Here is a 72,089-nt window from a genome sequence, read left to right on the forward strand (position 1 = left end):
TTATTATTCTTGTGTGAGTGATTAGAGTCTTTATTGCTAGAGAGATAGAGCTTATTATCTAGAGTTCTGTAAAGGGCTTCCTACAAGAGTAAATGATCGTAAATTTCTGTAAGGGTTTGAATGTGAGTTAAAGGAGATTTTTGTTGTGTGAATAAATTATTGTTTTCATGTGATTTTCATTTACAGTAAATAAATCGCGGACGTAATCTGATTTCGGATGAATCATGTAGATTGTTTTCTTTTTACTTTCCTTTTTTCGGTTTGAATGCGTTGCTTTCAAATCAGAAAGAACTTATCTCTTGTTTTTTTTTTTTTTTTTTTTTTTTTTTTTTTTGACTCAAAGTATTTGGACCAGTTTATGTGTACCATAACTAATCTCCTAATACTTTGGAATAATCGGCTGGGTAAGAGATTCAATGGCTACCCTTATTAGCAACCGAAGAGGAATTCGAACTCATGACTTCTTGAATAATATACCCAAGAGTCTCTATCGAATCTCTCAACAATCAGGAGGAAGTTAAATATCTCACTACATAATTTGACAACAATAATATAGTATATTAATGTTACAACAATTTTTTTTTTTTCTTCCTTTCAAGCATAAAAATAATGTTGAGTAGCTTGACATGGTACAACTTTTTGAAACCATAGCCAAAATACACACAATAATAAAGCAAAAAATAAAGAAGAGAATCAATTTACCTTGATTCGTTCCAATAAAATAACTATGTGTTTAGCATTCAAATAGATTAATTTTTATTGAGTTTCAAAAATTTACAAAATGCAATAATTTTAAAGTGGAACCCCCAAATGTGTCAACATAACTTACACAACTAACTTATTCTACCATTAATGATTTTAATTAGGGTGTTATAATTATTGCAGGATGTACTTATAAAAGTTGTTAAGTTTCAGAGGTTAGATTGAAACCGTATTCTTATTATCTTATGTGGATAACTATCAATCTATCATCCATTAATTATCAAGAACCGGTAATATTACTAGATTATTAAGACCTCGTAATATTAAAGTCTTGAGGTCTGCTCACCAATTGAACAACATAAACGTACGGATGTCTTGTAAAAGACAAATCACAGATCAGATGGTTTTTCGCTTCATAATTACTGTAAAGAAACTTCCTTTGATTATTCAAACGTCTTTTTTAAAAGGGAAAGGCGTATGCTTAATTGCTTATCTAAATATTGTCTACGTACATTTTGTCGACTATTTTTATTAAGGGTTTATGGTCTTAAAAATCTCTTGATTCAATTTATTTTGTCATAGTTAATTATTTTATATATTAGTCTTCAACATCGTTTGGCCATTATTTCCAAGGGTGATGTTAAAGATTATAACATGAAGCTGGCAGGTTTTGACCATTGACCAAATTTCGTTCTCCCTACAGTTTAATTACCTTAGAAGTCACTCTCTACTCTCTAGAATCAACTATTTTTACCTTAATTTAGGAAGGTTTACATACAGTAACCAAGCAAAACTGAAGTTTATCATATTAATTACTTCGCAACTAATTCAATCTTATGATGTAAATCTATAAGTATAACTCTTACCGTGAATATATATATATATATAGATATATATTATTATTATTATTATTATTTTCTCAAAGTAGAGATAACGATTTAATCCACCATCAGTTTTTTATCCGATATTAAGGTATTGGCTTTTCAAATGCTAAGAAATATCCCCCTCAAATTAACAACCATTAATCAAATCCTAACTCTAAAACAATATTTCTTGACGCAGGGATTAGTACCTTAAGATTGAACTACTCATTCTTTCCTTATTTTTACAAGTGAATTATCCGTTCTACCTTACATAGGTTAACATCTATTAAATTTAGAGGGTATTATCCTAGTAGTTTAAATTACAGGATCTAATCATACCAGGCCCAAACCCCGAGGGAGTAAACAATTGTCTACTCCTAACTACGTGTAACTTACCCATTAAAGTGGAACACAACACAAAAAAACTTTAAATTATATCCACAAGTATAAATATATGTATCCAAGTTTCAATACCAAATTATGTGATATTGATACAAACCAAAATTTAGGATGCAAACTTAGGAGAATAAATATGTACTCTAAAAATATCGATATAAACAAAATTCTTGTAGATTATTAAAAAAAACAAGGATAAGATAAAGTAATTCATCTAATTATACAAACCAATGCATGACTTCAACTCCAGTAAGTTTTTTGTATTTTTAAGGTCTCATTGTTAATATTTAATTAAATAAGCAAGAATTTGTAAATTCTTATATGAGTGAAAGATAAAATGTTAAATTGGTAGTAATTCTGACTTACCTAGGTTTCATCTAACAATAATATTATTGTTAACTTTGAATATTTTCATTAGGAGCTGATAAATTAATTTGTTGAAGAAGCTCATAAATTGAACTTTCATATTCACAAAGAAAAGGAATACACAACAAATACTAAAAAAAGTTCCTGACTAATAATTTTTTTTATTATTCATTAATTTTTTATCTTGTGAAGGTCCGTATTTAAAAAAAAAATTAATTTCTAAATTATATATAACTAACTGAATTCTATATGATCTTAGAATTGATAAGATTTCGTATTAAAATATTACGAACTGACAGTGAAAATAGAATTTGGCAAACTCATTTCAACATTTTTCTACTAGAATAAGTCATATATACTAAAATTTAGTAATGGCTTTTAAAGCCACATATTAGGTCTATAATTCAAGTGTATTGAATTGCAATAAATTTAAGACAAATAAATAGTGCTTTCATTCTTTATTTACCTCTCCATACTTAGTACGAACATATCAAAAACTTAAAAATAATTATTTCTTGTTAATTTGTGCGTCGCTCTGTTTAGAATTAACTATCCTTGAAAGATTCTTTCCCCTTCTCATTAATTTTTGGCAATAGGCTTCACAATATGAGTATAGGGTTGTTCTCGAAGATTGAGTCGTGCAGTGTGAAAATGAAGAACTAATTTTATATTAATCACCATTAAAAGGATTGACGCACCTGTCTGGTCAATCTTATCTCTAACATCTAACTACAAATTTTTAACTTGTAAGTTGTTGGGGAAATTCATTTTGAAACATTTTGTCCTCTAATCTCACATGGCTGTTAATTAGATATTTATTTTACTAATTATATCTTCATCTTTCACATGGCCAAGTTGCAAATTCTTGATTCTTGCAACGTCACCTTGGATTTGCTTGCATTTTTTTATTCATTTTAATTCTAATTACAAATTCAAGAATCCAATTATAAAATTAACTAGCTCTAAAACATTCTAAAAAGTAATGAAACCAACAAGTAAATAATCACACACAAATAATGTAAACAGTAAAGAGAAAACGCACACACAATTTATTCTAATTCACCTAAAATCTAGATTATGTCTAACAGAGTTAGTATTATTGAAATATCTCATTAACCCACTTGTTACAATGAATATATTAACTTGTGATTTGCTAATATTACTAGGATTTCCTTTTCTAAGCTCAAATCTTATTAGGAGTTTTATTACTTTAATAAATTCTACAATGGCTCTTGACGGGAGGCCCAAACCTCTTAAGGGGTTTTTTTTTTCTTTTTTCTTTTTAAGTTATTAATTATTAGCGTCTGTGGTTCAATTTCATTTTCCTGTCGATGACAAAGGTTGTTTAACTAATTTTGTGAATACAAAATCCTGAATGGACAATTTTTTTAATGAAACGAAATAAATAATATAATTTGGAGTTTCACCAATAAACAAACGGTCCAAAATCAACGCTCAAATATGACACATTATACATCATTATAGATTGAATTTTTATTTTGGGTTGGCTAGCGACATTATATGAAGAATATAGCTAGGTATAAAAAAATGTTAAAATATTAAAATCTAGTACAATTATACGATTCCTCGTAAACAAATTTTAAACAGCATATTATCATACAATAACATCAATCACTATGTATCATCGATCTTTATGAAGAACAAATCCTAATACTGTATATAGGTAGCTTGAGCTTGAAGCTCTAAGGCTCCAACGGATATGGAGAGCAGCTTTAACTCTTGTGTATACAAATAAACTATGATCTTTTGAAAGAGATATACTCCACCTTGATTCGTTGCATGAATCGCATAGAGTTTCATTTTCACTTCTTTTTAGAAAGGTCAATGCTTCCACAATCGTTGTTGAAATTAAAAATAAAAAATAAAAACAAGATAACAAAAACAAATGTTCAAGTTAAAAGGCTGTACGGCGTCTTGCTTGTACAGATGTGGAACCCCACTGGTGATAAGTACGGTCTAGTTTAAAGAAATGTAAGGTTGAATATGACTTGATGATTTAGATAGACGTTATTTGTTGTGCATGACTCAACGCGGTTAAAGCTGTGAATCCAATTGATGCTTTGGAAAACATTAAATTTAATACAAGTTGATGAATAGTTCCTTTAGAGAAAGTGTTGATAAATTTCGGAAAGTTGTTTTCTGTCATCTCCTTGATTCTTGATGAATGAAATTAGTCCTTAATTATAATATAGTGCATCCAGATTGACATCAAGCTATGTATGTCTCAGCAGCCACATGTTTAAAAATATTATCTGTGTTCTAAAAATACTAAAAAACAATTTTGGGACATTTCGATTTTAAAATTGTTGTGCTGATCTTTTGGACGATCACATTCATATCACCTGTCCTTACACCATGTCGGGATCTTTTGATTGAGCTCATCCTATGTTTTGCCTCCACAACAAATGATTTCATCAGCAAACTCATTAATATTAAGTATGGGTGTTCAGACTTGAATATGAGAAGGTCTGACTCATATCCGGATTACAGGGAATTATAATGTAATTCATCACATAACAACCACTCCCAACCACTGTTAAAAGAAATGTATCAAAGGGAGACACCACCTCCGTCTTAGGGGAGAGATTATTCATACAAGAACAAAGAAACCACTTGGAGAGAGTTGAATCTCATTTTTACTTGTCTTTTTGCTTAAAACACTTTGTGTGTAAAGCAAATACAAAGTAATAATATATCAATAGACGTAAGCATTATTCTAATTGGCCAAACCACTTTAAAAACCGTCTATGTTCTTTTATCATCTTTTTACTAATCTATTTTTTAACTGATCGTTTTAAACCACATACATATCTTACCCAATCTTGTCGAACGTCAGATTGGACATCTTTGATTGTTATGTTTTTGCTTAACAACACAAATAATTGATTGTGTCAACTAAACAGTACACATATGAACTTCTCCTTTACTGCTAAACAGGTAATCCACCATCCTTAAATTCCAATTAAACTAAGCCTTAGTACTTCGTATATTTACAAAAGTTGTGATTAAAGTTTCAGATTGATCTTCAACCATCTAAATATTTCGTTTAACTACTCCTGCACCAAATATACAAGTATTCATAATCATAATTAAAACATAAATGACAATATTAATTAATCTTAATGATCATGTACCTCCACTAACTATAATGCGCCCGTTTTTCTTGCCATTTCATGGATTTAACAAGTCAGATATTTGTTTGGGCGGCCGGTGGAGGAAATTTTTTGTATTATTATATATAATTGATTAAGTCAGCAAATTGAAATGAACGAACGAGGGTAAGTTGGTAATGAAGTGACATAATCAAATGAATAAAGTGTAGTAAGTACAGCTGATGTGACAGACCGTACAAGTACCACAAAGACTAATTTCATCTTTTGGAAGACACTATAAGCCTCACCTGCATCAGTTGAATCAACTTTACATTTAATTTTTTAATTTTCAATGTCAAATTGTTAATATTGGACAGTTGGCCTACTATTGACAACCCTACTGCATCAACCTCCTATATTATCGGCTGAATTTCCTTCTTTATTTCCTTCTTTCCTGGCACAAAGGAAATTTGCTTCTTTGACTTTTGAAATATCTAATTACATTTTCTTTCTTTTTTTATTTCTTAGTTTCATTTTTATTATAAATCATATATTAAAAATTTGTATTTGTATTTGTGAAGTCATTCCCCCATCGTGAATATTTTTATCTGAATTTTCTTGTTTGACTTTTTCTAATCTATTCTTTGAGACTCCCACATGGTCACTTCTCTTTATTTTATTTATTCATGTTCTTTCCACCTAACTTCCACATGAAGGCACATAAATTTGCTTTGTATTTCCTTCGGTTTCTCTCTCTTCTCATCATTTGACTTTCACATAAATTAATTCGCAGAATCAATCACATTTGCTTTCCGTTCGTCCCGTCGTATATATCTTTTATTTTCATTCCATAGGAATCAAAGTTTTAGCATATATTGGTTCATCAATCCCTCTCTAATATAAATTTAACAATTTCTGGCCATAGAATAAATAATAGTTTCAATATGTATACAGTATATATGTATTCTGTCCAAAGCATTTTACATAGATTTAGATGCGTAATAGATATCGTCAATCTATAGTGTATTTGAATCCAATGAAAAGATTTAATTCTATAATCAAGGGCTCTGACAGACGCCAAAACTTATAAAAACAGGCCTTCATCCTTACGTTTGGGGCCTTTCCAACGTGATCAAATAACTCCATGTTAGTTTACACCAGTAGTTAATCTTCAGTAATAAATATATCAGTTTCTTGTAGATGTACGGATTTGTTTTGGTATATACCTAAATTCCATTGACTTCTTTGGTTGGAATAACGTACAAAAGTTTAGTTTTTTGTTGAAAATGAATTTTTTTTGCATATAACTGATTATATATGTGTATGGCACTCCAGGTCTATTTTCCAGTGTGGAGGAATAAATATTTTGTTACACACTCCCACCTGCAACAATGCTGCTCTTCTAGGCTTATTATAAAGCAGTGATAGGTTGTAAACACACGCCAACAAGCAGTCACCACTCACCACTACGCTTAGTCCTGTAATCTGTGAGTTGACGACTACAGCTCAAACTATAACTAGATAACTACAACACCATTATTTTATGCACTGCGTTTCCTTGTATATTTATGTTTCCCCTCTTTTGTTTAGTTGACCCACAACAGTTTCGGTTCATGTTTAACTTGATCATTTCAATACGTTTGGCCTCTTTTTAAATGTAAGTTCTAAAGAGAAATTAAACACTTCTTTTTTCTTTTTGTCAGAGGTAAAAAATTAGGAAATAATAATAAAAAAATATCCGAAATTAATTATACTTAAGCCCATTTATCTGATTAATTGAAAACTTGTAGAATTCTTTTCGGCCCCAACTTTCTTTTGCATGTCATTTATGGCATTTGAATGGAATATTCTTTAGTAAATTTATTTGAAATCAATAATATTTGAACCAAATGTGCTCGTTGGAGTCCACTAACTCCAGAATTCGTGTAGAAAGTAAACGAAGAAGTGTAATAGACAATATTATAATCTTGAACTAATTTACCTCGAAGGAAATAAAGGGTATTGGACCATTATCTCTCTCTCTCTCTCTCTCTTTCTGTATATATATATATATAATATGTGTATTTTTTTATTTGATTATTTATAAAAAAAATTCATACACCAATCCCGCGCATTTTATCATGTGCTGGGTATCTCGCGAGTTCTCTATAAATAGCAGGCGTTTCCATCCCCAATACATAACACAAAACATACCGTTGTGTGCTTTTATTGTTTCCATCACTCTCTTTTCTAGTCACTATTTCTTATTTTTTCTTCCCACAGAAAAATAAGAAAAAATGCCACAGAGTGAAGGTTCCTTTGGAAGCTCCATGCATGGAATAACCGGCAGAGAACAAACCTTTGCCTTATCAGTCGAATCGCCGGCTGTCCCCACTGATACAACTGCTAAATTTGCTTTACCAGTTGATTCTGAACACAGGGCCAAAGTTTTCAAACCTCTTTCCTTTGCTAAACCTCACATGAGAACCTTCCACCTAGCTTGGGTTTCGTTTTTCACTTGTTTTATCTCCACCTTCGCCGCCGCTCCCTTGGTTCCAATCATCCGTGATAACCTCAATTTAACAAAAACTGATGTTGGTAATGCCGGGGTTGCTTCTGTTTCCGGAAGTATATTCTCTAGGCTTGTAATGGGTGCAGTTTGTGACCTTATAGGGGCAAGATACGGCACTGCCTTTCTTTTATTGCTATCCGCCCCAACAGTCTTTTGCATGTCATTTGTGGCGGACGCACAGGGATATTTAGCCGCCCGATTTATGATCGGATTCTGTTTAGCAACGTTTGTATCTTGCCAATATTGGACGACAATAATGTTCAATGGTAAAATACTTGGACTTGTTAATGGATGTGCAGGCGGGTGGGGTGATATGGGTGGTGGAGTTACCCAACTTTTGATGCCTCTTGTTTTTCACATTATCAAACTAGCCGGTGCCACGCCCTTCACCGCCTGGAGGATTGCGTTTTTTATTCCTGGATGGCTTCATGTCATTACGGGAATTTTGGTCCTAACATTAGGCCAAGACTTGCCAGATGGAAACCTTGGTGCCCTACAAAAGAAGGGGGAAGTTAAGAAAGATAAATTCTCCAAGGTCAGTTTTGTCTAGGACTTAATTTCTTTATATATGATGATAAACTTTTTTTCTTTTTTTTTTTTTCACCAATAGATATGGAACTGATTTGTTCTTTTTTTTCAGGTTTTCCTATATGCCATCAGAAATTACAGAACTTGGGTCTTCTTTCTTCTTTATGGCTTCTCCATGGGTATTGAATTGACCACCAACAATGTCATTGCAGGATATATGTTTGACAGGTGAGCTAAAATATTATTAACTAATTTTGACACACAAAATCCAAGGCTTGAACTATTTCTAACCATAATTATTATAATATTGCATGTGTAAACAGGTTCAATCTTAAGCTCCACACCGCCGGAACCATAGCTGCAACCTTCGGCATGGCGAACTTCTTCGCTCGTCCCTTCGGTGGTTACGCTTCCGATGTGGCGGCTAGACTCTTCGGCATGCGTGGCAGGCTATGGGTCCTCTGGATATTCCAAACTCTAGGAGGCGTCTTCTGTATATGGCTCGGTCGAGCCAATTCACTCCCCATTGCAGTAGTGGCAATGGTCCTCTTCTCTCTCGGGACTCAAGCCGCTTGCGGTGCAACTTTTGGGATAGTCCCATTTGTTTCACGCCGATCATTGGGTTTGATATCAGGCCTAACCGGAGCCGGAGGGAACTTCGGGTCCGGATTGACCCAGTTGGCGTTTTTCTCGAGCCCAAGATTCAGCACGGGAACAGGAATCTCTTGGATGGGGGTAATGACTGTGGCCTGTACTCTTCCTGTTGTTCTTATCCACTTTCCGCAGTGGGGGAGCATGTTTCTTCCACCATCAGAAGACCCTGAGAAATCTAGAGAGGAATATTATTACACTTCGGAATGGACTGAAGAGGAGAAGCGTCAAGGTTTGCATGAAGGAAGCCTCAAGTTTGCGGAGAACAGTAAATCAGAACGTGGTAATAAACGCGATGTCGTTTCGGTTCCAACCCCACCAAATTCTACACCAATCCATGTTTAGGTCACAATATTAAACGTTAACTAGCATGATACTTCACCGCATAGAGTGAGTTGAAGTTGAACTAGCTATCTAGAATAAGTGAAAAATGGTTGTACAGTCATGTGTGGGAGTGTGTTTCAGTAAATTTTTTTTTTTCCTAAATACTTATTTATTGCAATCTAAAATTTTAGATATATTTTGATTGTAATATAATGAATTCAGAAGAAGTATTGATCTTTATGTTATCTGGTTAAGAATTGGATTGTTGTATTTCTTGTGGTAGAATCATATTTCTGTTTAACATAATCATACATCATAATCCAATATTATTGATTGGTTTAATTTGATAATTCAAAAAGATCAAAGAAAAACTAATTTAATTGGGTTATTATCAGCAAATTTCTTCACATATTAACAAAGAGATAATTAATGTTAAAATATAAGAGATCACTAATCATGAATTATTATAAATTTCTCAAAATAAAGGAATACATCCCATTAATTAAATGTTAATATTTTATAATATAGTTTTAATCAAAATCAAGTTATATAATATAGAAAACGTTAACATTAGACAGATGAAAATCCATTCAATTTTGAACAATGCATTTACGCGCCATATCTTTTTTTTTTTTCTTTTTTTTCTTTTTTATTAAATCATAAGAACAATAAATGTAATCACTAGGGTCATACCTAAAAATTTAATAAAATTCATAAGATTTAAAAACTGGGAAGATTCTTGGATTTAAGGAGAAGTTGACATTGTGTCTGATAAGTTATGCAAACTCACATGAAAAGTAAACGCACCTTTCGCCCGTACAGATCCAATTAACCACTTGTCTTTAGACTTCCATTAAACAAATCATTAATACAAGGATTATTATAAAATAATTAGATTAATCTTAAATATGTAGATTAATCTTAAATATGCTTAAACAATTATTAAAGGGTACTTTATAATACGGCACCAAGAAGACAGCGTTTTTCTTTAGTTTGGTTAACCTTTCTGAGCAACTGGCAAACACGTTGTAAGAAAAGTAACATAAATCAACAGGAGGAAGAAAAGTCATAAATATAGTAACATGCAAACTTCTCGCATCATTTAAGAGTCTGTATTTGTAATATATGAAAACTTATTTATAGTTATAATGCTGTGGCCAATTATAGTAAAACTTCTATACAATAATATTCTATATAAAAATAATTTTTATGTAGTCATATAAAATTTCAATCCCAACTTGAGATAGTTGTAAATAAGAATGATCTTTACATTATAATAAGTTATAATTTTTTCTGATTTTCATCTTAAGAAAGTTGCATCCACATAGTAATGATTATCTGTATATTGTAAAAAATTATATACTATATTACATTAAAGGTTTAAGATGAAATAAAATATTTATTTGAAGTTGTTTGAGATAATGATTTATACTTTACAGTTGTTATCACATTTTTGAACTTACGGGTATGTAATAACTCGTCAGCATAGACACTTGCAAGTAGTGCACATTTTACCTCTATACTACTTGCAATAGGGATAACTAAGTCAAAATAATAATTTTGTAAATACACTTCGATTAAGTTATAACTTCTCCATAGTAATAAATTAGTTTAGTCACACCATTATGATTATAGAAAGATTTTACTGTAATTTTATTACAATGAAAAGATTATAACATAGAGGTGTTTTTACAAAAATTATTGTTTTGATTTTTGATTTTATAATTTATGTTTTAGTAGTAAAGTATTACGATTTAAATTTATGTTTTAGTAGTATTAGGATTTTAATTTAGCGCTTCAATTGCCTACTTTTAAAACAGATAGAAGATTGTGTCTTACCAACGAAGATAGGTTAGCTTGATGAAATTGTAAATGTACCTGATGCATGGTCAATTGATGTGAAGTCACAAACAATTGTCAATTGTTTTAAGTACTATAAAATTAGGATCCCCAATGTCATAAATATGGTAACACGCAAGCTTCTTGCATAATTTAAGACTCTTTGTATGTATAGTATAGTACAATCTTTCTATAGTCATAATGGTGTGATCAACTAATTTTATTACTATAAGGAGGTTATAATTTAATAGAGGTTTTGTTACAAAAATTATTGTTTTGATTTCTTATTTCATAATACATGTTTTAATAGTATAATATTAGGATTTCAATTCATGATTTAGCAGTATTATAATTTGAATTCAGCGCTTCAATTGCCTACTTTTGAAATGGATAAAAGATCGAGTATTGGAACCAATAAAGATAAGTATCCTTGATGGAATTGTAAATGTATTTGTTATATGGTCAATTGATGTAAAGCTGTGAAAAATTATCAATTGTTTTAAGCACTGCAAAATTAGGACCTCTGATGTTGATAAATTGTAAGTTATAAATGAATTGGATAATGAGAATCAAAGAGTCATTGCATAATTGAGTGATTATATTCGACAACTTCACTACACTAATCAAATAGATATTAACGTCTTCCTCAATCATCTCAATGAGAAATAAATTATTTATATTTTAACTGAAGAATAAATCATTGTTACAATTAAACAAAAAGAGAAAGAAAATAATCCTGAGGATAATAGTATGGAGATACAAAAAGTTTCATGCCAATAAACTCTAAATATGCTTGAGAAACTAGAAATATTTTGGCTTCAACAAAAATGTGTCGATGTTGGCGAGTTATTACGTACCCGTAAGTTAAAAGAAGTGGTAACAACTCTAAAACATCAATCATTATTCTAAACAATTTTAAATAAATATTTTATTTCATCTTAAACATTTAATGTAACATAGCATATATATATATATATATATTACTTTATGAATGTAACTTTCTTAAGACAAGAATTAAAAAACTTATAACTTATTTCAATGTTAAATTTATTCTTATTTATAACTATCTCGATTTGAGACTATAATTTTGTATGACTACATAAAAATTATTTATATAGTATGAGTATTGAGAGGTTTTATTGTATTAATTTTTTCATAAAATATTAAAAACCTTTACCGTTGGAGGGTTATTATATTTACAAGGGTTTTTTTTTTTTTAATATTTTTGAGGTTTTATTATATTTTTCAAGTATTTTTGCTAATTTCATGGAAGTATCTAATACTCACTGAAAAATTAGATTAAGGACAAAAATCAGAAAAACTAGAAGCTTAACTTCCCACGGCCGTCGCAGGTAGTACAGGATCTTGAAGAAGAATACAAAAACCTGTAAAGATTAAGGACTGAGAAATATTGAGTCTCTGATTGAAAATTTTACAGGTATCCGTAAAGATTTAAACAGAATATAAAAGTCATTTGCCGCCACAGCTTACAGCAGTTTTGTTGCCGGATCCTACTGTTTGGATGATTTGGCCGCCTAGCAGCGATCACATGGCCTGACAACCGTGGTCTGGCAATCTATCGCCATTGCTTGGCCATATAAAGCCTGATTCGCCTGTTTGGCCATCACCTAGCCGTCTGCCCTCGATAGCGTGGCTAGATCGGGCCGGATCCGGTCGTTTGGTCGTGATCTAATTGTTTGGCGGTGATCAAGTGGCCAGATCTGGCTGATTGCCTGTGATCTCTTGGTTTTGTTTGGCTATTTTTCTTTGGTCTCAGTTTCAGGGTAATTCAAAATGCTGGCTGTAAGTTGCTAACTTTGTTGTTTTTGATTTTGTGTTTCTTAAGGTTATTTATTTGTTCGGTTTTCTTCTACAACTCTTTCCTTTTTGGTGATGTCTTGAGATCGTATATGCTGCCTTTGTTCCTCAATTTGACATGCTGCTTTTTTTTTTTTTTTTTTGTTTTTTTTTTTGGGTTCTCTTTAAGCGTGGCTCTTGGTTTTGATTTTTAAGTTGTTGTTTATTTGGTAACTTTTAGTGGTGATTTCATGTGTTAGTAGTTTCATCATTGTTTATTTCTTAGGTAAATTATATATGTGCGGGTCCATGGCTTTTTCTTGGTTTTTGATTTACATTTGAGTGGTAGAGATGTGTTATGTTTTACTTAAAGTTAAACTGCCCCAAGTTTACTGTTAACATATTCGTCTGTACCGATAACAAAGGGGACTCTTAAACTAGTCGAGCTTTCGAATGCCAATCCTAGGTCGGAACAACAAGAAGTTTCTTTGCTCCTGGCGTGGGCTTAGATTCGGAGTGGTGTGTATTACTTCGTAGCACCGCTTGATTCTCTTTCTCATTCAGCTTCTTAAAAACACTGCGGCTTAGCAGCGATATTACATATCTCCTTCCTCTGAGTACTAAGCAATTTTCTTTCTTTCATTCCTTGAGTGATCTTCTTAATGAGGGGATTTCCTAGCTCATCTTGTAGAGTGTATTGGTTGAGTCCGACTTGTATTAAAAAGACTGGCTGGCTTAACTTTGAGGTGAGGTACTTCTATTTGTTTCATGCTGGGGTTCAATTCAATCCCTTTATTTTTTTACATATAATCGTCAGATTGTTTGTTAGGTAAGGGGAGGGATAGATATAGCCTTCCCGGGTAGAAGAAATTCAACTTGATGGGCCTCATAGGATTATTAAAAAAAATTATGGTTTTTGTTGTTTACCATAACTGAAAAAATTATGTGATTTATTTCCCCGTTTGCACTTCAAATTAGCTTGATTATGTCCTCTGGTAGAATTCTTCCATATTTGCTGGGCCAGAACTTCATGTACAGTCCTCAAAATAAAAATAAAAATGAAATACGGTCTTGATGGTGGTAGTCTATTGACAATTGACAACACAAAAGAATCATTGCGTAGTGAAAAATTTGCAAAACTAGCAAATTGTGTGGTGTGAATACAAGTGAAAAATTTATGACAAAAAATTCATTTATTCTTTGACGGTGTATAAGCTAATTATCTAATTCATTTCTTTTTGGCTAAAACACTAGTTCAGTAAAGTATGAGGCTCAGCCCCTGATTATATATATATAAGAGTGAAATCCTCTTTGACTGCTTTACAACGAAATGGTAAGCTGTCCTTACCTTGAGGACTTTGGAAGTATCATTTTGTGGCTCCATGTTATTTTGTTAAATTGATGCCGATGAGATCACTAAAAATCATTCTCATTATCATCAAAGTGACGGCTTGTGTTTTTCAGTATCTTTTTTACCATTTATGTTCTCCTGAATCTCAGCTATTCATTCTTTTGTTTTTGTAAGATATTCAACTACCAGAGCTCCATGTGTATTGGTAATGACTGGGGAACCTTTTTGAAGGTGTGCAAGTATCATGAAGTGGCAACAGTTTAACGTTTGTCTATATATCTTAAATTCTTAATTTTATTTGTTTTTACAAAATGGGATTGTTGGTGAGTTAACTTTGTGATATATTTTGTTTGGGATATTGGCATTGATGATGTATGGTGACTGTGATGGAATCAAACTAAATGCAATATATTTAGGTGAGTTTGGTGATCTCAAAAATATTATCTTTCTCTTTACAATTAATATACCTTTCATTTTCATTAGCTTTTTGTTGAAAATTCTATTTCATAAAATCTGAACTAGAAATTATTTAATTAAATTGTGTTTATAAAGAAAATCTTGTTTAAATCTAGTGAATTACTAAAAATTGGTTGTTGTCCAGCGGAACCAAAACAATTCTGCATCAGCCATTAGTTTTTCAAACTTTCCTAAAGCTTCAATATTTTTCCTTCTAAAAATGTAAGATAAATACAGATATAAAGACGAAGTTACATTTATGTTCTGGTTTAAATTGATGATGGGGTTTAAACTTTAAAGATAAAATATGTGGGGCTAGAGATCACTACTCGCGCTACATTTATTGAAGCCCAATATGTTTCTTGTTCCAATGCCAATACCCAATAAATTAAGCATATGTAACGGACCATTATACAAGACTGGACCTAGTGTCCATCCACACCACGTGACAATCGTTACAAATTCCAAGTTCAGTGGACAAAACGATTCACCAAAAATGACAAGAGTAACCAACCCTTGGTGACAGAATAGTCGCATAGGAATTCTTAAGCGTATTATTCAAAAGATTTTGAGTTTAATTCTTCTCGGTTGCTAATAGGAATGGCCACCAGAGGTTTACCCGGTTGTTAAGGATGACCTCGAGGGATGTTTACTTGGCCTTTAACTTTAGGGACAAGCGTTTCTCTTTTCAGACAGCAGTGTTTATTGACCGACATTCGGTTTTATATATACTTTGTAAGTTATCCTTTGAATAATTTACATTATTAATATCTTATAATTACTTTTACTTCAAATGCTACGACAGAAAAGTGACTACTATTAGAATATAAGAGCTTATTCCTTGTCTTGCTTGATTATTATAGTCAATAGATGTCTACACCCAAACTTCCCTTTCATTGAGCACAAAGTAGATTTTCCCATCCAAAATATTCAATTTCAAAATGGTAATACAAATGAAGTCACCTCAATTTAATAATATGATCAGCATCAACTACTACTCACCCCGAAAACACAATGAAGGTGCACAGTAGGTCGTTGGTTTTGGAGACAAGTTCCGGTTGTGCATGCTATGTCTAGGTATGTAATACGTCGCTACAGTTAATTTTGTTGTTTCTCAAAACCCCGATATAAATTATGATTCCATCCTGTTGAAAAATGGCTTTTAGCAAAATCACATGGGGTAGAAATGATAATGGAGAAAGGTTTAGGGACTTATATGTAATAGGCCAAGAAATGAGTTAGTTTGTCCCACGTTGAAAAGGAATGAAAAGTGGGAAACTTTTTTAAACAAGTGGTATCAAAGCCTAGGTTTAGGACAGTGAGTAGCTATTTGTATGGTTATATGCATGTTTAGGAAAATTCTATCAAAAAGACGATAAAAGTCTAAGGAGATTGGATTTTAAGTGGGACCATTTGTGACCCCTCTATTGTTTCCTGGGAATTTTCTTAGTGCGTATTTAATCATTTCAGCACTTACTACTACCTAGGGCTATTGTTGATTTGTTGGTTAGCTATTGAATATAATAATTTGTGATGCTTGGTTATTGGGAACTTTGTTTACCAAGCCAATTGAGTAAGGCATAAATGGCATCATTGTCCGAGGATTCATCGTCCGAGGCATCACTGTTCGCGACACCACCATCCGTGCCAGTAAAGATGATAACGGTTTCAAATGCAAAAATTGATGTTGAAAAATTTGATGGCCAAAATAATTTTGGCTTGTGGCAGAGTGAGGTAATGGATAGCTTTATCACTAGATCAGATATGTTCTGGAGGAGGAAAAACCATAAGATATCTATGAGAAAGACTAGTGAGGTTGAATGTAAAAGCTTCTGAATGATTCGCTCATGTCTTTGTAGAGAGCAGAAATATCCATTCATGAAATAACTTCTGCTCATAAGTTATGGAAGCGCTGGAAACAAATACATGAATGAGAGAAGAGGAAGATCTCGTTCGAAGGGAAAACTCAATAGAGATCATGTGCCTTTTGTCGTGAGAATGGGCATTGGAAAAAGATTGTCCGAAGTTGCAAAAGAAAGAGGCAAAGCTGCTTCTGATGCACATTGTTGACGTGAGAGATGAGTCTGATTCTATCTAATTTAGCCTACCATCCCACCTCTGGATCAAATTAGTGGATTATGGATTCAGGTTGTACCTATCATATGTGTCCCAACAAGGAGTGGTTCTTAATTTTGAAGAACTGATGGTGGAGTTGTTTATATGGGCAATGATGATGCTTGTAAACAACTGGATAGGTTCAATTCGTTTGAAGAATCATGATGGCTCAACTAGAACTCTAGACAGATGTTCGGTATACCGAGTTGAAAAATCCATCTCTTTGGGAGTCTGGAATCTAAAGGCTTCATAGTGAATATGCGAGATGGAATTCTAAATAGTCTTCAGGCGCTCTTGTGGTAATGAAAGACAGGAGAAACAACTTGTATTACTATAATGGTAGTACATTTATTGAACGACAACTGCAGTCTGCCATAAGATGCGTTCAGAAATGCTCAAGCTATGGCATACGTTTGGGGCTACAGTTGAAAAAGCCTTACTAGTTTGGTGAATCAAGGCTTATTAAAGGTGCAAAGACCTGTAAGCTGATTTTTGTGAGCATTGTGTTCTGGAAAACAGACAAGAGTGATTCGGCACCGCAATCCATATACTAAGGTATTTTGGATTATGTTCATTCTGATGTGTGGGGCCTACCAAAACATCTTGGGAGGTATGCACTATTTTGTCACTTTTGTAGATGTTTTTCTAGAAGAGTTTGGGTGTATGTGATAAAAATTAAAGATAACGTACTTGTGTTTTCCTTAAATGGAAAAAGATGATTGGACTCAACTGGCAGAAAGATCAAGTAGCTATGTACAGATAATGGTGGAGTATCGTAATGATCCGTTTTTGAAAGTTGCCAAGATGAAGGAATAGTAGTCACTTTACTTTAAAAATACACCACACAGAATTGGGTTGGCAGAACGCATGAATCGAACTATACTGAGAAAGTTCGATGTATGTTGTCCATTCTGGGGTTGGGCAAAGAGTTTGGGCTGAGGCAGTTTATATATGCGTGTCATCTCATTAATCGTCTCACCATCAACTGCAATTGAAGGCAAGACGCCGATTGAGTATGGTCTGGAAAACCTATTTCTGATTATGACTCTTTACATGTTTTTGGTTCCACTGCTTATTATCAGTGAAAGAGTCTACTTAGATCCGATAGCAAAGAAAGCAGTATTTATGGGGGATTACTCATGGTGTGAAAGGATACCGTCTTTGGTGTCCAAGTTCGAAGAGAATACTGTTTAGTAGAGGATGTGACATTTGATGAGTCTTCTATGTTAGAAAAGAAAACAGGAACCAATGAAGGTTTTCAGTACTCCCAACAGGTGGAGCATACTCATTAGCGTGGAGTTTTGAACAACCTCAGTTGGCCCCAGCTGGAAATGAGACTCCTTGATTAGAGAGTTCATTGGAGGAAGAGAAGAGATCTTCTCCCAAGAACCTTAACAAGAATCCTTGCTGTTAAGAGCCCAAGAAGAAATTCGCAACCTGCTCGTTTTGCTGATACGGTGGCCTATGCACTCCCTTGAATTTGGTGAGTTCCTTCCACTTATAATAAGTAGCTAGCAGTTCCGAAAATGGTAAGTGGAGGAAAACCATGAAAAAGAGATGCAGTCTCTCCATAAGAATGAAACTTAGGAGGTTGTTCAATTACCAAGAATAAGAAGGCAATTGGATGCAAATGGTGTATATGCAAGAGAGAAGGATTTCCGAATTTGAAAGACATCCGATACAAGGCAAGGTTGGTGGCGAAGGCTACGCTCAGAAGGAAGGAATAGATTTCAATGATGTGTTTTCTCCAATTGTAAAGCATTCTTCATTAGAATTTTGTTGGCCTTGGTTGCTCAGATGAATCTTGAACTTGTTCACTTGATGTGAAACCGCGTTTCACAACGGTGATTTGGAAGAGGAAATCTATAGACTCAGCCAAAGGATTTAGGAGTATTGGAAAGAAGATTGGGTTTGTAAACTGAAAAGATCGCTTTATGGTTTGAAACCATCTCCGAGGCAGTGGTACAAGCGATTTGAAGTTTTGATGGGTCAGGAGTACCAGAAGCAAATTTGACAACTGTGTGTGTTTTCAAGGCTACAAGGTGATCCTCCCATTTATCTCCTCTTATATGTTGTGATATTGATTGCTTCAAAGAATGTAGAAGAAATTGGAAGTTAAAGGCTCAACTAAATCAAGAATTTGAGATGAAGGATTTAGGGGAAGCCAGAAGATTCTCGTATGGAGATAATTAGAGAAGAGGAAATGGCAAGGTTGTTTGACACAAAGCAGTATCTAAAGAAGGTCTTACAACGTTTTGGCATACTGAAAGTACAAAACCTGTAAGTACTCCACTTGCTCCTCATATAAGCTTAGTGCGTCATTATCTCCAAGTACGCATGAAAACGAGAGTATGTCAAAAGTTCCGTATTCAAATGCGATTGGTAGCTTGATGTATTCAATGGTGTGTACTAGGCCCGACATTTCACATGCAGTTGGAATTGTGAGCAAGTATATGCATGATCCTGGTAAAGGACATGGCAACTGTGAGTGGATTTTACGTATATATAGGGTACTGTAAATTGGTTTGGTTTTTGGCAAGATGAATCTTAGTCAATTTGCGTGTTGGCTAGGTTGATTCTGATTATGCTGGTGATTTGGACAAGCGTCGGTCAACTACTGGATAGGTATTTACTCTTGCTAGAGCTCCAATAAGTTGAAATCTTTCTTTGCAGTCTACAGTTGCTTTGTCTACACGAGCAGAGCAATACATGGCATTTCACAGAGGCTGTGAAGGACTATTTGGTTACAGGGCTATTGGATAATGAAAATTAGTCAGAAGAATCACTATCTATTCTGACATGCAGAGTGCTATTCACTTAGCAAGAATCCAGTATTCCACTTTTTTCGCACCAAGCATATAGTGTTCGTTACCACTTTGTGCGGGAAATTATTTCTGAAGGAAGAATCTTATTAGAGAGATTGGGACTGCTGGTAATCCTGCAGATGTCTTAACAAAATTAGTGCACTGATCAAGTTCAATCACTGTTTGAACTTGATCAACATCCTGCGAGCTTGATTGTGCTTTTTGACACATTTGGAGGTGTTGCAAATTTGACAGAGAATACAAACTTTGAAGGTTTGCTAATCGCCCAAGGTGGAGATTTGTTGAAAAATGGCTTTTAGCAAATCACATGGGTAGAATATATATGAGAAAGGTTATAGACTTATATATATAGGCCAAGAATGAGTTAGTTTGTCCCACATTGAAAAGGAATGAAAGTGGAAACTTTTTTAAACAAGTGGTACATAATGAATAACCAAAATTAAATGCAAAAATAAGAATACCAGGAATTAACGAGGTTCGTATTGAAACTTACGTCCCTCGGGGGCGCTGCAAAAGAAAACTCCAAAAGAAAACTCCACTATCTCCAAACAATATTACAACTTTGGACATATACACAATACCCAAAACAAAGGGGAGATACAACAAAACTTGCAAACTAAAGGGTCCTTAAGAAAGAACCCTAACAAAGAAGTATATGGAATCAACTCTTGGGATATTAATTCAATACTCACGTTAGAGTTTTGTTTCTGTTGCATACACATCCAGTTGTCAAGTTTATTGATTTCTTTTTTATAGTTTTGTTTTTTAATATTTGATGATTCATTATATATGTTTTCTAAGAAATCAAGTGCTATATCGAAAGCGAAAGGTGTTTGCAATGGTGAAAAAAAAATTGGCTGTTGCAATTGATAGTTACTAGTTTGTACTTTGTAGTATTGATAACAACTGTTATTAGACTATAATGAAATTCTAGAAGTCAATTCATTACTATGAACTGGGATTTCATGGTAACAAACAAAGTTTCGTCAGGATGCTATTTTTGTATATTTCAATTCCGATGATTTTCTTCTTAGTTTTGAGTGGTTTTGTATAGAAATATTATTTGTTGGTTTCATCTACTCCATAATAAAGTCTCTAATGAAGAATACCAATAATCTACATATAAAGTCTTCTTAAGAAGAATACCAATAATCTAACAGTAAAAATTAATAACAGAGTTTCAATCCTTAGAAAGAACATCCAAGACATATCACTAAAAGGCTACACAAGCACCAGAAGAGGACTCTTGAAAGATATTATTCTTGTGTGAGTGATTAGAGTCTTTATAGCTAGAGAGAGAGACTTATTGTCTAGAGTCTGTAAGGTTTCCTGCAAGAGTATGATCGTACATTTCTTCAAGGTTTGAATGTGAGTTAAGGGATTTTTGTTGTTTGAATAAATTTATTGTTTTTCCATGGGATTTTCATTTACAGTAAATAAATCGCGGTCGTAATCTGATTTCGGATGAATCATGTAGATTGTTTTCTTTTTACTTTCTTTTTTTTCGGTTTGAATGTGTTGCTTTCAAATCAGAAAGAACTTATCTCTCTTTTTTTTTTTTTTTTTTTGACTTAAAGTATTCAGACCAATTTATGTGTACCTTAACAAATCTCCTGATACCCTAGAATAACTGACTGGGTAAGAGATTCAGTGGCTACCCCTATTAACAACCGAAGAGGAATTCGAACTCAGAATCTCTTGAATAATACACCCAAAAGTCCTTATCAAATCACTCAACAGCCAAAGATAGTTAAATATCTCACTACATAATTTGACAACAACAATATAGTATATTAATGTTACTAACACTTTTTTGTTTCTTCCTTTCAAGCATAAAAATAATGTTGAGTAACTTGACATGGTACAACTTGTTGAAACCACCAGCCAAATTAAACACACACAATAATAAAGCAAAAAAATAAATAAGATAATCAATTTACTTTGATTCGTTACAATAAAAGAACTATGTTTAACATTCAAATAGATTAATTTTTATTGAGTTTCAAAAATTTGCAAAATACAATAATTTTAAAGTGGAACCCCAAATGTGTTCAGATAAGCCGATAATCCGTCAAGAGCATTCTAAGTAACAACCATATCCAAGACAACTAACTTATTCTACCATTAATGATTTTAATTAGGGTGTTATAATTATTGCAGGATGTACTTATAAAAGTTGTTAATTAATTTTGTAAAGTTTCCGAGGTTAGATTGAAACTGTATTCTTATTATCGTATGTGGCTAACAATCAATCTATCATCCATTAACTATCAAGAACTGGTAATATTACTAGATTATTAAGTCCTCGTAATATTAAAGTCTTGAGGTCTACTCAGCGATTGAACAACATAAACGTACGGATGACTTGTAAAAGACAAATCATAGATCAGATGGTTTTGGGGCTTCATAATTACTGTGAAGAAACTTCCTTTGATTATTCAAACGTCTTTTTAAAAGGGAAAAGACGTATGCTTAATTGCTTATCTAAGTATTGTCTACGTACACTTTGTCGACTATTTTTATTAAGAGTTAATGGTCTTAAAAATCTCTTGATTCAATGTACTTAGTCATAGTTAATTATTTTATATATAAGTCTTCAACATCGTTTGGCCATTATTTCTAAGGGTGATGTTAAAGATTATAACATGAAGCTGGCAGGTTTTGACCATTGACCAAATTTCGTTCTCCGTACAGTTTAATTATCTTAGAAGTCACTCTCTACTCTGTAGAATCAACTATCTTTACTTTAATTTGCGAAGGTTTACATATATTAACCAAGCGAAACTGAAGTTTATCATATTAATTACTTGGCAACTAGTTCAATCTTATGGTATAAATCTACAAGTGTAACTCTTACCGTGAATATATATATATATGTATTTTTTTTTTTTTTCTCAAAGTAGAGATAACGATTTAATCCACCATCAGTTTTTTGTCCGATATTAAGGTATTGGCTTTTCAAATACTAAGAAATATCCCCCTCAAATTAACAACCATTAATCAAATCCTAACTCTAAAACAATATTTTTTTACGCAGGGATTAGTACGTTAAGATTGAACTACTCTTTCTTTCCTTACTTTTACAAGTGAATTATCCGTTCTACCCTTACATAGGTTAACATCTATTAAATTTAGAGGGTATTATCCTAGTAGTTTAAATTACAGGATCTAGATCATACCAGGCCCAAACCCGGAGGGAGTAAGCAATTGTCTCCTCCTAACTACGTGTAACTTACCCATTAAAGTGGGAACACAACACAAAAAAACTTTAAATTATATCCACAAGTATAAATCTATGTATCCAATTTTCAATACCAAATTATGTGATATTGATACAAACCAAAATTTAGGATGCAAACTTAGGAGAATAAATATGTACTCTAAAAATATCGATATAAACAAAATTCTTGTAGATTATTAAAAAAAACAAGAATAAAATAAAGTAATTCATCTAATTATACAAACCAATGCATGACTTTAACTCCAGTAAGTTTTTTGTATTTTTAAGGTCTCATTGTTAATATTTAATTAAGTAAGCAAGAATTTGTAAATTCTTATATGAGTGAAAGATAAAATGTTAAATTGGTAGTAATTCTGACTTACCTAGGTTTCATCTAACAATAATATTATTGTTAACTTTGAATATTTTCATTAGGAGCTGATAAATTAATTTGTTGAAGAAGCTCATAAATTGAACTTTCATATTCACAAAGAAAAGGAATACACAACAAATACTAAAAAAAGTTCCTGACTAATAATTTTTTTTATTATTCATTAATTTTTTATCTTGTGAAGGTCCGTATTTAAAAAAAAAATTAATTTCTAAATTATATATAACTAAGTGAATTCTATATGATCTTAGAATTGATAAGATTTCGTATTAAAATATTACGAACTGACAGTGAAAATAGAATTTGGCAAACTCATTTCAACATTTTTCTACTAGAATAAGTCATATATACTAAAATTTAGTAATGGCTTTTAAAGCCACATATTAGGTCTATAATTCAAGTGTATTGAATTGCAATAAATTTAAGACAAATAAATAGTGCTTTCATTCTTTATTTACCTCTCCATACTTAGTACGAACATATCAAAAACTTAAAAATAATTATTTCTTGTTAATTTGTGCGTCGCTCTGTTTAGAATTAACTATCCTTGAAAGATTCTTTCCCCTTCTCATTAATTTTTGGCAATAGGCTTCACAATATGAGTATAGGGTTGTTCTCGAAGATTGAGTCGTGCAGTGTGAAAATGAAGAACTAATTTTATATTAATCACCATTAAAAGGATTGACGCACCTGTCTGGTCAATCTTATCTCTAACATCTAACTACAAATTTTTAACTTGTAAGTTGTTGGGGAAATTCATTTTGAAACATTTTGTCCTCTAATCTCACATGGCTGTTTATTAGATATTTATTTTACTAATTATATCTTCATCTTTCACATGGCCAAGTTGCAAATTCTTGATTCTTGCAACGTCACCTCGGATTTGCTTGCATTTTTTTTATTCATTTTAATTCTAATTACAAATTCAAGAATCCAATTATAAAATTGGCTAGCTCTAAAACATTATAAAAAGTAATGAAACCAACGAGTAAATAATCATATACAAATAATGTAAACAGTAAAGAGAAAACACATACATGATTTATTCTAATGCACTCAAAATCCAGATTATATCTAACATAATCAATATTATTAAAATATCTCATCAACTTTCTTGTTACAATGAATATATTAACCTGTGATTTACTAACTTATATAAGAGAAAAATATGTTTATATATTAGATTTAATGAGAAAAATCTAATATTATTAGGATTTCTTTTTCTAAGCTCAAATCTTACTAGGAGTTTTATTACTTTAAAAAATCCTATACCGGCTTTTTATGGGAGGCCCAAACCTCTTAAGGGTTTTTTTTTTTTTTTTTTTCTTTTTAAGTTATTAATTATTTGCGTCTGTGGTTCAGTTTCATTTTCCTGTTGATGACAAAGGTTGTTTAACTAATTTTGCTAAAACAAAATCCTGAATGGACAATTTTTTTAATGAAACGAAAGAAATAATATAATTTGGAGTTTCACCAATAAACAAACGGTCCAAAATCAACGCTCAAATATGACACATTATACATCATTATAGATTGAATTTTTATTTTGGGTTGGCTAGCCACATTATATGAAGAATATAGCTAGGTATAAAAAAATGTTAAAATATTAATATCTAGTACAATTATACGATTCCTCGTAAACAAATTTTAAACAGCATATTATCATACAATAACATCAATCACTATGTATCATCGAACTTCATGAAGAACAAATCCTAATACTGTATATAGGGAGCTTGAGCTTGAAGCTCTAAGGCTCCAACGGATATGGAGAGCAGCTTTAACTCGTGTACACAAATAAACTACGATCTTTTGAAAGAGATATACTCCACCTTGATTCGTTGCATGAATCGCGTAGAGTTTCATTTTCACTTCTTTTTAGAAAGGTCAATGCTTCCACAATCGTTGTTGAAATTAAAAATAAAAAATAAAAACAAGATAACAAAAACAAATGTTCAAGTTAGAAGGCTGTACGGCGTCTTGCGTGTACAGATGTGGAAACCCACTGGTGATAAGTACGGTTGAATATGACTTGATGATTTATATAGACGTTATTTGTTGTGCATGTCTCAACGCGGTTAAAGCTGTGAATCCAATTGATGCTTTGGAAAACATTAAATTTAATACAAGTTGATAATAGTTCCTTTAGAGAAAGTGTTGATAAATTTCGGAAAGTTTTTAAGTTTCTGTCATCTCCTTGATTCTTGATGAATGAAATTAGTCCTTATAATATAGTGCATCCCGATTGTCACAGCAACTACATGTTTAAAAATATTATGTGTTCTAAAAATTCTAAGAAACAATTTTGGGACATTTCGATTTCAAAATTGTTGTGCTGATCTTTTGGACGATCAAATTCGTGTCACCTATCCTTACACCATATCGCGATTTGACAGTTGAGCTCATCCTATGTTTTGCCTCCACAACAAATGATTTCACCAGCAAACTCATTAGTATTAAGTATGGGTGTTCAGACTTAAATATGAGAAGGTCTTACTCATATCCGGATTACAGGAAATTATAGTGTAATTCACCCCATAGCAACCACTCTCAATCACTGTTAAAAGAAATGTATAAAAGGGAGACATCACCTTTGTTTTAGGGAAAAGATTATTCATACAATAACAGGAAACCACTTGGAGAGAGTTGAATCTCATTTTTACTTGTCTTTTTGCTGAAAACACTCTGTGTGTAAAGCAAATACAAAGTAATAATATATCAGTAGACGTAAGCTTTATTCTAATTAGCCAAACCACTTTAAAAATCGTCTATGTTCTCTTATCATCTTTTTAATAATCTATTTTTTAACTGATTGTTTTAAACCACGTATACATCTTACCCAATCTTGTCGAAGGTTGATTGGACATCTCTGATTGTTATTTTCTTGCTTAACAACACAAATAATTGATTGTGTCAACTAAACAGTACACATATGAACTTCTCCTTTACTGCTAAACAGGTAATCCACCATACTTAAATTCCAATTAAACTAAGTCTTAGTATTTCGTATATGTGCAGAAGTTGTGATTAAAGTTTCAGATTGATCTTCAACTCATCTAAATATTTCGTTTATCTACTCCTGCACCAATTATACAAGTATTCATAATCATAATTAAAACATAAATGACAATATTAATTAATCTTGATGATCATGTACCTCCACTAACTACAATGCGCGCGTTTTTCATGCCATTTAACAAGTCAGATATTTGTTTGGGCGGCCGGTGGAGGAAATTTTTTGTATTATTATATAAATATTTATATATAATTGATTAAGTCAGCAAATTGAAATGAACGAACGAGGGTAAGTTGGTAATGAAGTGACATAATCAAATGAATAAAGTGTAGTAAGTACAGCTGATGTGACAGACCGTACAAGTACCACAAAGACTAATTTCATCTTTTGGAAGACACTATAAGCCTCACCTGCATCAGTTGAATCAACTTTACATTTAATTTTTTAATTTTCAATGTCAAATTGTTAATATTGGACAGTTGGCCTACTATTGAGATTGACAACCCTACTGCATCAACCTCAATATTATGGCTGATTTCCTTCTTTCCTGGCAGAAAGGAAATTGCTTCTTTGACTTTTGAAATATCTATTACATTTTCTTTCTTTTTATTTCAGTTTCATTTATTATAAATCAATATATAAAATTTGTATTTGGATTTGTGAAGTCATTCCCCCATGTGAATATTTTTATCTGAATTTTCTTGTTGACTTTTTCTAATCTATTCTTTGAGACTCCCACATGGTCACTTCTCTTATTTTTATTATTCAGTTCTTTCACCTAACTTCCACATGAAGGCACATAATTGCTTTGTATTTCCTTCGGTTTTCTCTCTTCTCATCATTTGACTTTACATAAATTAATTCGCAGAATCAATCACATTTGCTTTCCGTTCGTCCCGTCATATATATCTTTTATTTCATTCCATAGGAATCAAAGTTTTAGCATATATTGGTTCATCAATCCCTCTCTAATATAAATTAACAATTTCTGGCCAGAATAAATAATAGTTTCAATATGTATACAGTATATAGTATTCTGTCCAAAGCATTTTACATAGATTTAGATGCGTAATAGATATCATCAATCTATAGTGTATTTGAATCCAATGAAAAGATTTATTCTTAATCAAGGTCTGACAGACGCCAAAACTTATAAAAAAAGGCCTTATCCTTACGTTTGGGCCCTTTCCAACGTGATCAAATAACTCCATGTTAGTTTACACCAGTAGTTAATCTTTAGTAATAAAATATATCAGTTTCTTGTAGATTCAGGATTTGTTTTTGGTATATACCTAAATTCCATTGACTTCTTTGGCTGGAATAACGTACAAAAGTTTAGTTTTTGTGAAAATGAAAAAATTTGCATATAACTGATTATTATGTGTATGGCACTCCAGGTCTATTTTCGAGTGTGGAGGAATAAATATTTTGTACACACTCCCACTGCAACAATGCTGCTCTTCTAGGCTTATTATAAAGCAGTGATAGGTTGTAAAACACAGCCAACAAGAGTCACCACTATCACCACTAGCTTGGTCCTGTAATCGTGAGTTGACGACTACAGCTCAAACTAAACTAGATAACTACAACACCATTATTTTATGCACTGCGTTCCTTGTTATTTATGTTTCGCTCTTTTGTTAGTTGACCCACAACAGTTTCCGGTTATGTTAACTTGATCAGTTCATACGTTTGGCCTCTTTTTAAATGTAAGTTCTAAAGAGAAATTAAACGTTCTTTTTTCTTTTTTTCAGAGGTAAAAATTAGGAAATAATAATAAAAAAAATATCCGAAATTAATTATACTTAAGCCCATTTATCTGATTAATGAAAACTTGTAGAATTCTTTTCGGCCCAACTTCTTTTGCAGTCATTTATGGCATTGAATGGAATATTCTTTAGTAAATTTATTGAAATCATAATATTTGAACCAAATGTGCTCGTTGGAGTCACCAACTCCAGAACGTGTAGAGTAGAAAGTAACGAAGAAGTGTAATAGACAATATTATAACTTGAACTAATTTACTCGAAGGAAATAAAGGGTATTGGACATTATCTCTCTCTCTCTCTCTTTTAGTATATATATATATAATATTGTGATTTTTTTATTTGATATTTATAAAAAAAATTCATACACCAATCCCGCGCATTTTATCATGTGCTGGGTATCTCGCGAGTTCTCTAAATAGCAGGCGTGTTCCATCCCCAATACATAACACCAAAACATACCGTTGTGTGTTATTGTTTCCTCACTTCTTTTCTAGTCACTATTTTATTTTTTCTTCCACAGAAAAATAAGAAAAAATGCCACAGAGTGAAGGTTCCTTTGGAAGCTCCATGCATGGAATAACCGGCAGAGAACAAACCTTGCCTTATCAGTCGAATCGCCGCTGTCCCCACTGATACAACTGCTAAATTTGCTTTACCAGTGTTGAACACAGGGCCAAGTTTTCAAACCTCTCTTTGCTTTAAACCCCACATGAGAACCTTCCACCTAGCTTGGGTTTCGTTTTTCACTTGTTTTATCTCCACCTTCGCCGCCGCTCCCTTGGTTCCAATCATCCGTGATAACCTCAATTTAACAAAAACTGATGTTGGTAATGCCGGGGTGCTTCTGTTTCCGGAAGTATATTCTCTAGGCTGTAATGGGTGCAGTTTGGTGACCCTTATAGGGGCAAGATACGGCACTGCCTTTCTTTTATTGCTATCGCCCCAACAGTCTTTGCATGTCATTTGTTGCGGCGCACAGGGGTATTAGCGCCGATTTATGATCGGATTCTGTTTAGCAACGTTTGTATTTGCCAATATGGACGACATAATGTTCAATGGTAAAATACTTGGATTGTTAATGGTGTGCAGGGGGTGGGTGTATGGGTGGTGGAGTTACCCAACTTTTGATGCCTCTTGTTTTTCAAATTATCAAACTAGCCGGTGGGCCACGCCTTCACCGCCTGGAGGATTGCGTTTTTTATTCCTGGATGGCTTCATGTCATTACGGGAATTTTGGTCCTAACATTAGGCCAAGAATTGCCAGATGGAAACCTTGGTGCCCTACAGAAAGAAGGTGAAGTTAAGAAAGATAAATTCTCCAAGGTCAGTTTTGTCTAGGACTTATTCTTATATAGATGATAACTTTTTTTTTTTTTTTTTTTTTTTCACCAATAGATATGGAACTGATTTGTTCTTTTTTTTCAGGTTTTCCATATGCCATCAGAAATTACCGAACCTGGGTCTTCTTCTTCTTTATGGCTTCTCTATGGGTATTGAATTGACCACAACACATATCATTGCAGGATATATGTTTGACAGGTGAGCTAAAATATTATTAACTCATTTTGACACACAAATCCAAGGCTTGAACTATTTAACCATAATATTATAATATTGCATGTGTAAACAGGTTCAATCTTAAGCTCCACACCGCCGGAACCATAGCTGCAACCTTCGGCATGGGCGAACTTCTTCGCTCGTCCCTCGGTGGTTACGCTTCCGATGTGGCGGCTAGACTCTTCGGCATGCGTGGCAGGCTATGGGTCCTCTGGATATTCCAAACTCTAGGAGGCGTCTTCTGTATATGGCTCGGTCGCGCCACACTCATCACCCCTCGATGCGTAGTGGCAATGGTCCTCTTCTCTCTCGGGACTCAAGCCGCTTGCGGTGCAACTTTTGGGATAGTCCCATTTGTTTCACGCCGACATTGGGTTTGATATCAGGCCTAACCGGAGCCGGAGGGAACTTCGGGTGGGTTGAACAGTTGGCGTTTTTCTCGAGCTCAAGATTCAGCACGGGAACAGGAATCTTTGGATGGGGGTAATGACTGTGGCCTGTATCTTCCTGTTGCTCTATCCACTTTCCGCAGTGGGGGAGCATGTTTCTTCCACCATCAGAAGACCCTGAGAAAACTAGAGAGGAATATTATTACACTTGGAATGGACTGAAGAGGAGAAGCGTCAAGGTTTGCATGAAGGAAGCCTCAAGTTGCGGAGAACAGTAAATCAGAACGTGGTAATAAACGCGATGTCGTTTCGGTTCCAACCCCACCCAATACTACACCGATCCATGTTAGGGCTCAATAGTAAACGTTAACTAGATGAACTTCACCGCATAGAGTGAGTTGAAGTTGAACTAGCTATCTAGAATAAGTGAAAAATATGGTTGTACAGTCATGTGTGGGAGTGTATTTCAGTAAAAAAAAATTTTCCTAAATACTTATTTATTGCAATCTAAAATTTTAGATATATTTTGATTGCAATATAATGAATTCAGAAGAAGTATTGATCTTTATGTTATCTGGTTAAGAATTGGATTGTTGTATTTCTTGTGGTAGAATCAGATTTCTGTTTAACATAATCATACTCATACATCATAATCCAATATTATTGACTGGTATTGATTAATTCAAAAAGATCAAAGAAAAACTAATTTATGGGTATTATCAGCAAATTTCTTCACTATTAACAAGAGATAGTTAATGTTAAAATATAAGAGATCACTAATCATGAATTATTATAATTCTTGAAATAAAGATACATCCCATTAATAAATGTTAATATTTATAATATAGTTTAATCAAAATCAAGTTATATAATATAGAAAACGTTAACATTAGACAAGATGAAAATCCATTCAATTTTGACAATGCATGTACGCACCATATCTTTCATTTTTTTTTTTTTTTATTAAATCATAAGAACAATAAATGTAATCACGAGGGTCACACCTAAAAATTTAATAAAATTCATAAGATTTAAAAACTGGGAAGATTCTTGGATTTAAGGAGAAGTTGACTTTGTGTCTGATAAGTTATACAAATTCACATGAAAAGTAAACGCACCTTTCGCCCGTACAGATCCAATTAACCACTTGTCTTTGGACTTCCATTAAACAAATCGTTAATACTTTAGCGTACAGTACAAGATTCGTCTTAAGTTTTCTTAAACAATTATTAAAGATTTTATAATACGGCCACCAAGAAGACAGCATTTTTCTTTAGTTCGGTTAACCTTTTCTGAACAACTGGCAAACACGTCGTAGGAAAGTAAAATAAGAGGAAGAAAAATCATAAATATGATAACAAGCAAGTTTGTCACATCATTTAAGACTTTTCTTTTTCTTTCTTGTTTTTTTTTTTTAACTTGTGTCTTTTTCAACTAATTTTTTGAAACTTTAAAAAGATAAACCAATTAAGAGTTTCAATAATGATCTCTATAATAGTACTAAGGAATTTGAACTTAAAAATTCATAAAACCTTCTTTTACTATTTTACCATCAAATCATCTAATAATAATTCACTTAAAACTCTTTGTATTTGTAATATATATTTTTTTTTTATAAAATATTAAAAACCTTTCTAGATATGATACTTACAAGTTACAAGGGCTTTTTAATATTTTTTGAGGGTTTTTGCTAATTTTATGAAAGTATCTAATACTTACTAAAAACTTCCAAAAATCAATAGGACGCTTGAAACTTATCTGTTTCTCATGAGAGCCAATGAAATAAAGGTGTTGAAAGGCCTTCCTATGAATAAGGAAATATTAATTGGATGCGATTTTTACAAAAATATATTTATACATTACTCATCATTTGAAGGGCGTTTAAAGAAAATCAACTCGCTTTTTAATTTCTTCATTGAAAGCGGATTATAATCTTCTGTATATTACGACAAAGATGGATACAGAAGCACCAATCTCCATTGAAAGCACAAAAATCAGAAAAACTAGAAGCTTAACTTCCCACGGCCATCGCAGGTAGTACAGGATCTTGAAGAAGAACATTTTGTACAGTAGCTCCATTTCTTGGGAAGCCTGAGATAATTCATCTCATCATCAGCTGAATAATAAGACTAAGGGACTACAAAATGAGAGCGAGATCAGCAGAAAATGTACCCTGCTGTGTATCGAGTGGCGGCATTCTTTGCAGTTATTCTTGCCCGCTCAGCACTTACATCAGATAGTTTCTTGAGCACAAATCCTTCACCATTGCATTCAGAACATATACCTGAACCACCACAATCTTCACATGTTTTCATAGGAATCTGCATTTTGCAGGAAAAAATTACTTAATTGATGCAAATTTTAGATGAAACAGTTACAGAATCAGATTTTTTTAAAATCCAGTTAAATGTTATTTTTGGTGTGTGTATGTTTTTCAGAAATGATTTTAAGCAAATGTATATATAAAAACACACTAAGCAGTAGCTATTACATGCCCATATAACACTTCTTGAGAAATATGAAAGAAGAGCGAATTAAAAAGGACTAAAGAAAATGTGAAACTTAAAAAGATCACACGTAAACTAATTGCAATCTCACTATTAACACTATAAGAAACTTGAGTTTCTACAAGTCAAACAAAAACAATAAAACTGGCCCATTTGGACAATTTTTCCCAACCATCCCCTTTTCTCACTTATAAGGTAAGTTCATAGTTCAGATGAGAAAATGATGTCAGTTGACTTCCTATTTCAAAACTAGTAAAACAAAATTTTCATTAAGGTCTGTAACATGGCATCATTTGTAATCATGAAGTGGTGAACAACGTCAAGTTATGTTAAAAGTAAGCATTAATGAATGAGCAAACAGTACTTATACTTTTGATAGAACACCAGGGCATTCTTTATCCTTTTGCCCTAAGTGAAATGAAAAACTTTCCTCAACAATTAAACTAATTTTTCAAAGATGATTAATAGATAGAGAGAATCAATTATTATAAGAGAATCAAAGCTGATGCATGTAACAAGTGATATTACCCATCCAAAGGCACATTTTAGATTAGAACAAGCATAAATGAATGACACACCTCAGTTGCCTCAGAGCCTTTCGTTCTTCTCACAAGAAGGGTAGCTGCAGCACCGACAACTGTGGCAGCAATTGCCACAGAAGCAGCTGTTTCTGGCAGAGCAGAAGACACCGTGGATATCTTTCTTCCTTGTTCTTGAGGTTTTATATCACTTAAATAAAACGATTTACTCTGCAATCCTCTATCAACTTTCAGCTTCAGGTCCCCAGTGACTGAAGCATGTCAAAAGAAAAGATTAGCTAAAGCCCCCGTCAGTTATCTTTCTATTGGAAATTCTTACAAGTAGATTCATCCATTTAATTAAAACCACATTCTTTTGATCAATCTAGTTAGCAGGGATACGTAAATTCCAGGCCTCAACTGAATGTAGGACAATTACATGTCAAGATAAGGAGCTTGACTTAAAATCAGCGAATTGGCAAATTAGATGCAATCATACAATAAGCATTAAGCCAAAACCGAAATGTCATTGTTCGCAGCAGAACCAGACTACAGTGTCAGAAATTTTAACAATGGGAAGAATTTTAAGACAAATATAGCAAAGCAACTAAAAAGAGAGTGGAAACACAAGAAGAAAACTGAAAGAAAAAATGAATGTTCAAATGAAAAGATATCGACCACCTAGTAAGAGTTAAGATAAAAAATTAAATAAAAAAGAAATAATAAAATCCATATTCATGCATAATATCATATAATTTTTTCTCAATAAAGTATATAGTAAAAAATCAATCCGTGGCTTACCAATAAACCTGTCAATGGAAGGCCTTCATATAGTAACACAGAAATGTTTTTAGTACAAAGACTTACTAAATCTAAATGCACCAAACATTATTAAATTACATAATAAAAAATTGCACGTTTGTGGGTTAAAACCTATATCCAAACTGGTTGAGCATGCATCAGAATCTTATGTATAGAAATTGACTTGTATGTTACAACAGGGGGACTGAAAGCTGGTGCAGGGTAGAATACCCAGCAATGCATTCAACTCCCCAACATGCATTTACTGCTAAGAAGCTCCAGGATTGAAAATATTAAGGCAAAAGGTTATTAGCCAATACAGCCCCAAAAGATATAGGAGACGAGAGCAGGTATTGAGGCAAATACAAGCAGAATGAAATAAAGCTCAATTAAGCAAACAAAAGGACTGGATACCTACTAGCCCAATAGCCCATATAAAGAAGGCAAGCATTCTATCAGTAAACAAGGACAGAGAAACATATAAAAAGTTAAAACAAAAATAATTTTTGTGAACAACAAGAGCAATCTTTAAAGAGTTGCCTGATATAATTCTAGGTTTGCTTTCAGCAAATTCCAATAATCAATTAATCATATTTAATACTAGCTCATACTTCAATGTAAATGTTATAATTCATCTAGGCGTCAGTTATAATTGGTACAAAATCATATTGACGGCGTAGGACATTCGAGGCCATTGAGAACATCAAGTACATATTTGGCTCAGAATAAGGCAAAAGCTATCAAACTCCAACACCGAGTAAAACCATATAGGTTGAAATAAGAACGAAAGATTACAGTGGCACAACCATAATTTCCTCACTGAGGGAATCCTAATTCCAAATGTGTACACGTTCTCCAATTCCAACACAAACCCAGAATCCTAAAAGTCATCCCTGAAACTAATTTTCCTACATGCAAAGCCAAATGAGAATCCAATTAAGTGATTCAGCAAAATGTGAAATTTACAATTTTAACACACCACATCAAGGATCTTTCTATTCTACGTCCTGAACAATAGTCAATAAAGATGATAATTGATAAAACACAACCTGAAAGAAAACTCTAAACTTGTATTAGCTGTGAACCAAAACACTTAAATTATTCCAAGAAAACCATTGTCTTTCCCAGTTAAACATACCAAAAAAATACTAATTAAAGCATTCATTTTACCCATCAAATTATTAAAAGTTCAATCAAGCACTCATCTAGTCATCTTCAATCAACATTAGTTCAATTGTTTCCTCACCACCCACAACGACTCTAATTAATTTCAGAAAAACAAGAAACCATCTTTATCTAAATTAGGAGCACCATAATAGCACAAACTTTTCATCATAAAGATTATAATCAATGGCGTATGGTAGTTTCACCAAAACACGAAAACCCCGTCTCTAAATGACCCTGAAAACTACGCATACTCATATAAATCACCACCCCACCCCATAAAAGTCCTGCTGCCCATTTGCTTCATAACTTTATTACATTTGCATCAACTACCTTCCTAATACTCTATTAATTACATTCATAATTAAGATATTCAGCAATTGTAAAAGATTTTAAATTGTTTTAAAAGCTATTTGAAGAAGAAAATGCCATTAGAGTTTGGTTAACTTACAGTTAGAAAAGGAAGCAGAAAACAAAGATCGCAGCAATGGGAGTTCCATTTGAAGAGGGTCTTAGTCCCGGGTTTTAAAAACATAAACGCACGAACTACAACGCTAGTTCGAAGTTCTCTTATCTTCGTCCTCGTAAATTCTTAATTTAGCCCTTCTTGACACAACTAATTTCAAAATTGCCACCAAGTTTATGCGTTTGAAATTCTGAAATTCATGGTGACTTTCTGTTCTACCCACTAACAGGATATTACATTTACAAGTTTGTATTTAATTATTTATAATTCATATCTTAAAATTATAATGGCGGTGTGTTCTTCTATAAATTTTCTATTTTTTTTCCTATTCTTTTCATAATGTTAAAAATAATTGAAGATGTAAAAAATAAAATCACATTTCATTTCAAAGCAATATTTGAAAACACACACACACAAAAAAAAAAAAATGATTTACTATGTTTAGATGAAAGCATAAAGTAGTTTTTATTTTAGACGTGGAAATAGATTATATAAAAAGAGAAGAGTAATATTACATATATCAAATGAGGTGTCATCTTATTTGACAATACTATATCTTTTTTTTTTTTTTTTTATATGATCGAGAGTATCTGATTCAGTTTACGTCCACTTTAACTAATCCTCAGGATCCTAGAAGCATTGGTCATATAAAAACTCTAGTAGCTATCCCTATTAGCAACTAAAGAGAGACTTAAACTCAGAATCTCTTGAGTAATACAGTTAAAAATTTCTATCGAACCACTTGATCATCCAGAGATAGTTAATGCCATGTTATTCACCACCTCATTTAAATCTAAACACCACACAATAACACATCAGTTTGGGATGAGAATTTTGGAATAACTTTTTAAGATAAGCAATATTATTCAAAAGATAAATATAATATATTTTTATTTATATAAAAAAGGGTCCACACCCTTTGTCTCCAACCTCTCTTTTCTTTGTTTTTTCTCATTGGCATATAAATCATCATCTATTGAGTCTGTGGTTGCATTTACAACTGTAAAACTTAGTTCAAGTAAATCTTTTAGGTGAAAATTTTAGTTTGAAAACCACCGTTAGTTCACTCCATTAAATAAAGGATTTAAGTTACTTTGTAATAAATATGTCAAATTTATGATACAACCCAGAATCAGATGTTCAGATCTGCCCAATCTGCAAGCAAACCCATAATACAATAAATGAAAGAAAAAAAAAAAAAAAACAAATGGGGCGCAATCAATGTTGACATAGCATATTAATCGCATTGAAATAAGTTTTCACCGGCCTATTATGAGAACTGCAATATCCATATACTTTTAGCCTTTACGAAAACTTCTTCCTCATTATTGACAATCAAAATCTTAGGCTGCTCAATTCATTTTACGCTTCCCCATTGTCATTTTTTGGGCCTTTTTCAGTTATCATCCTTTTATGTTCTTTTTGCACTTTCCTATCTAACACTTGAGCAAAGTTATGTAATCTGTTGAGGCTCATTATAGAGCTTCTGTACCTGCCAAAGAATTAGCAAGTTAGTGAACTATTGGTGAAAGGTAAACTTTTTTATGTGAATACACAATAATTACAAAGTATCCCTAATAAAATTTCCATCCAACAATTAAGTCCCTTTATTTACTTTTCATTTATATGCATTTAGTACCTATTCAATGTATTATTAGATTTGTTGATAATTCAATCAAGCTAGTGGTTGCAATCACTTGCCTACTTGTTCTAAAATTGATAAAACCCAACTAAATAGAAGGGCCACAGCCAAGATTATTAAGTAATCTTTATGAAAGTTTTAAAATGATAGTATGAAAGTGGCCAGGATTATTGAATTTTCCCCCAACAATATTTTACCAATTGCCAGGACGCTTTATGGAAAGATGAGATACGTTACCAATGGGGTCCTTTTCTCTTCTCTTTCATTAGTGATTCCAAAAATATTAGGTTTGCAACCTAATCTCACAATTTTCTCTTACAACTTTAACGTAACAGTAAAGTTAACACTACTATATCAATTGACAATTTTAACTAAACGTGAACGATCGTTCCTTAATTAGAGACGAATAGTCATTCCTTAAAGACAAACCGATTGTTCATTAATAAAAAATTATTGTTTTATTAATAAAAAATTATTGTTTTATTAATAAAAAAACAATCATTCCTTATGAAGGAATGATCATAAGAAACATCCATAAGGAATGATCATTCGTTCATAAGGAATTGCCATTTTTTCGAAGGAATGATCATTCATTCATAAGGAACTGTCACTCCTTATAAAGAATCGGTCGTTTGTCCTTAAGAAACAATTATTAGTGTCTAGTCAAAATCATTTAATGTCTTGGGTGTGATGAGAGCTAACGTGATCGACAGTTGTCAAATCAAATATCTTATTGAAATTATAAAAGAAGATTGTAAGATTGAGTTGTGACATAGTATTACTCAAATATTTTATAACATTTGTAATAACACATCTTCGGGTTCTCAAATCATGGTATATGCAGTGAATTGTAATTTCAATATTCTATATTTGATTTGAAAATGTAACAAAACTTCAAGTTTATTGCGTTTTTCTAAGGATCATGATATAAGATCATGATAAAAGTAAATCGATATATTTTATTATTATTTAAAGAGTTAAAGTTGCAACATAAATAAAAGACTACAGCAGCATAATAATTGGTGTTACGAGTTTCATACTTGAAATTAGGAGACAGGATCTCCAAGCTCATATCAAATGAAATGCTTCAATAACAATAAATATTAGACCAAGACTTTAAACTCATTTAAGGCCGGTGCCACCTCCGCAATAACCATTTTTACTGCTCATTAAATACCAGTATCGAATAGAATATTGCCACACTTCTATAAGTCTGCACGTACAAATATAAAAAAATTTAAACTAAAATTAAATATAACTTATTTAATGAAGTTCTGTGAAAAGTAGTAATGTTACAGTTTGCAAATTCTTGTATGAAAATTAAGACACAACAGGTAAAATGATATGTGGAATAGAAGAAATTTTCTTTCAAAAAAAATGATAAATTAAGAAAGCTTTATAGATGATTGTCATTCATCTGTGTTGGATGTGGTTCATACTTTTATACAGGATTGACGAATTATCGAAGGACGTTGACATACTTCAGGGTCTTGCTCAAATGTGATTAGGTTTATTATTGCTCATTTTATATATGGGTTTGAAATTGGTTTGTAAATATTTGGAAATGGAACACTTTAACCCAAATGTGATTAAGTTTACTNCGGGTTCTCAAATCATGGTATATGCAGTGAATTGTAATTTCAATATTCTATATTTGATTTGAAAATGTAACAAAACTTCAAGTTTATTGCGTTTTTCTAAGGATCATGATATAAGATCATGATAAAAGTAAATCGATATATTTTATTATTATTTAAAGAGTTAAAGTTGCAACATAAATAAAAGACTACAGCAGCATAATAATTGGTGTTACGAGTTTCATACTTGAAATTAGGAGACAGGATCTCCAAGCTCATATCAAATGAAATGCTTCAATAACAATAAATATTAGACCAAGACTTTAAACTCATTTAAGGCCGGTGCCACCTCCGCAATAACCATTTTTACTGCTCATTAAATACCAGTATCGAATAGAATATTGCCACACTTCTATAAGTCTGCACGTACAAATATAAAAAAATTTAAACTAAAATTAAATATAACTTATTTAATGAAGTTCTGTGAAAAGTAGTAATGTTACAGTTTGCAAATTCTTGAATGAAAATTAAGACACAACAGGTAAAATGATATGTGGAATAGAAGAAATTTTCTTTCAAAAAAAATGATAAATTAAGAAAGCTTTATAGATGGTTGTCATTCATCGGTGTTGGATGTGGTTCATACTTTTATACAGGATTGACGAATTATCGAAGGACGTTGACATACTTCAGGGTCTTGCTCAAATGTGATTAGGTTTATTATTGCTCATTTTATATATGGGTTTGAAATTGGTTTGTAAATATTTGGAAATGGAACACTTTAACCCAAATGTGATTAAGTTTACTATTGCTCGTTTTATATATGTGTTTTAATAGTGAAAAACCTAAGTGAGAAATATTGCGAAAAAGGAGAGTTTGAGTGAGCTGCTGACACTATTATTCTTATATTGCTCCAAATTCCTGAAAACTCAATAAAACTTTTTCATCTTTAATGTTGGACATAGTTCCTTTAATTAAAAATGAACCACAGTAAACTGATTATCCTTTTTACTTTTCTGCTTCACAGTTTTGTGTGATTTAACGATATATTCAAGTTGTTACTATTTTTTTTATGCGGTAGTTAATTAATTAATAGATATAAATATGCTCTCTCAACCCCAAACTTTCTCAGCTTTATATATAATATATATACTTCACCAACAAACTTGTTGACAAAATTTTAATTATCTTCATTATTATTGCTGGTAAACGGTGGCTTACTCTATGTAATTCAATTAATGGAATATCAATGTATATTAAGCTATAAGCAATATATGTCTCCACCATCTTAACTCACATTAAAGAGGCAGTGTCGACGCTAGCTTGTTTGAAATATCCTGAAACTGTATGTATTAAATGGTTTTTGTTGAGTAAATCACTTTGAATTTGAAAACAAATTCGAGCCAACTGCTATAAAGACCGCCAACTGGGAGATGAACATTATCAACCAGCTTAATTACTGACCAAGACATGAGCATATATCAATAAGTGAAAATTACAAGTAACAGATATTAATACGCAGAAATTTGAAGCGTAAATGGAAGAGATTTAGTGCAACTCACGGGCATCGTCACCTGTTTCGTGGTAATAAAAAAGAGCACCCACCTCACCAGTCACCACCACACCTCCAAAGATATAATGCTCTTTTGCTATGAGCTGTTGTCATATTCATTCATATCTGCTTTACTTTTCAGCTACTCACGAGCTTATTTAAGTCCCTTTTTGATTTCACCTCAACTCAAACTCTCCCATAAAACCCCCGCCCCGCCCCTCCCTTCTCAAACCCAAACCCAAACTCAAAAACATATTACAGCTTCCACCAACAATATCATTATGTCTACCACAAGCAGCTTTTACATTATGATAATATTCTATGTCCTGTTATTGTTGAGTTCTTGGCAAGTTTCCATGGCTGGACGTAGCATTCCGTCGAGTGTTCCGAGCACCATGAGGCCTCTATCGGAAGATTACGTGAAAGTGAAGCCTCTATCAACGACCAAGAACCGGGTTTTTAACGGGAAAGAAGTGAAAAATTGCTTGCCAAAAGGGTATAGGCATGCATCAGCTCCAAGCCGCTATGTGAATTCTCGAGTTTTTGGTGGGTGTCCTAATAAAGTAAGCCCCAGGAAACATTGAAGACCAAATTAATTAAGTTAAATATTTTGTATATGGTTTCCAAGTTGATGATGGAAATTGGTTTAACTTCTCTTCGGGTTCTATATTATAATATATCAGCCTGTTGAGGAATGAGAGGTGAAGTATGTTTTTGGAATGGAGAACAAATTAATTAATTTTGTGATGACTGATGGAGTTTCTACGTGTGGAAAACAAAATTATTGTATGCTTGTATGGCAGAATAGAACTAGTTTATATATATATATATATATATAAATAAGATGGTTTTGTTACTAATAACTGTTGTTTCAATGTTTATTCTTTCTCTTCCCTCAATGCATATCTCTGTATCATGTAATTAGCTACATACATCAAATATGTTATGTTGACATGAGCCAGAAACCGGAGTTTTGTTGGAACTAGACTTCTATAATTTATTTTAATATAAGGTTCAATGTAGTTTTAGTATTCAATGCAGCACGATGTCAACCATTTTTTTTTTTTTCAGAAGAAGGTATTATTTATGTTACAATCCGCACGTGAAGATCATTATTATTAATGTTTTTGAATTCGGAATCAAGTGAACCTATTTAGAGTACTGGGATCAGCATCGACTAACTCACGGCTCACCTTACACCGTTCAATGTCATTCAAAAAATTTGGGTCATCTAACCTTTCTGAGCTATCACCGTTTTGACAAGAAGTCTCATAAATAGCCTCCCCTCCTTCCATGTAAAGCATGTGAACTCTTAACTAATTTATTAACCCAACTGGCCTCATTGCTCAGCTATATCCCTTTGCAATTTTGGCAACTATTTCACCCAATTCTAGAGACTGAGTTAATGAAGAAAACAGAGTAACCTAAATCTTATTGGAATTCACAGAAATTTAGCTAGCCAACTTTCTTTAAAATTGAAATCATTATTTTGAAATTTATAAACCTAGTTCTATTAATTGTGACTAAATTTATACTGAAAACGAGATACTATTAAACCTAACCCATATATATATATATATATTCCCACTTGAATAACACCGTATCCGTATGGCAAGGAAACTTATAATCACATGAAGCTCATGGCCATGCAATCTAGTTCAAAATAAGGGATGTGGAAACTCAACCAGTAAAACATAAAATACTTTGCAAACAACAGGAAAAGCGTCATGAACTTCTAATTTTTCATTGTCAGTTTAATCCATAAATAAAAACAAATAACAATTTGACAATTGGAAACTGAATGTTAAATGTAGCAAATGAAATAACACTAACTGGTAAACCTAGTCCCATGATGAAAGAACCTACAAGTTCCATATCTTGTGGTAAATGAAATAGCTTAAGACAAATGTCACATACATAAGGAAATTTCTTTGGCGGGACACTTGAACAAGTGAATAAAACCTAACTATACAAATCATCGTCATCCGCCCCACCAGCAGAAGTGGAGAATGGATCAGATCCAGTAGTAGCCCCTGTTCCAGCCTCAGAAAACCGGAATTCACTTCCGAAACCCCTAGACTGCTGCAAGGTTTGAGCAAATGCCTGATATTTGCGGATATCAGCATCACTGACACTCCTGCGAGCAAACTTCATGGACTCTTCAAAATGAGCAGCCTTAATCTCTGGCACTTCGTCCTCGACATCCTCATCCATAGCTTCAGGATTGTCCCTTCTTCTTCTCTCCTTCTCAATATCCTTTAGTAATGTAAAACATTTTGTAAAGTTATTTGCAATGAAATATTATACATTCACACCATGTTCCATAACTTTATACAAAGCAAACAACAAGTGCAGAGGCATACCTTCTCTATGTTCTCTCTAATGGCATACTTGCAAGCTCGCTGGCATATCTCAGTAATATCTGCCCCACTGAAGCCCTGAGTATACTTTGCTAATGCTCTAATATCAACATCTTTTGAGACTGGTGACTTTCTCAAACAGGCTTTGAAGATCTGATGGCGTGAATCCTCATCTGGTAGAGGAATATAAATTAACTGGTCAAGACGACCTGGACGCAAAAGTGCTGGGTCAATGATGTCAGGTCTATTTGTGGCCCCAATAATGAAAACTGTCTTCTTAGCTGACATGCCATCCATTTCAGTAAGGAGTTGATTCAAAACTCGATCAGCAGCACCACCGGCATCCCCGACACTGCTTCCCCTCTGGCAACATTGACAGAAATTTTTTAATTAGAACTGATCAAAAAAACATGGGAAGACATGCAAAACAAAAGCACCATAGGGGTTAATGCATTCCAACATTTCATTTGAATTAGTCCAAGGGTTTTGCTATACAAAAATAATTACTGGTCATGATTTCTTCCAAAGATATAGATCTAAACTTAAATTTTACTAAGAAAAAAGTAGATGCACATCTAAATCTGAAAAGTAAAATAATGATGAAACAAAGAATTCACCTGAGTTGCAATAGAGTCAAGCTCATCGAAGAAAAGAACACATGGTGCAGATTGTCGAGCCTTGTCAAATATTTCCCGAACATTGGCTTCACTCTCACCAAACCACATAGTGAGCAGTTCAGGGCCTTTAATGCTGATGAAATTTGCTTGGCATTCATTTGCAATTGCCTTTGCAAGTAGAGTTTTCCCACACCCCGGGGGACCATAGAAAAGGACACCTTTTGAGGGTGACATGCCAAATTTCTCAAACTTCTCTGGATGCTCCACAGGATATTGAACAGTCTGTAAAGCAATAAAAAATAAACTCTTAGCTAAAAGTTGGAAAAAAAATATGTAAGGATACCACACGTGATATTCTTATTTTAAACAACAAATATGTATCTACATATTAAATATTTTAGAAAAATCATATAGAATCACGTGTTTTTTTTTTGCTTGATATAAATCTTAATCACTTGAATTAAGGTAAAAACCATGATCTTATTCGCAGCTATGATACAACCACAAAAATTCATGCTTCTAGTATTTTTAAGAAAACTATAGAAACTTAATAATTTATATTGAATCTCATTCTTGAAAACATGTTTCTGGAGCATAGAAAACTGAAAACATCCTCAAATATGTCTTAATCCAGTATTGAATAATGATTATTACCTCTTGAAGCTCACGCTTAACATTTTCAAGGCCTCCAATGTCCTCCCAGCTGCAATTGGGAACTTCAACAACCTGTCAGCCAAAAACAAACAATTAAATCACAGTGGCAAATATTTATCCACAAGGCAACTATAAAAAATTATCTACTTCAACACAGAAACAATACTAAGCCAAATCATGATAAGCATCCCCAGAAAGTTACTCACAGTTTCACGCAAAGCAGAAGGGTTGCTAGTTCCAAGTGCAGTTTGGAAGTGCTCATTTGTAACAGCCATAGAATTAAGTATCTCTGCATCAATAGTTTCATCCTCCAAATCAATCACGTCCATTTTCTCTCTGATGCATTGCAATGCAGCTTCGGTACACAGAGCAGCAAGGTCAGCACCGACATACCCATGAGTATCTTTAGCAATCCTCTCTAGATCAACCTGTAAAGGGAAGAACCCATTTTCAGCAACAAGGAACTAGATGATATGGTGAAACTTTGACCCCCAAAAAAATAATGCTGAGTTCATATAATGGCTTAACAACTGATACATCGGAACTGTGTTCAACTGGTATTTAGAATCACCATTTAACCAATCAAATTCTTAATATAGTTCACTGGTTTACTAGTTTACAGAAACTGCATACAACTTACTTTCTAAAGTAAGTTGCACCTTTCTAAAAGTAAAGAGAACAAATGCAACTTACTTCATCAGACAGCTTCATGTTCTTCGTATGGATGCGGAGAACTTCAAGGCGCCCAACTTCATCTGGAACACCAATGTCTATCTCCCTATCAAATCTACCAAACCTCCTCAAAGCAGGGTCAATACTATTTGGGCGATTAGTAGCCCCCATAACAATAACATGGGCTCGGGATTTAAGCCCATCCATAAGAGTTAAAAGCTGTGAAACAATACGTCTTTCAACTTCACCATTTGTCTTCTCTCGCTTGGGAGCAATGGAATCAATCTCATCAATAAAGATTATAGATGGAGCATTCTTCTCCGCTTCTTCAAATGCCTTCCTGAGATTACTTTCACTCTCTCCAGCCAATTTGGACATAATTTCTGGCCCATTAATACAAAAGAAGAAAGCACCAGTTTCATTAGCGACAGCTCTGGCTATCAAAGTCTTTCCAGAACCTGGGGGTCCATAAAGTAAGATCCCCTTTGGTGGCTTCACACCAATTGATTTAAAGAGCTGAGGATGCCTTAATGGAAGCTCCACTAACTCACGAATCTGAGCCATCTGCTTTCGAACACCACCAACGTCATCATAACCGACTTCATCCAACCTATCCTCATCTTCCCTCTTCACAGGTTCCCCCTCACAGAAAATTTCAGTGTCTGGAGCAACAACACAGTATTCCCCAGGATCAGTTTCAATGACCTTGAATTCAACACTCCTCATTCCACCTCTAACAAGGAAGAAATCTCCTTTCCTCACAGGGCGATAAGACTCCAAGAAATAAGCTGCAGAAAAACCACACAAAACAAGATTAAACAGATTCTTTTCTTTTTAATCAAATGAATGCAAAACTTAATTACATGAGAGAGTAAAAACTCACGTTTCAAGAAAGCGTCAAACAGATTCCCAGTAACTCCTTCAATGGTATCATCAATAGGAAGAATGTGAACACGCTTGCCATACTTAACATCTGGGCACTGGTGCACAGAGACAACATCCCCAAGTCGAACCCTAAGATTGGATCTAACAACCTTGTTCATCCTGATTTTAGGCTGTTCACATGTATCGTCAGCAAGAGCAATGCAGATTGTATCTTTTCGTTTCTTTCCCTAAAAGCCAAATCACAAGATGTAAGTAACTTAATCAACAAAATCAGATACAATGTAAGATACAACCCTAAAATTCCTGTAATAAAATTGAGGATGAGAGCCTAGTCAACAGACCTAGTCTTTCTAACATAAACTTACAAAATTAAAATAAAAGACCTGATCCTAAAAAATTAGTATTAATGATTCGACCAAATAACAAAATAATAATAATAATAAAGCTTAAATAAAACCTACATCTGAACAAAAAAAAAAAAAAAACAAAAAAAAATCTAACCTAATAAATACAAACATAAATTTAAAATTCGAGAAGAGAGAAATCGTACTTTGATGAGAATGGTGTCGCCGCGGAAAAGCTGGAGCTTTTCCATGGTATCAGGATGCAAAGCGACGACGGAGTTGTCATCGTTAACCGCCTCGTCAACGACCAGCCGATTAGGCGATTTTTTCCTCTCCAAAATCGCCGTGGAGAAGTCCTTCTTCCCCGAACTCCTGTAAAAATCCATAAGAAAAATCAATCAAACAATCAATCAATCAGAAGAAGAATGAAACGGAAAAAAGGGTTGTGAGTTGGAGAGTAGACTCACGCGTTAGAGGATTCAGCCGGATGAGTCATTGTCGCTCAGAGAATGAGAAAGACAATACAGATCGGGAGAGATATTTTAGAGAAAAGGGAGAGAGTAAATAGATGAAGGACCAGAGGTCAGGTTGGGTTTATATAACCTGTTTTTAATTGTCTTCTTGTTTCTCAAGAAAACAATTTACTTAGACGCTGATTGGTCTTGTCAATTTCTAATGGCAATTAGGGTGGGAAACCTATTCCCATTGGTTTTAAAATACTTTTTTCATAAGGATTAGACTTTTAATTTAAAACTTATTAACCTTTTTACATTTATCTATCTGGATAAAATGTATAAATTGTAAAATATTTAATTTGAGTTTTAAATATATAAATTAAAATAAAAAACATATATTATATATAATCAACCTCTCATAAGCGAGGATTAGTATTAGATGTTAGTAAAATAATGGATATGGAACCAAGAATGGGTTGGCTGAGTCTTAAAGGCTTCGGGTTAAGGGTTTTGCTCTCCCAGTAGTTTCAGGTTCGAATCATAAGAACGGTTATTAAATATTGTCGGTCACGGACTGCAGGGTTTGTCTTATTTCAAAACCTTTGTTCGAGGTTGGGGGACCAGTCGAGGTGCGCGTAAGTTAGCTCGGACACTCCTAATAACAAAAAAGATAAGAATCTCATAATTATATTAATGGAATTACTATTTAGTCCATTAATTATATTAAATAAGTTATAATAATCCCATTTAGTTTCATGTTTTTAGATAAAAAAAACTTTAGCGTTTTGGTACCATTGTGCTCAACATGGTGTTTCAATTATAATTAAATACGTCCTTGTTGTAAGTAAAAAAAAGAAAACACACACCAGATTAATATAATGGTTTTAACTTTAAATTATTTTTTAATAATTAATTTGGAGTTATAGGATGTAATTTAAANCAATCAATCAATCAGAAGAAGAATGAAACGGAAAAAAGGGTTGTGAGTTGGAGAGTAGACTCACGCGTTAGAGGATTCAGCCGGATGAGTCATTGTCGCTCAGAGAATGAGAAAGACAATACAGATCGGGAGAGATATTTTAGAGAAAAGGGAGAGAGTAAATAGATGAAGGACCAGAGGTCAGGTTGGGTTTATATAACCTGTTTTTAATTGTCTTCTTGTTTCTCAAGAAAACAATTTACTTAGACGCTGATTGGTCTTGTCAATTTCTAATGGCAATTAGGGTGGGAAACCTATTCCCATTGGTTTTAAAATACTTTTTTCATAAGGATTAGACTTTTAATTTAAAACTTATTAACCTTTTTACATTTATCTATCTGGATAAAATGTATAAATTGTAAAATATTTAATTTGAGTTTTAAATATATAAATTAAAATAAAAAACATATATTATATATAATCAACCTCTCATAAGCGAGGATTAGTATTAGATGTTAGTAAAATAATGGATATGGAACCAAGAATGGGTTGGCTGAGTCTTAAAGGCTTCGGGTTAAGGGTTTTGCTCTCCCAGTAGTTTCAGGTTCGAATCATAAGAACGGTTATTAAATATTGTCGGTCACGGACTGCAGGGTTTGTCTTATTTCAAAACCTTTGTTCGAGGTTGGGGGACCAGTCGAGGTGCGCGTAAGTTAGCTCGGACACTCCTAATAACAAAAAAGATAAGAATCTCATAATTATATTAATGGAATTACTATTTAGTCCATTAATTATATTAAATAAGTTATAATAATCCCATTTAGTTTCATGTTTTTAGATCAAAAACTTAGGGTTTTGGTAACATTGTGCTCAACATGGTGTTTCGATTATAATTAAATACGTCCTTGTTGTAAGTAAAAAGAAGAAAACTAACACCAGATTAATGTAATGGTTTTAACTTTAAATTATATTTTTAATAATTAATTTGGAGTTATAGGATGTAATTTGAATAGTATCCCATTTAAAAATGTTATGCCTAAAAAATTAGGCTTGATGCAGGCCTGCATCAGCAAGGACCAATCAGAGTTCAAGAAGACATTGTGTCATCCAGGCGCTGCCACGTCGTCCAAGGACAGAAAGAGTAAGATTGTTATTAGTTTGGCAGGTAAAGGCCTAGCGGGTGAGTGGCTGGGAGTTACCCACCTGCCCAAGCCTTGCGTGATTTAAGGATATCTTCTGTGCTATCGACCAATAGGAAGTAGGGTAGGAACTGTACGGGACTTGCCCGCTGGCAGACCCGTAATCATTACCCAGAAACCTCTTACTATAAATAGAGAGCTCCCCTCTTATTTTTCGGGATTCGAATTCTGATAAGATAAATACCCTATCTCCCTCTCTGTATTTTTGTTTTCTCTACATTGCTAATTGCGACCTGATTGTAATATTTCATTTATAAAAAGATAGTGGACGTAGGATTCGCTTTGAGCATCCGAACCACTTTAAAAATCGTCTCCATTTTATTTCCTTTCATTTCCATTTCACGTGTAATTCCTAAGTCACCTTAGCGCTTTGCACATGTGAATAGTTGGTGTCAAAATCCAACATCAACAGTTTGGCGCTAGAAGAAGGGTCTGATTTAGTATCCGCTCTTCATCAAGAATCTCTGATTAATCGATTCTGTTCGATAGAAAATGGCCCATGGTTTCGAAACCGAGCGAGCTAGCCCCAGCAACGAGGAGGTCCCCCAGGTACAAGATGACACTTGTCCCGAAGTGCCCCTGATTCAGCATAGTACCGCGGCGGACATTCCTTCGAGCTCACAGCTTGACCCAGCTGTGATAGATTACCTGATCGAAGGTTAAACCATTTGGATCAGATCGTACCACCCGAGTCTGACAAGGCGGTGCCACTGCCAAAAACGCCTGTAGGTCACGCTAAACCGCAAAAACGGGCGAACGCCCATGCCGCGTGCACTACAGCACGTAAAGGCAAGGGAAAGCAGGTGGCAGATAATGGGCCAAAGGACTCCAAGGGACCAGTAAATACCAGTCGTGAAATAGGTAGAATACTTGTGGCTTGGCGACATGTCGCATCATGAACAGTCCCACGCCACATCGCATAGGCACCCCCACAAGAGTGCAAGGCAGGGAAAACCCCAGCAACTGCGGGTCAATTCTGACCACCACGAAGGTCGGGCTAACTCCTCGAACCTTTCATTGCTTTCACATGGCTCTAGTCAGCGTGTGTCAAGATATGTCGGAGCCTCCGGTCGAGGTAAGGAAGAGTCCGATCTATGGTTTTTCCTCAACCATAATCTTGAGGGTCGAACCCACGTTGCGAAAATTGATCCTCAAGTAGCTGGTTGCCTTAGATTGAGGAGTTACAGCAAGCTCTAGATTAGCATAGAGCTCAACAAAATGAGCGTGGACAAGTTCCTGAGACATCTCCCTTTTCTCCGGCAGTGTTAGCTGCTCCTCTCCCATTGAGGTTTAGAATGCCCGATATGCGAGCACTCGATGAGAATTTTGATCTGCAGGATCGCCTTTATGAGTTTAACGACCTCATGGAGCTTCATCAAGTTTCCAACTTGGCCAAATGTCGCTATTTAACAGTGACCCTGACTGCCTACGCCAAGCGCTGGTTTAAATCGCTTCCGCCAAGATCTATTAACTCGTGGCAACATATGAGCTTATTATTCTTGAGACACTTATAGGTGAATAGGAAGTTCTCAATGTCGTTGAGCTATCTGAGCAACATACGACAGGAGAAGAATGAATCCCTACAATCTTACATTGACAGGTTCCACAGAGAGCTACACAAGGTGACTAACATGCCTGAAGAATCTATTCGAACTCTCATTATTACGGGAGTTCACCCGCAGACCGACCTATAGAAGAAGCTACAATCCGAGGACGACATTTCCCTCGCTTGCTTTTACGACCTTACGAAGAAGTGCCTCCGAAGAGAGAATTCCATGACCGCTCTCAATCGCCACGACCCCAGCCCTTCGACTTATGCTCTTGACCAGGGGGAAGGTAGTAGAAGAGCTGATCGCATGTGGGCTAATGACGATCAGCGGAAGGGAAAAAAGCAGCGGTTTGAGCCTAAGAAATCCTATGACCAGGTTCCTCATCGCGATTGCGACAAGAATTAGTATACTCCTTTGAACGTGTCAGTATCGCCCATGAACAATCCCCTTTCGGCAAGAAATAGCAGGAAATATTATCATTATTATCGGGATAATGGGCACCACACCGATGAGTGTCGGGCTCTCAAACAAGCAATTGAAGACCTCATCAAGCAGGGCACTTCAATGAGTATGTTGATGGTCCGACTCTCGTTCGGGAGAAGGATCAAAAGGAATAAAGGAGGAAACATCATGGTCGTAAGGGTCTCTATTTTGTGGGGATCATCTTTGGAGGACTGCACCTTACGAGGAATTCTCGAGATGCCCATGAAAGGTACGCTTGGAAAGCTCGTCATGACCCCATGAGTGTGATGAGCACGTCGTTGCAACCCGCTAAGGTTCGCATAGAAGAAGAGACTACCTTCTCAAAGAAAGACGTGGTATGATTGTATCATCCCCATGATGAAATAGGTCGGTGCGAAGTCCATAGGATGTTGGTGGACAATGGCAGCGTTGTGAACATCCTATTTCAGCGAGCTTTTAAGGAGATGCAGTTGGACGAGGCAGATCTGAAGTCTGCCTCTATCACTCTCTATGGTTTTATTGGGGATCATATGATTCCCAAGGGAACAGTCGCACTTCCTATCACTTTGGGTGAGACCAATGAAGTGACCAAGATAATGAAATTCTTCGTGATAGACTGTTCGTCTGCTTTTAATGGCATTCTAGAATGACCTATACTACGAAGTTTCAAGGTCGCCACCTCCATTTATCATCTGAAGATGAAGTTGCCTACTCTGACAAGGTGTGGGGAAATAAAAGGGTCTCAAAACGAATCTCGCGACTGCTATGTGAGAGCAGTGCAGATGACATGCAAAGGGAAAGGGAAGCCGGTGGGCATTCCCGAGCAAGCAATGACAATCAACAGGATCGAATCATAGCCGGGTCTAGTGGAAGACTGCATAGATCTTCATGTTCAGGAGGAGTATTCCCACAGTGGGCCGGTTGAGTCTATGTCGGAGGTATCTGTCGACCAGAATAAGTCGACGCGAGTGTTGATAATCGAGAGTAATCTAGCCTGCAGCTCGCAGCAAATTGAACAAGCTTCCTCAGACAAAACGTCGATGTTTTTGCATGAACTCATGCTGATATGGTCGGGATCAGCCTGAATATAATATGTCATGTACTCAACATCGACAATGCAGTCAAATCGGTTTGCTAGAAGAGAAGAGCCATGGACCCGGAACGTTATGCTACTCTTAAAGTTGAGGTGGATAAGCTCTTTTCAAACGGGTTCATTCGGGAAGCTCATTACCCGAGTTGGGTCGCCAATCTGGTTTTGATGAAGAAACCCAACGGCAAATGGCAAACTTGCGTTGATTTCTCTAACCTTAACAAATCCTGTCCGAAAGACAGTTTTCCTTTGCCCAGGATCGATCAACTCGTCGATGCCACCTCTAGGCACGAGCTGTTAAGCTTCATAGATGTCTACTTAGGGTATAATCAGATCCCGATGTATAAGCCTAACGAGAAAAATACCTCGTTCATCAAAGATTGGGGGCTATACTGTTATAAGGTCATGACCTTTGGTCTGAAGAACGCAGGGGCAACCTACCAACTTTTGGTTAACAGCATGTTTTCTGAGCAGATTGGGAAATCGATGGAGGTCTATGTCGATGACATGCTAGTTAAGTCGCATGTCGCTTCAGATCACATAGCGCATCTCGCTGAGATGATGTTCGACGTACTCCGAAGATATAGAATGAAGCTTAATCCTCTAAAGTGTTTGTTTGGAGTATCCTCTGTGAAATTCTTGGGGCATATGGTTAACCACCGAGGGATTGAGATCAACCCCGAAAAGATCCAAGCTCTTCCAGATATGGCAAGTCTCGCAAATCGAAAGCAAGTTCAGAGCTTGAATGGAAAGATAGCGACTCTTAGTTGCTTCATATAGAGAGCAATAGATCGTTGCTTGCCGTTCTTTAATATACTCAAGGCCAACAAGAAGTTTGAATGGACTCCGAAATGTGAGCGAGCCTTCCAAAGCATAAAAAAGCATCTCGGAAAGTCACCTCTTCTATCCAAGCCTCTTCCCAAGGAAATCTTATTTATCTACTTGTCCATCTCTCAGTATGCGGTCAGCGCAGCTCTCATCTGGGAAGAGGGCAAAGTTTAGTGGCTAGTGTATTACATGAGCAAACGACTACTAGATGCTAAGACACAGTATCCAGAGATGGAACGATTAGTCGACGCACTGCTGATCGCTTCTAGGAAGTTGTGACCTTATTTTTATGCCCATACGTCCAAGTTCTGACCAATTACCCACTCAGACAAGTTCTTTAAAAGCCGAAGGCTTTGGGTTAGTTACTTAAATGGGCTATGGAATTAAACTAGTTCGATCTGCATTACAGACCGAAGACAACAGTCAAAGGGCAGGCTCTTGTTGATTTTATTTCAGAGTTCTCTTATCAACCAAATCGAAAACCTGAACAACCAATCAACGAAGTTGTCTAGGAAACTGTTCGGAACTTATCAACTTGGAGCCTCTATGTTGATAGGTCTTCGAACAAAAGAAGAGCAGGAGCTAGTCGTCTACTCCTTAGTCCCGAAGGGACTCAGATTCATAGAATCCATAGGTTTGAATTCAAAGCTACGAATAATGAGGCCAAATATAAACCGCTATTTGATACTTTGCGACTAGTAAGAGAAATGGGGTTGGAAATAGTCGACATCTATAGCGACTCACAACTGGTTATTAATCAGATCCTGGGAGAATATCAAGCCAAAGAAGAGAACATGATCAGCTATCTGAGGAAAGCTAAGGTCGTGCTCGAGCCTTTCAAGCATTATATGATCAATCAAATCCAGAGAGACAGTAACTATGTCACGGATACTTTGGCAAAAATAGCCTCCTCGTTGGATTTCGATGTCCCGGACAACATTCCATTTCAGTACATCGAGGTTCCCAGCATCAACTCGCTTAAGCAAGCAGTAGCTACAACCGAATCTACTTTCTGGATAACTCCAATTATTCAGTATCTCAGAGATGAGACTCTGCCTAACGATAAAACTGAGGCAAGAATCCTGCGAACTAAAGCTACTCATTACACACTTATCGGGAATCAGCTGTACAAGCAAGGGTTTAGCATGCACTTTCCTCCTCCGATATGTAATTGATGATGAAGCAGACTACATTATGAGGGAGATACATGAAGAGATCTGCGGTAATCACACTGCTGCATGATCTCTCACCAATAAAATTGTCCGTCAGAGATATTATTGGCCTCTATTTCATGAGGACACCTTCAACTTTGTGAAGAAGTGTGATAACTGCTAGAGGTTCATAAATGTTTCGCGAGCTCCTTTCCACCAGCTAACGACAATTACCAGCCCCTGACCATTCTCTATGTAGGGAATTGATCTCATCGGGCTCATGCTGACCGGTAAAGGGGGTGTTAAGTATGCAGTGGTCATAGTGGATTACTTCACTAAGTGGGTCGAAGTTGAGTCTTTAGTCGCGATCACAACTAATAAGCTCAAAGACTTTGTCTTCAAGAGTATAGTATGCCGCTACGGGATTCCTCATACACTCATCTCTAATAATGGGAAACAGTTTGACAATGAGGAATTCAAGCAATTTTGCGACGAGCTGGGGATTTATAAAAAAATTACCTCAATAGCAAGACCGCAAGCTAATAGTTAGGTTCAAGCTGTCAACAAGACTATTAAGCACACATTGAAAGCCAAGCTTGGCGCAGCCAAAGGCAATTGGGTTGATGATATCCCAGAAGTCCTATGGGCATATAGGACAACTCTGAGAACCTCTACTTCAGAAACACTCTTCTCGCTAGCGTATGGCTGTGAGGCGATGATTCTAGTGGAAGTAGGAATTGGTTCACTTCGGAGGGAATTTTTTAACGAGGTCGTTCAAATGAAACACTCTTCTCCGTGTATTAAGCTCGAAGTGAAGTGACCTCCGATTTTCGGCAAAAGTATTCTAAGCGTTTTCAGGTCGAGAGCGATGGGCAAAGTTTGAAGCACGTTGGTATAGCACTAAGTAAGATCCGACCCCAGGTCACTGAACCTTTAGGGGACGATCATCTTAGGTCGCTTGTGAAGTTCGCCAAGCCCATATTGTGACCTCCACTCAATTCGCTGGTCGAGTAAAATTGTGAACTTCGTGTTATTTTAGTCGTTCTCCACTTGCAACTCGAGCAAGCAATCCTCGGGATGAGTCAAATCATGGCATAATCATGAAGTTCTCAAAGTTCAAGCCTTGAACCTTAAGAATTGGGGGGCTTCTATTATGCCTAAAAAATCAGAGCTGATGTAAGCCTGCGTCACCGAGAACCAATAAGAGTTTAGGAAGGCATTGTGCCATCCAAGCGCTGCCACGTCATCCAAGGACAGAAGGAGTAAGGCTGTCATCAGCTTGGCAAGTAAAAGCCTAGCGGGTGAGTGACTAGGAGTCACCCACTTGCCTAAGCCCTATGCGATTTAAGGATATCTTCCGTGCTACCGGGCAATAAGAAGTAGGGTAGGAACTGTACGGCACCTGCCCGCTGGCAGACCCGTAATCATTACCCAAAAACCTCTTACTATAAATAGAGAGCTCCCCTCTCATTTTCCAGGATTCGAATTCTGATAAGATAAACACTCTCTCTCCCTCTCTATATTTCTATTTTCTCTAAATCGCTACTTGCAACCTGATTGTAATCTTTCATTTATAAAAAGATAGTGGACGTAGAATTCGCTTTGAACATCCAAACCACTTTAAAAATCGTCTTCATTTTATTTCCTGTCATTTCCATTTCACGTGTAATTCCTAAGCCACCTTAGCGCTTTGCACGTGCAAATAGTTGGTGTCAAAATCCAGCATCAACAAAAAAAAAAAAAAAAAAAAAAATCTCAGTTCAACTGAGTTTGATAAACCTCAACTAATTACTTCATCAATTTTTTTTTGGGTAAAATCCACCCCCTTGATGTTCCATTAAATTAAAAAATTACCCTTAAGTTTCTAAATTGACAAAACAATTCCCTTGGTAGTTGCGCTAGTGGGATATCAAACTTTATGGGCACTTGCAAGTTACAATGGGCAGAATAAGTCAATCTCAAGTATACCCTTGACTCAAGCTCTTTGCTAGGCCACAACACTTTTTCCTGGGTGCAACCCACGCCTCTGTGCTGTCTCCTAAACTCTTTTTGGCAATTTCAGTAGCTTTGGTTTTCAATCATCAAGTCTTTTTAACTCTTTAAAAATCACGATGCAATAAGAAATAGGGCAGGCCAAATATGTTCATATTAAGGAAGAAGTAGGAGGACAGTGACATCTGCATTTGGTACACTTTTTTAAATAGCATTTCTAAAATCTTATTCTGAATATGATAGGATAGGATTCTAAAAATGTGTTTGGTACATTATTAGAAAATATTTAGATTTTTTTAACCCCTTACATTTGTTAATTTAGCTAAACATCCCCCACTCACAATAAAAGTTTATAAATTAACAAAAATACCCCTATCCACCCAATCGACTGTCGACCACCACAGCCAGACGGTGGTCGTCAGTCACCAGAATGACGCACGACCAACTGGATTTGGCCAGTTGTGCGCCAATCTGGCCAAATCCATGGTGGATCTGGTCGAAAAAGGCAAAATCAACAAGATCCAGTCGGTTGTTCCTTGTTATAGCGCCACCGATTGGTGGTGGTTGCTAGCGGGTGATATTGGCTAGGGTGGGTGGGGGTGTTTTTGTTAATTTTAAAACTTTTATTGAGAAAAGTTATTGTTAATGTTTTGAGTTGAATAGAACATGATTGAATTTTGAAGAATATTAAAACAAACACATTTTTTATTTTTTAGGATAAAACAAACTAGCCTATAATCTCTATTTAAGAAAACTTGTATACTTCCTTCTAATCATATCTGGCATCAAAACCCATATATATCACACTCATTTTTGAATTTAGACTCAAATTTGTTTAGTTTGACTTATTATCACAAATATTTTAAATTTAATTCATTTCAATAAAAATTAACAAATAGTTTTATCGTCAAATGGTTGTAAAAAGTCATTTATGTAAGAGTGATGCTATGGGTACTAACGGATGGGTACTAATCTGTGTACTAACTAAAGTATAGTACCCGTACTATATGCATAGTACGGGTACTATACTTTAGTTAGTACACAGATTAGTACCCATCCGTTAGTACCCAAAGTATTATTCTTTATGTAATTGTATGAAATTTATTTACAGCTTTCGTAAAGGAAGATAGTCCATTTTGTTAGTTTCTAAAACGTTTAGAATGCTAGTTTTTTCACATAGTTGGGGTAGTTTTATGTTGAAAAATAAATATGAAAATACTTTATTACCTTTCACCGTTTATTTTAACGGATTACAATATTGTAGGTGTTAATTTCTAGAACTTATTATAATAGACTTTATTAGTTCTAAAACATTTGGGCGTAATGTATGATCACTAAACTGGGGATAGGTATATGTAACTTTTCTTTCTTTATTATGAAGAAAATGAAATTTGGCATGTGGACAAGTGGACACGTTTAAGAATATTTACTTGATCATCAAGTGGAACATAAACATTACTATGAGATAAAAAATACTAGGCTGCGATTGGTTAGGGCCCTCAAAAGATTACTCCGCTAATTTATCTTTTAAACCGGTCATTACCTTATTTGGTTCAGTAAGTAATAAAAGATTCTAGTAATCTTTTATTATTTAGATAATATAAGAGGTGATATAAGGTGCGTTTAGTCCATATAATGTTTTATTATAGGGGATGTTATATTAATGGAAAGATAGATCACCTTGAAGAGTACTGAGAATGTTGAGAGAAATGTGTTTGATTGGTTAGAATAAATTGATGAGAATGTTATATTTATATGTTGGGTTAGGAAGATAAATGGGTGGGTATGTTATATAGATTACTAAATTATCCTCCATTTTAAATATTAATATAATATTTTTTTTATTATTATTTTTTGATTCATTTCTTTTAACCCTCTACATTTGAAAATTTGCTAAAACATCGCAGCTATATAAAATTTAATTTGTAGCAAAATCACCCCCACCCATCCCAAGCCACTACTGGCAGCCAGTCACCACCACCAGCAGTCGACGGAATGGTGCACTACATGCCGTATATGGCAGGTCGTGCGCCGACAAAGCCATTTCCGGCAATAGATCTGTGAAACAGCTAGATCTGGCCGGAAACAGCCTTACCGGCGCACGAGCAACTAGATTGTGTGCCATTACGGTGATTGTCGTCGGTGGCCGGCGGTGGTCTTGGGTGGTTGGGGGTATTTTGTTAACTTTTAAACTTTTTTGTGGTTGGAGTGTTTTAGCTAAATTATCAAATGTAAGGGGGTGAGCAATGGTTATTTGGTATACATTTGAGGGCAATTGTGTCTGAAATAGTATTTAATTAAGGGCAAAATAGGTATAAAAATCATATTATCTCGGTAATCTTTTAATAACACCTCTTGGGGAGGGCATCTGATTATCCCCCATATTACAAATAGTAAACACTATTTGCAATAAAAGATATCCTAATATTATATTATTTGCAAACCAAACAACAGAATCTTGCAAAATAAATGAAGATTACCCCCATTATCTTATATGACCCTAAACCAAACGGACCCATAGTGTGATTACCAACTCAGATGGTGGAATTTGAAGATTATTGTAGTAATCCTAATTTTACCCTTACTTAATAAAAAATCTGGACACAAATGCCCTCCTATTGATGTCAAATAACAATTAACCCAACTTGTTGAGTAACTTCTTTAACCTCATTAATTAATTATTTGGACAAAAATGTCCTTATACCTATTAATCTTCAAGGTTATGTGTTTCACTAGTAATCCTATCATTTTGGCAATAAAACATTATCTGAACTGAATGCATCCAAAGAGAATGAGTTATTCTCAAATAAACTAAGGAAGAAATAGAGTGAAGCATCCTGAAAACTTCATAAAATCCTCTTTACAAACATTTTTATACATTTTTGTCATCAAGGTTTTAAAACCTGACTCGAGGGGTGACTCGTTCAGGCGACCGAGTCATGGGCTAACTGGTTTAACCAATGGTTTGACAGGTTTAAAATCTAGCAAACACACCTCTGATAAATACCATAAGACCCTATAGATTTGAAATCTAGCAAACACAACCCCTGGCCAAATGCGAATTGGCGATCAACTAGGAGAGCGGTGGCGACACACCAAGGAGGGTAGATCAGGTGATGGGGAGGACGAATCAGCAGCTGGCAAGTTGAGGCATCGCTAGAAAATGGTAGATCGGTGGTGAAAGTCAAACGATCGCAATGGCTTTTTTTGGCGAGATGATTGTGGATATTTGTGAACGACGGCAAGGGAGCTTGGGAGAAAGTAGATTGGTGGCTGAGGAGGCCTATCAATGCCGAAGAAGGCTGATCGATGCTGAGAAATGGAAGAAAAATTGTTGGACGACGAAACGTCGCGCGGCGGCAGGAGATGAAGCGTCACGGCCCTGGAGAAAGTCAGAGGGTGGTTTCCGACAGCAAAGGAAGGTGGAAGGTCACCGAAAAAGGGGAGGTCATCGTCGATTTGCATTTGGCCAGAGGGTGTGTATGCTGAATTTGAAACCTTCAGGGATTGATGGGTATTAATCAGGGGTGTGTTTGCTATATTACAAACTTGAAACAGTTGATAGGGTAACCCGACCTGGAGAAGGCCCCGAGTCCCGGTCCAACTAGTTAAACCGGCCGGGCAAGTCCAGGTTTTAAAACCATGTTTGTCATATTGTTTTCTATACGACAAATACACGTGGTACTATACTATTCATACTAATGTTGATCCACATCAATATCAATATCATAAAGAAATAAAAACGTATATGTATATATTAAGATAAGTTATTTAACTCAAAATTGGGAAGAACATGTATAATAACTCCCATAATTGGTTTATTTCCAAGTCATCACAATGCAATTGAATGGGAAATGAAGTAACAAGAAAGTTATCCATGGCTGCCATGCGTAATCAATAATATATCTACATCAACACTCTTCTACATTAATTGTTTTTATACTTGTACATTTCTCACAAACCTCCCATTCCGGGAATATTTTCAAACACTATAGAAAAAACAAATAAAAGCATATTGTTTCTTTTTTTATTTTATTTATTTATTCACTTTCTTTATACTTTATAGTGGGTCGCATTTTTTTCTCCCAATTATTATAAAATGGATCCCAGTCCAATAATTGGATTTCCGCAATTGTTTCAAATTAACCCTGACCCACGCGCTTTCTTCACTACTACAAGTCTCACCAAATTTATTCAGGATTTGTCATATTCACATTTTTTTTTATATAAAATCCCCCAAATTTTAAATGAAAGGATAGGGTTTATATATTATTAGTGCCTTAAAATGATAAATTATACAAGCATAATAACACATAGAAAGGAGAGTGTTAAAACAATATTTATTTTTTAGTCAAGTTTTTAAATTAATTTTTTTTTTTTTCAATCAAATCCAAATATTAAATAAATAAAATCCCATAATTTGTGAAAAAGCAAGAAACAAAGCAATAAATAAGTACAAATCAAGTAGTTAAGTTAAGATTAAGCATAAAAAGGCAAAAAAGAAGAGGTTGAGTTGGCAACAAAAATCATAACAAAAGTCTTAGGAAGATTTAATTAAGAATTAAAGCATTAAAAAGGAAAAGACAAAAAGAAAGAAAAGATAAAGTTGAGATGCTAAGCCTAAGACAAAGTAATACAAAATTACAAAACCCGGTAAATTCGGGTCAAATCATCCACTTTCATTTTATTTGTTTATTAATGTTTACGCCTCCTCTCTTGTGTTATTACGGTTCCACTTCACTCCACTTCACTTACTTCTCGTTCACACATAGACACATCTCTCTCAGACAGCATAACTCAAAACCTCAGATCCAGGTTTGTTTTTGTCTCTTCTCATTACTTTTTTTTCTTGAAGTTAGGTCGCTTTAGTTTTTATTTTGTGTTTTCTCGTTTGTTGCTTGGAAAAGAAAACTAAGTGAAAGAACAGAGATTTCAAGTGTTCAGTTTGGTGTTTGTTTGTTATCTTTAAGGAAAACGGGTTTGGTTAGGTGAACTGAATAGGGGTATTTTGTTCAATTGAAAGTGGAAGATTTCATTTTCATTTTCATTTGTTATAGTTTTTATTTGTGGAATCTTGCTGCTCAAAGAATTAGTGGGTTTTTCGGTTGTGTCAATGTGAGTAAATGGATATGTTTGTATTAAGGACTGAGGCTTAATGGATTTATGTTTTGGTTGTCATTTTGATATTTGATTGAATGCGTGTTACAGTGTTAGGCAGACAGCTGGATTACAGTTTTAAAAAAGTTTGTGTTTGGTTGCTGACTTAACTGAGAAATGATAAAAATCTTTTCAAACTTCTAAGCAAAACGACTATTTAACTTGAGATGTTATATATTGGTTTATGAGTTATTTTTTTTTTTATTGTTATGGAAATTAAAATTAGAGTAATAGCATCTGAATGCTTCTTATCATCTGTTTTGCATTTCGGTTCTGATCTACAATACATAAAGTGGAATTATAAATGATTTTTTGTTTCTTTTCCTTTTTCCTTTCTGGTTATTTTTTCTGTTTCTATCTGATTTCATTTTGAAAATGGTTACTCGTTTTTTCTGGCTATAGTCTTCAAAATAATTAGTTAATTCACTTTGATTTATTGACAGTTTTATTTAATAACTTCCAAGAATGTGATTTACTTTTCATTCCTTATGTCTCAGCAATGTAACATAAGTCTTTAATTGGAAACAGTTGCTGCAGACATCCAGTCTTATGAAATTCTCAGTTTGATGTAAAACAAATGTTAATTTCTTTCCTTGAAATAATTTATGCAGGAATGGCAAATTTTAGTCATGACGTGGTATTGTAACGGTGGATTGTGACTTATATCATTGTGTGATTGGGAATATTCATTTTTATAATTATCAGGTTGACCAGATAATGTACTTATTTAAGTGGAGTAACAAGGATAAGTATCCTGGTCACTGTAGAATACAATTTTCTACAATTTGAGGTTTCGAAAATCAGGCTACAGTAAATGGAAGAAATACAGCCTCAATCTGATAATTATAGGTCTTCATCGTCGTCAGCAAGTAGTCCTGCAAGTAGAGTTCCCTCAAGTAATTTTTTCTACTTGCGGAAACCAGGTTCTCTCAGGCAACCTATCTCATTTGAGGATTCACCAGAGTGGGAGGATACAGATATTGAAGTTAGGGTGGATGAAGGAGGTGACTCTATCAATGCTGCAACCACACCAGTCTCCCCGTCTCTGTCAAAGATCAATAGTGGGTCCTTACCATCCCCACCATTACCAGAGGGTGCAGTTGTAGCAAGGAAGATTGCAGGGGCTTCAATTGTGTGGAAAGACTTGACTGTCACCATTAAGGGGAAGAGGAAGTACTCTGAAAAGGTTGTGAAGAGTTCAAATGGCTATGCATTTCCAGGGACAATGACTGTAATCATGGGTCCTGCCAAATCAGGGAAATCCACACTACTGAGGGCTATTGCAGGTTTCTTTAGCATATTTATTTCGGTTACTTCTTTAGCATTGGAATGTTTATTTGTATATTTGTATATTTGTCTGTTAGTTATTTGTTTCTGTGTATTTTTGTATGTTAAGAAACTAAAATGCTGTTTCTCTTGACTTTAGGTAGATTACCTCATTCAGCCAGAATGTATGGTGAAGTATTTGTCAATGGGGCAAAATCACACATGCCTTATGGGTCGTATGTGAGTTCCATGTGACATCACTTGTCTTTAAATTTTCATATTTTGTTTGTGCAAATTGCTGCTTGTGCTGTGGCGCCAATCTTTTGCCGTATTATTACCCTTTTCTTTTGTCAGTATTCGTATTAGAAAAAATATTTTCTGCTTTCTCTTCAGCATATTTAATTCACTCTGTATTCATTGTAGTGAACAAACGAAGATAAATGTTTGCTGTTGCATCTCAAGAATTTACTTGATGTATATGCATATGTGGTGACATTGCCTATGTTTATATTTCGTACTCAACAGTGATATTGTTTTGGCCAATACTTATTCATAGTATTGTGTGTACAAGGTTAACAGGTTCTGTTTCTTGCTATATCTGTAGTAGTCAATATTGTTTTGTAATTTGTTCTTTACTTGAGGGAATCCTCTCACCATTACCATCGTTTGTTTATCACACAGTTGTGTGTGGATAAAATTTGTTCATGTTAATGAGAACATTGTTCAGTAGATGGTCAATTAGATTGAATGTGAAGTGGGACAGTGATCATAACACATGCTTTATTTTGGTAATTTGGTCAAAAGAAATTCTGCATTGTTGTCTTTTTGTGTAAGTTGGGATGGATTTAGTTATCTTTTTATTACTTTTTTGTTCTTTGATAGGAAACGTAGAGTTATGGATTACTGTATAAAAAAAACTTAGATAGTGGATCAGGTATCCACTACTACAAACAGAACCCATCTAACTAGGGTCTAAGGCTTTACAAAGGCTATTATGAACCTGTGTAACCTTTGCAGAAAGAACAGAACAAAAAAGTAGATTACTATAGCTTGAACGGATTCTAAAAAACTAGAATTAACTTACAACCCCTAACCAATTAAGATGGATAAAGAAAAAAGAGATGTCTTCAAGTCTTTTGAGACAGAAGCCCAAAAGATGGCAAAAACTTGATCTTGTCCCATTGAGCACCGATTTTCAATGTGAGACTATGAATTTGTATGTCAAGACTAATCATTAAACTGTAATTTCAATTGTGATAGTGTTATAAGCTTGATTGATGTGTGTACTTTGCTGTTGGCATATTGTATGTGGTTTTTCAATTGTTCTGCAAACAGCTGGGGTCATGGGAATTGAGCTATTTTTAGCACAATTACTACTATAATATTTGAAAAGACTTGGGAAGACCCCAGCTGAGTGATTCACTGTTATAATATTAATACCCTCCTTAATGTCGATCCCTGTGTTGTGGCAGTTGTATATGATAGTATGATGATTTCAGTGGTGAAACCTTGGGGTTCAAATTTGTGAGACGAGTGAATTGAATTTTATGAACTTCATTTTGTGAAACTAAATGTGGGATTGTATCCTTACATCATGCTCCTATACTATCTCTTTCACTTTCAAGCTGGATTTATTTTTATAATTATATAGATACTTTTGTAGTAAGCTTAGTCTAAACAGTGATGACAAGTGAACATTGCAGACTGTTCAGTTTTAACCTTGAATTTTGTTTTGAAATGCAGGGATTTGTTGAGAGGGAAAGCGCTTTAATTGGATCACTCACTGTCCGGGAGTTCCTCTATTATTCAGCACTGCTTCAACTTCCTGGTTTCTTCTGTCACAGGAAGGGTGTGGTAGAGGATGCTATCCATGCCATGTCCTTGAGTGATTATGCTAACAAACTGATAGGTGGCCACTGTTATATGAAGGGCCTTCGTAGAGGTGAGAGAAGGCGAGTTAGCATTGCCCGGGAGCTTGTGATGAGACCACATATCTTATTTATAGATGAGCCTCTTTATCATCTTGACAGGTTTGTTTGTTCTGCTTGATTTTGATTTTGATGGTTTTGTTAAGAAGTTCTTATCTGTGTGCTAGATATTCTATGGTGCATTTCTGTATAATGGTGTTCCATACCCATGTTGTTGACTTGGGGAACTCATTAAGATGTCGAGAATGTAAACTCAAAAGTAATATCTGTAGAACATCAAGAATGGAATCATACGGGGAACAAATTGATTAATAACTTGGAAAAATTATTTTTGCATATATCATATGAAGTAGAAATAAACCAAAAATAAGAATGGAGACATGGCAAAATTTTTTTCAAGTCTTTTTAATTATTGATCCATCAAAATAGAAGTCTAGATTGGCTTTCAAAAAAATTGAAGATGATAAAAGCAAATTTAAGAATATATCTTGGCAGTAAGTTGTGTTCTAAATCATTTTTTAGGTGTTTGATTAAAATCCGTGGTTTTGCTTCCCTTAGATGTTACTTTATCATGCGATAAACTCTTTATGTTGTTTTACCGTGTGATCCAACTCTTATAATTGATCTTTTCTTTATATTGGGGATCAGCTTTGTGACATCCATGTATGGTTGCCGCAGCAGTCCCGACATGTTCATGTTGATTTACATCTTTCTGCTAATTTTTTTTTATATTTTTTATTACACTGCGATGTTAGAGCTAATGTCTTAAAATCTTATTCCATTCAGTGTCTCTGCCCTTCTGATGATGGTGACATTGAAGAAACTTGCAAGTACAGGATGCACTCTCATTTTTACCATTTATCAAAGTAGCACTGAAGTATTTGGCCTGTTTGACCGGATTTGTCTGCTTTCAAATGGAAACACCCTGTTTTTTGGGGAAACATTAGCTTGTTTGCAGGTAACTAAGATTCTGTGCCATTTTTTTCACATCATTGAATTTTTTGGAATGAGTGAGTTCAATATATGAATTCATCATTACACTTGTTTACTGTTTGTTTGCTATAAGGTGGAGGAAAAATATAATTTAAAATCTCATTTTATGATACAATAAGCATTTCTTTTCTATTATTCTGTAACCTTTTGCAATATTAATTGACTGTTTTATATTGTTTCTAACTACATTCCTTTTTTGATGAAGCATTTCTCAAATGCTGGATTTCCTTGCCCAATTATGCAAAGTCCTTCTGATCATTTTCTACGTGCAATAAATACAGATTTTGACAGGATCATAGCAATGTGCAAAAATTGGCAGGTATTGAACTCTAAACTGCAGTTGTATTTTTTCTCATGGCCTAAATTGGAGAACAATTATAAAGTTAACAATCAATACAATTTAAATAACAGTTAGATGTTCAGATTTTTTGTTATAATGCCTAACTTAGAGGTCCAATGATGATTGGAGCAATTCTTTTAATGGACATTTTTTTTTTTAAATTTTACATAATTACAATATAACATATGGGCTTCTCGATGCAAGCTACATTGGCTGGCAGTTATAGAAGAAAACGTTTTTTGTATTTTTAACAACTACTTTACACATTTACCAAACATGGACTGAGAACACGTATAACAGGATGACCATGGTGATTTTTCATCGGTGAATATGGATACTGCTGTTGCTATACGCACTCTTGAAGCAACTTATAAAACATCAGCTGATGCTGCTGCTGTTGAAACTATGATACTAAGGCTCACTGAGAAGGTATGATTGTTGTTCTAATTATTACTAGTGTCTGATTGTGTTAATTACAACTTCTTGACTGATGCACGTGTGGAGCATTCATTATTATGCATGTTCTTCTGTCCATTGTAGTTGTATGTAAGTTTCTAAAGTCATCATTCCTCACTTTCTATAGGAAGGTCCGCTTCTAAAAAGCAAGGGAAAGGCTAGTAGTGCTACACGAATTGCGGTACTCACTTGGAGATCACTGTTGATTATGTCAAGGGAATGGAAATACTACTGGCTTCGTCTTATCCTTTATATGTTTCTTACGCTCTGTATTGGGACAGTATTTTCCAATTTAGGGCATTCCTTGTCTTCAGTTGTGGTGAGTTTCTTACGACCATTTTTGTTGGTAGTGTTAAGAGTAATATTTGTTAAACATGTATGAATTTTCAGGCCTTTTCATCTTTAAATTCTGCATGGTGGTTGCGCCTTTTTATTGAATTTCTACTCTAGTAAATACTTGTGCTAAAATACATGTATAACTTGTCAATTAGAAAAATGCAGTAAACTTCAGGTGGTTGAAAAATCCCATATCATATATTGCTTTCCACGTTGCGCGGGCCTTAGATGGCTTATGGTATAATGGCTATTGTTGTTCATATATTTTGATCGAGATACATGCTTTGTTGAATTTATATGGACCCTTATAGGGTTCTTGGGATAGCTTGTCTCTTATAAATTCTTTTTGTTTTATAAATATATTCAGCTCTTGTTCCTATCTCAAAAAAAAAAAAAAAAAAAGTTTGGCCTTGTGATTGATGATTTTGGAGGTTGGCAAAATAGTAGTATGTCAATTTCAAATGTATCATCTTTTTTTCTTGATTTGTTAGAATATATCTGAATTGATTTTCAACTCATATAGATCTAAAATGAAAATTAATATTTGATATTGTAATCCCCAGTGTTGATGCTGCCTTCACATGCAACTTCTTAATTGACATGAAAACTTCTTCTTGAAATTGGTCTTGGTTATGTTATGCAAGTTTGTCGTTGCCACTCTTAGCAGTAGGTCTCTTTGATTTAACACTGTCTTGAAGTAGTCTGCTTTCTGTTCTGTGTCATGTATTTTCTAGCAGAATTACTAAAGGTCTCTGGACATATGTTTCTTCAACAGTATTATCTTACTGTAAAGCTACCTAATATATGGGCTCTGGGGGCTTCAGGGAAAATCTTTCACATGCAATTCCTAGGAGCCAGTATAATCTTCTTGCAGTTCTATTTATGAACTTTGTTCTTTGCTTTGATTGGATTTTCATATGAAACTTAACAGAAATGCCTAATCTCGCCTGCTTTTTTGTTTTCCCATTTGTATGCTTCCATTATATTTGTTATAGTCCTGATCTGCAAGTCGTGTCTTATCTCTGCCTCCTCTATTGCAGACACGAGTTGCAGCAGTATTTGTATTTATATCATTTACTTCACTTTTGAGCATCGCCGGAGTGCCTGCACTGATGAAAGAAATCAAGGTAATTTTAGTTACCTGTTTATTCTTTGATGCTGACTCCAAGCATTTATGGTTATCAATATTAGAGTTTAAATTTTACATCTTTTGATGGCCAGTCATGACAACCTAACAGCTGTAGTGTCTTATAATTCCTCTCATAACATTTGAAAGCATCTTGGAGAACTTTCTTCAGCTTGAACTTTATTGATCGATGGTGATGACATGTACCTCGATATGCAAGAGTTATAAATGGTATACATGATTGTCTTAACAAGGGAAAAATGGGCTAATGGGACTCCCTTTATTGTATTGAAGTCTTTCTGGCATGCATTTTACATTCTCCTGCATTATTAAAGCAAATTTATATTTCTTTATGAGATAGGGAAATGGATGTTGGTTTTGGGATTTTATTTTGAAGCACTAATTTTAGGACCAAGATACATAAAATATATATGAGTCGTCGATGTGCTTTTTAGTTTTATTTTAAGAGCTCAAGCTAGAAGCTGTATGGAAGTTGCTTAGTGAGTTTTGGTTATGCATGGAACATCATCTTTAGAGTACTCAAGACATTTGCGTGATAGTCATAATCAACTAGTTTTATGGTCAAGTGCTCTAGTTAATAGATATCAATAAATTTTAATGTTATACCTTTTTTCTTCTTTCTATGAAAAGTGAGACGAATTAGTGCATTTTTATCCTATAACCTCATAAGTGTCTGTCTTATTTTGCAGATATATGCCTGTGAGGAATCAAACTGGCATTCAGGAGCATTTGTCTTCTTACTTGGGCAACTCCTCTCAAGCATCCCGTTCCTATTTCTCATCTCCATATCGTCAAGTCTTGTCTTCTATTTCCTTATTGGGCTGCGAGATGAATTCAGCTTGTTGATGTATTTTGTGCTGAACTTTTTCATATGCCTCTTAGTTAATGAAGGACTGATGCTGGTTATTGCTGCTCTTTGGCAACATGTTTTCTGGAGCATCTTGACACTCGCATGCATACATGTAAGTTACACTTCTTACAAAACAATTTGTTTTGTCACAATTCAGGTGCATCTTATGCAAGCCAAATTTGCCGTCACTTAAGTTATACTAGCATGGTATTATTTTCAATGTTTGGTGATGCTAGGGATGTATACTAAAAATATGAAAACTAACCAAAATTCATGTTTCACTTTTTATGATTTATTTTTAGATTTTATTCAATTTTAGTTTATTACCCGGCCTTTGCTAATCTAATGGTCAACATGTATGGTATGGCAGGTGGTAATGATGCTATCAGCTGGTTATTTCCGAATCCGCAATGCTTTACCCAGACCTGTGTGGATGTATCCCATATCATATATTGCTTTCCACACTTACTCTATCCAGGTATGTACCAATAAGTTAATGATGCTCTATATATGAAACTATATCTGTTAGGATTTGCTTACCGTGCATATCTAGGCCAATAAGAATTAAGAACCGTTTTTGGTGAAGACAATTTTAGAGTCATTTGCTTTTCTAGTATTTTCTGCTGAGTGGACCTTAAAATAAGCCATCAATTTTTATTTCTTATAGGGGCTATTGGAGAATGAGTATCTTGGGACCTCGTTTGCTGTTGGGCAGGTGAGGACCATATCTGGGTTTCAGGCTCTCAGAAGTGCATATGACATCTCTGTTAACAGTAATTCCAAGTGGGAGAATTTGCTGGTTTTGTTTCTTATGGCACTTGCATATCGACTCATCTTGTTCGTTTTGCTATATTTTCGTGTAAAGAAAAATACATTCATACATAAACTTCTCTCGTGTGACCCTGATACAAACAACCCTAGATGAATGAAGTAGTACTGTCAATTTTTGTTGGCTCTTCAAATTGTATAATTTCATTGTTTTGTTTACCTTTTGCAATTTAATATCAACACTACTATATCTCAGCAATCAAATATAGGATTGCGTCATTTTTTGACCAGATGAGCCTCCATAGTATATATATATATTTTTTTTTTTTTTGAGTAACAATGTATTCAGTTTGTAATTGTCCATTTATGTAAAGAATTGTTGACGTAGTAGATACACTGTAGTAAGATCTTTGAAAAATGAGATGAAACGTAGTTCAAGAGGGGATTCAAATATATGCATTATACTATTTATTGGGCCAATTTTTTTGGGATTTTGGCCTTAAGATCCTTTATGAACTGATCCATATTATTAGCTGATGATCCACCAGGCTTTAATCCATTTTCCATGGTCTTCTTCACCTCCTGGACTGAGTTTCTATATGGATCACCTGATTTTTCACTTATCAGATGGTTAATATTTTTGGACACTTCCTCCTTGGTCGCCATCTTTTGATTACTTAAGTTAATCCCAACTTTCCAATCATCAACCACTAATTTACGATTAGTGAATTGATCAGTGTACAAAGGATAACACAACATTGGAACTTTACACCACATGCTTTCCAAGATCGAATTCCATCCACAATGTGTCAAGAACCCTCCGATTGCTGGGTGGGCCAACACCGCCGTTTGACAGCACCACGGAATGATTATTGCACGCCCGGCCACTTCCTCTCGAAATCTATCGGTCAGAGGATTGGGATCTTCAGTGCTAACAATGTCCGGTCGAAGCACCCAAATAAAACTCACTTTGCTTAGCGAAAGCCCATTAGCTATCTCTACAAGTTCCTTTTTTGTGAGATGGGCATAGCTACCAAAAGACACATACAGAACCGAGCCATTGGGCTTTTTGTTGAGCCATGTGCTGCAATCACACTCGGACCACATGCTCGTAGACACAATCCTATCGGTGAATTGAGATGAGAAAATGGGTCCAATAGCAAACCATGGCAATTTTTTCTGCAGAGCGGATATGGTCTCAGTTTCCAGCTCTTGCACCGTGTTACATATAACAAAATCTGCATTTTTGGCGTCCTCAAATGCATTGAAAATAATTTGGTGACACACTGTTGTACTACAAGGTTCTTGAAGATAAGAGGTCGTGTCCTTCGGTTCGATTGCTTTAACTCCAGGAATGTAATCGATCTCGTCTTCACAACGATCTGACCAGATAATTAACAAAACGTAAGAACATAAACAGAATAGAAAAAAATGTTGACCCAATTTGTGGAAATAGTTTTATTAATTACCTATACATGCAAAATGACCATGGCGTTTAAGAAGATCCAAATGATAATACAAAGTAAAGACCAAAGCCGTTTCTGTCCAAAATGAAATATAAAGTAACCCAAATTTCTTTGCAACTTTTGATGGCCAAACGAAGTACGTATCAGCGATCAAACAGTGAACCTTCTGTCCAGATCGTATAATTTGGTTCACCACTTCTTCAGCATGGGCGGAGAACACATGCAGCAAGGCGGCCATGAACTGGTCGTGGTTAAGGGAGCGGTCGAAGCCGACCGGTAAGCCATCGGAGACGGTCACGTAACGAATATCTAAGCCCGAATCACGGACCTGGGAAAAAATATCGGGTCCAGTCTTTGACTGAGCCTTGGAAGTTTGATTATGGACAGACTGTGTGTTAATGAAGGTGATCGTGAAGCCTTGAGATGCGAGCTTGAGGGCGAGCTGAACAGATGGATTAACATGGCCTTGAAGAGGGTAAGGAATGAAAATTGCATGGGGCTTATCAGATTTGTCTGCCATTAATTGAATTGTAGTAAGGGTTGATTTGTAGAGAGAGATGAATGTTGATTGTTATTGTTTAATTTATAGGTTTTTATGTACCGTATAATTTTTGAAAGGAAAGCATAAGGATTTTGTAATTTTGCATGAATGACGAGACTGTAATTGCGTGGTGTTGATTGGAATTACTGAAGTTCCCTCGTTTGAGGATATGCATGGATGATATTGGTCTCTTTGACTTTTGCCCATCTTCGTAACTCTACATTTTGTTGTAACATTATGTAAATTAAATTTATTTACAGCCACTAGTCTTTAAGTAATTTTTAATTACGTTAAGGTCGTGGGTAGTCGCAAACCCATTATTTTTGTTTTGTGGCCTCCTCCACCATTATTTGCCGATCAATTAGTGAAAAAAAAAAAAAAAAAAACAACAATATCAAAAAGTTTAAAGGAAAGAGTGCAATAATACAATATTTTTCTACTTGAATAAATATATGAGAAACAAAACTTTAAGCAAATATGTCGAAAATAACATCTAATTTACAAGAAAATTTTTATGTGGAAAAACTTCTTTAATGTGAAGAGAGCAAAAAACCCTAAACTTAAACTCTAAACCCTAAATCTTGACTTAATTTGCTTTCAATTCAAATTATTCTCATACCAATTGACGTTATTGATGTCTTATGGAAATTTATGATGAAATTGGAATGGAAGAAGAAAGGGCCAAATGGGAAAATGCACTTTTAAAGTAATGTTTTATATGGTTAAATTCTTAAAAAAAATAAAATAGTAAACAATTATACTTGATCTTAATACTAGATTGTCATGGTCAAAGTTCAATAAACGATTCAAATTTAATTATAATCTAATTTTTTTTTAATTATGTCATGTCATTGTCATTGGAAGATAGATTTGTAAAAAGAATATAACATAATCATTCGAAATTTATTAAAATCAGGGAAAGATAATGATAATTATTAAGTTGATTATTAGTTTGTAATTATATAGATTATTAATTTTTATTTTTATTAAAAAGGGGTGTAAGTTGCAGCATGAAATCTTTTATTAGTATATAAAATTGTCATATGTAAAGTAATTAATTAGATAAAGAGATAAAAGAGAGAAAGGTAAATACTTATGAAATGATAGTAAAGTCAAATCATATAATTAAAAATCATAATTAATAGTGATTTATGTGGTATATTATATTGATTAAATTAGAGAAAAAGAGGAGTACAAAAAGGTCAAATTAATAGAGA

General features: G+C 34.4%; 5 protein-coding genes and 1 pseudogene across 6 annotated transcripts; 3 read left to right on the forward strand and 3 right to left on the reverse strand.

Annotated features, from left to right (window-relative positions):
* The first annotated feature begins 7,636 nt into the window (after window positions 1–7,636).
* LOC116145017 (high affinity nitrate transporter 2.6-like) lies at window positions 7,637–9,688 on the forward strand. Its single transcript, XM_031430471.1, has 3 exons — window positions 7,637–8,526; window positions 8,632–8,747; window positions 8,843–9,688. Exons 1-3 carry the CDS (start codon window positions 7,717–7,719, stop codon window positions 9,513–9,515), a joined length of 1,599 nt encoding a protein of 532 aa, XP_031286331.1. The 5' UTR covers window positions 7,637–7,716; the 3' UTR covers window positions 9,516–9,688.
* A 2,950-nt stretch (window positions 9,689–12,638) lies between these two features.
* LOC116145028 lies at window positions 12,639–35,781 on the reverse strand. Of its 2 annotated transcripts, XM_031430487.1 has the most exons (5): window positions 35,661–35,781; window positions 33,305–33,516; window positions 32,392–32,540; window positions 32,235–32,310; window positions 12,639–12,666 (listed from the first exon to the last, which is right to left on the reverse strand). In XM_031430487.1, the coding sequence occupies exons 1-5, from the start codon at window positions 35,707–35,709 to the stop codon at window positions 12,655–12,657; spliced, it is 498 nt and encodes a 165-aa protein (XP_031286347.1). In that variant the 5' UTR covers window positions 35,710–35,781; the 3' UTR covers window positions 12,639–12,654. The 2 variants fall into 2 exon arrangements, with proteins under 2 accessions (XP_031286347.1, XP_031286342.1); XM_031430482.1 differs by lacking the exon at window positions 12,639–12,666 and having other exon boundaries at window positions 32,103–32,310.
* Window positions 28,808–30,579, forward strand: LOC116145006 (annotated as a pseudogene).
* Window positions 35,782–42,171: 6,390 nt separating the features above from the next.
* LOC116144978 (cell division cycle protein 48 homolog) lies at window positions 42,172–46,577 on the reverse strand. The gene is made up of 9 exons (XM_031430437.1): window positions 46,446–46,577; window positions 46,185–46,350; window positions 45,633–45,861; window positions 44,771–45,537; window positions 44,284–44,505; window positions 44,078–44,149; window positions 43,424–43,705; window positions 42,810–43,169; window positions 42,172–42,702 (listed from the first exon to the last, which is right to left on the reverse strand). The coding sequence occupies exons 1-9, from the start codon at window positions 46,472–46,474 to the stop codon at window positions 42,409–42,411; spliced, it is 2,421 nt and encodes an 806-aa protein (XP_031286297.1). The 5' UTR covers window positions 46,475–46,577; the 3' UTR covers window positions 42,172–42,408.
* Window positions 46,578–61,389: 14,812 nt separating this feature from the next.
* LOC116145595 (ABC transporter G family member 3) lies at window positions 61,390–69,168 on the forward strand. Its single transcript, XM_031431052.1, has 11 exons — window positions 61,390–62,067; window positions 62,208–62,287; window positions 63,791–64,077; window positions 64,762–64,933; window positions 65,174–65,287; window positions 65,609–65,737; window positions 65,892–66,083; window positions 67,141–67,227; window positions 67,937–68,209; window positions 68,468–68,575; window positions 68,765–69,168. Exons 1-11 carry the CDS (start codon window positions 61,596–61,598, stop codon window positions 69,020–69,022), a joined length of 2,172 nt encoding a protein of 723 aa, XP_031286912.1. The 5' UTR covers window positions 61,390–61,595; the 3' UTR covers window positions 69,023–69,168.
* Window positions 69,169–69,215: 47 nt separating this feature from the next.
* LOC116145081 (UDP-glycosyltransferase 86A2-like) lies at window positions 69,216–70,854 on the reverse strand. Its single transcript, XM_031430527.1, has 2 exons — window positions 70,335–70,854; window positions 69,216–70,247 (listed from the first exon to the last, which is right to left on the reverse strand). The coding sequence occupies exons 1-2, from the start codon at window positions 70,849–70,851 to the stop codon at window positions 69,334–69,336; spliced, it is 1,431 nt and encodes a 476-aa protein (XP_031286387.1). The 5' UTR covers window positions 70,852–70,854; the 3' UTR covers window positions 69,216–69,333.
* Window positions 70,855–72,089: the final 1,235 nt, after the last annotated feature.

Source organism: Pistacia vera, unplaced genomic scaffold (assembly GCF_008641045.1).
Source record: "Pistacia vera cultivar Batoury unplaced genomic scaffold, PisVer_v2 Contig1144, whole genome shotgun sequence".
In the NCBI taxonomy this organism is placed as follows: Eukaryota; Viridiplantae; Streptophyta; class Magnoliopsida; order Sapindales; family Anacardiaceae; genus Pistacia; species Pistacia vera.

Excerpts from the sequence above, each read along its gene's own strand:
- LOC116145595 (XM_031431052.1), top strand. The coding sequence starts at position 61,596 with ATGGAAGAAATACAGCCTCAATCTGATAATTATAGGTCTTCATCGTCG. Across the intron at positions 65,288-65,608 it reads CAATGTGCAAAAATTGGCAG|GATGACCATGGTGATTTTTC; the intron begins GTATTGAACTCT and ends CACGTATAACAG. Across the intron at positions 68,210-68,467 it reads TGACACTCGCATGCATACAT|GTGGTAATGATGCTATCAGC; the intron begins GTAAGTTACACT and ends ATGGTATGGCAG.
- LOC116145081 (XM_031430527.1), bottom strand. The coding sequence starts at position 70,851 with ATGGCAGACAAATCTGATAAGCCCCATGCAATTTTCATTCCTTACCCT. Across the intron at positions 70,248-70,334 it reads TGGTCATTTTGCATGTATAG|ATCGTTGTGAAGACGAGATC; the intron begins GTAATTAATAAA and ends TTATCTGGTCAG.
- LOC116145017 (XM_031430471.1), top strand. The coding sequence starts at position 7,717 with ATGCCACAGAGTGAAGGTTCCTTTGGAAGCTCCATGCATGGAATAACC. Across the intron at positions 8,527-8,631 it reads AGAAAGATAAATTCTCCAAG|GTTTTCCTATATGCCATCAG; the intron begins GTCAGTTTTGTC and ends CTTTTTTTTCAG. Across the intron at positions 8,748-8,842 it reads GCAGGATATATGTTTGACAG|GTTCAATCTTAAGCTCCACA; the intron begins GTGAGCTAAAAT and ends ATGTGTAAACAG.
- LOC116145028 (XM_031430487.1), bottom strand. The coding sequence starts at position 35,709 with ATGGAACTCCCATTGCTGCGATCTTTGTTTTCTGCTTCCTTTTCTAAC. Across the intron at positions 33,517-35,660 it reads TTCTGCTTCCTTTTCTAACT|TCACTGGGGACCTGAAGCTG; the intron begins GTAAGTTAACCA and ends GACATGCTTCAG. Across the intron at positions 32,311-32,391 it reads GCCACTCGATACACAGCAGG|GCTTCCCAAGAAATGGAGCT; the intron begins GTACATTTTCTG and ends GAATTATCTCAG.
- LOC116144978 (XM_031430437.1), bottom strand. The coding sequence starts at position 46,474 with ATGACTCATCCGGCTGAATCCTCTAACGC. Across the intron at positions 45,538-45,632 it reads GTTTGACGCTTTCTTGAAAC|CTTATTTCTTGGAGTCTTAT; the intron begins GTGAGTTTTTAC and ends GTTTTTCTGCAG. Across the intron at positions 44,506-44,770 it reads ACATGAAGCTGTCTGATGAA|GTTGATCTAGAGAGGATTGC; the intron begins GTAAGTTGCATT and ends TTCCCTTTACAG.